Source organism: Prionailurus bengalensis, chromosome D3 (assembly GCF_016509475.1).
Source record: "Prionailurus bengalensis isolate Pbe53 chromosome D3, Fcat_Pben_1.1_paternal_pri, whole genome shotgun sequence".
NCBI lineage: Eukaryota > Metazoa > Chordata > Mammalia > Carnivora > Felidae > Prionailurus > Prionailurus bengalensis.
In genome coordinates, this window is record NC_057356.1 from 50,543,828 (window position 1) to 50,615,916 (window position 72,089).

Consider the following 72,089-nt stretch of genomic DNA (forward strand, 5'->3'; position numbering starts at 1 on the left):
CGGAAACAGGCTCCAGGCTCTGAGCCATCATCAGCCCAGAGCCCGACGCGGGGCTCGAACTCCCGGACCGCGAGATCGTGACCTGGCTGAAGTTGGACGCTTAACCGACTGCGCCACCCAGGCGCCCCTAAAAGGCATTGTTTTATGTAGTTATATAATGGTTATATATCTATGTGCAGATTATAAATATGATTTGTATCAGATGTACTTTTCTCTATTTTTTCCATGTAGTACAATTGAAACCACTGGACATTATCTATAAAACAACATAAAAAGACTCTGAAACATGGAGAAAAGAAGGTAGCCTGGCTAGGGACCTCAGAATCCAAGGAACAAAACAGTGATGAATTCTCTGGGGTTTTTCATGTATTTAAGACCTGGACTTGGGGGTGCCTGAGTGGCTTACTCATTAAGAATCCGACTCTTGATTTCGGCTCAGGTCATGATCTCAAGGTCATCAGATAGAGCCCCACACTAGACTCTGTGCTAATGGTGTGGAGCCTGCCTTGGGATTCTCTCTCTTCCCCCTTGATGCCCCTCCTCCACGCATTCTCTCTCCTTCTCTTTCTTGAAATAAATAAATAAAGCTTAAAAAAAAGACCTGGACTTGAAGAATTTGTCAACCAAGAGAGCCAAGTGCACAGACCAAAAGAAAACCCCAAGAAAAGCCTCATCTCTGTAACCGAAGGGCCAGAATAAAGGCAGCCTAACGCCACAGAACATTTCTTAAACAGCCACCTCTCTGTTCTTGCCAAATACCACAGAAAACCATGCTCTTCTCCCCCTGACCCCCTAGAGAAGGTTGAGTTGGGGGCAGAAGCGTCCACCCTTGCTACACAGCAATGAAACACCTAAACCCTTCTGCAGAGATGATAGCAGAACGACTAAGTGGAGAGGCTGGACTTGCATCCCTACCAGGAGGTAATGACCCTCCAGTCTCCCTTGGTGTCAGTGGAGACCACATGGGAAATCCCACCCAGAAAGAGGAGAGGGTGCCCCCCCTTGGGGGTCAACAAAGGCAAATGGGCAGCCTATATCATATACACACTCGGCAGTAGCAAGGCAGTGCCCCATAGCCCTCTTTGCTTTAACCTGCCAGAGTAATGTCAGAAGAATCCAGCTGAAAGTGCAAGTTTAAATAAGAGCCAGAATGTAATGGCCAGAATATCCAAATGCCCATGTTTCGATTGAAAACCACTCAAAACAAGAACCAGATCACAAATTGAATGAAAAAGGATAATCCATAGATGGCAACACTGAGATGGCAGACATGTTAGAATTGTCTAAGATTTTAAGACAGTCATGATAAAAATGCTTCAATGAGCAAATAGGAGCATGTTTAAAACAAATAAGAAAATAGAAAGCCTCAGCAAATTAAGAGAAGATGTAAAGAATAACCAAATGAAGAATTTAGAGGTGAAACATATTAATCAAAATAAAAATTCACTGGATGGACTCAAAGCAAAATGGAGAGAACAGAGGAAAAAAAATCAGTTAGCTTGAAGATAGGACAAAAGAAAATTCCCAATATAAGCAACACAGAAAAAATGATTGAAGATAAATAAACAGAGCACCAAGGAACTGTGGAAGCATAACAAAAGACTTCAAATTTATTTCATGACATTTTAAGAAGGAGAGAGAAAGAAGGTCAAGGGTAAAAAGTATTCAGAGAAATAATGACTGAAACTTCCTAAATTTGACACAATTTCTAAACATACGGAATTAAGAAGCTAATGAAACACAAATAGAAAGAACCCAAAGAAATCTAGACCAAGATACATCACAATGGTACTTCTGAAAAATAAAGACAAAGCAAAAAGTTTTAAAAGCAGTGAAAGAGAAATGACACCTCACATATGGGTGAAAAATAATTAGAATATCAACTGATTTCTTGTCAGGAACCATAGAACCCAGAAGGAAAGATAAGCAGCATTTATCTAAAGTTGCAAGAAAAATCTATCCACTCAGAATTCTATATCCAGTAAAATATTGTTTGGCATTAAAGGGGAAGTAAAGATTCTTAGATGAGAGAAAGCCAAAAGAATTTGTTGTCAGCAGACCTACTCTGAAAGATTGGCTAAGGATGTTATCTAGGCAGAAAAGAAATGATAAAAGAAGAAACCTTGGAACATCAGAAAGGAAAAAAAAGAGCTTGATAAACAAAAATATGGGTAAATTCAATAGACTTTCCTTCTTTTAATTTTCTAAGTTATATTTGATGATTGAATAAAGAATTATAATACTGTCTGATGTAGTTCTAAATGCATGTAGAGGAATTTTTTAAAGCAATTGTTTTCTAAACAGGAGGGTAAATGGACATAAAGGGAGATACCACATCATTTGAATTGGTAAATGACATGAATAAATGATGAATTATGTAAATATATAATGGATTACCTACAACAATCACTAAAAAAGCTATATAAAGAGATTCAATAAAAAACAATCTGTCAAAATGGAATTCTCAAAAATGATCAAGTAACCCACAGGAAGGTTAAAAAACAGGAAGCTTGTAAAAAACAGAACAAACAGATAACAAAAATAAAATGGCAGACTTTACCCCTACTCAGTAATCAGTAATTATATTATATGTAAATACTTTGAATATACGAATTAAAAGAAACTGGAAGAGTGAATTAAAAATATGACAGGGGTGCCTGGGTGGTTCAGTGGGTTAAGGTCTCCCGACTCTTGATTTCGGTTCAGGTCATGATCTCATGGTTTGTGAGACTGAGCCTTCTGGCATTGGGCTCTGCACTGAGTGTGGAGCCTGCCTAAGATTTTCTCTCTCCCTCTCTCTTTGTCCCTCCCCAACTTGTGTGTGAGCTCTCTCTCTCTCTCTCTCTCAAAATAAAGAAACTTTAAAAAACATGACAGAACTATATGCTGTCTACAAAAATTACTTCAATAAAGGATATAATAGTCAAAAGTAAAAGAAAAGAAAGAACATACCGTGCAAACATTAATAGAAAAAAGTCAGGGGCGCCTGGGTGGCGCAGTCGGTTAAGCGTCCGACTTCAGCCAGGTCACCATCTCACGGTCCGTGAGTTCGAGCCCCGCGTCGGGCTCTGGGCTGATGGCTCAGAGCCTGGAGCCTGTTTCCGATTCTGTGTCTCCCTCTCTCTCTGCCCCTCCCCCGTTCATGCTCTGTCTCTCTCTGTCCCAAAAATAAAATAAACGTTGAAAAAAAAAAATTAAAACAAAAAAAAAAAAAGAAAAAAGTCAGAAGTGCCTATATAAATATCAGGTAAAGTAGCAAAGATAATTGGCAGAGGCAGAGAGAGACATTGTAAATTGATAAAAGTGTCAATTCATTGAGAAGACATAGCAATCCTAAATGTGGATTTATCAAGCAGGAGACATCAAAATATTTGTTGCTAATCCTGATAAAACAAAAAGAAGAAATAAACAAATGCACAATTACAGTTTTGTGAATAAAACTGATAGAAATGATAAAATTGAAAGAATAAACAGAAAAATGCACAATTATATTGATGACTCCAACACTTTTTTCTCAATAGTTAATGGAACAAATAGAAAACCAGCAAGGGTATAAAATAACTGAACAACACCATTACATGAAAGAATCCAATCACATTTATAGGACACTTAAGCTAACAAAAGCCCAACATGCATTTTTTTCAAGGGTCCACATAACATACACCAAAATACAGATATTTCTTGACTTACTGCAAACAAATTGTAAGTTGAGAATATTGTAAGTCAAAAATGCATTTCATACACTAAACCTACCAAACATTGGAGCTTAGATTTGCTTACTTTAAATGTGCTTAGAATATTTACATTAGCCTACTGTGGAGCAAAATCATCCAACAAAAGCCTATTTTATAATAAAGTATTGAATATCTCATGTAATTTGTTGAACACTATACTCAAAGTGAAAAATGGAAGAGTGCTTAAGTGTATTAGTCATTTAGCCTCCTGATCACATGGCTAACTAGGAGCTAATGGCTCTTTGCCAAGCATCACAAGAGAATATGCTATCTCTCTTATCACTAACCTGGGAAAAAAATAAAAATTCAAAATTTGAGAAACAGTTTCTACTTTTGTAGCAATGTAAAATTGAAAAATCATAAGTCAAACCATGATAAGTCAGGGACCATCCATAGATGATACCCTGGTCATAAACAAACCTCAACAAATTTTGAAGAATTTAAAGCATACAGATTATGTTCTCTGATCACAATGGAATGTAACTAGAAATTAACTACAGAGTGATAACAGAAAACATTTGGAATCTAAGCAACATACTGTGATAGTTCATGGTTCAAAGAGAAAATCTCAAGGGATACTAAAAAAAAATAATACAACACTTCAAAATTTGTGGAATACCAATAAAGCAACGATGAAAGAGAAATTTATAGCACCAAATTCATACACTAAAAAGAGAAAGAGTCTGAAATAAATAATAAAGTTTACCACTTTTAAGAACCTAGGAAAAAGAAGCATAAATTAAATCCAAAACAATCAGAAGGAAAGATATAATAAAGATAATAGAAATCAACCAAACTTAAAACAGAAAAATGACAGATATAATCTATAAAACAAACAGTTGTTTCTTTAATTTTTTTAAAATGTTTATTTTTGAGAGAGAGAGAGAAACAGAGCACGAGCAGGGGAGGAGCAGAGACAGAGACAGGGAGACACAGATTCTGAAACAGGCTCCAGACTCTGAGCTGTCAGCACAGAGCCCAGTGCAAGGCTGGAACTCACAAACTGTGAGATCATGACCTGAGCAGAAGCCGGACACTCAACCGACTGAGACACCCAGATGCCCCAAACAGTTGTTTCTTTAAAAAGATGAATACAAAAGCCTAGCACGACTGACAAAGAAAAGACACAATTTATCAATACCAGGAATAAAACAGTGATACCACTATGGAAGTAGCAGTTGTAAGAGGATATTATGGCAAATAAAATTGACAACTCAGATGAAATGGACCAATTCCTTGAAACACAAACTACCACAACTTACCCAATATGAAATAGATCATTTAAACCCTAATATAAATATTAAGGATATTGACTTTATAATTAAAAAAAATTCCAATTCCATTGGGTCTAGATGATCCCAATGAATAATTTTTTTTTATTTAAAAAAAATTTTTTTTTTCAACGTTTATTTATTTTTTGGGACAGAGAGAGATAGAGCATGAACGGGGGAGGGGCAGAGAGAGAGGGAGACACAGAATCGGAAACAGGCTCCAGGCTCCGAGCCATCAGCCCAGAGCCTGACGTGGGGCTCAAACTCCCGGACCGCGAGATCGTGACCTGGCTGAAGTCGGACGCTTAACCGACTGCGCCACCCAGGCGCCCCTCCCAATGAATAATTTTAATGAAATTGTGTAAGCAGGAATTAACATTAATTTTATACAATTTCTCCCAGAAATTAGAAAAGGACGGAACACTTCTCATTTTATTATGTGAAGCTACTATTTTCTTGATATCAAATCTAAAGAGTGAAAGAGAGAATTACAGACCAATAACTCTAAAGAATAATAGAGGCCAACATTCTTTTTTTAAGTCTATTATTTATTTCAAGAGAGCAGAGGAGGGACAGAAGCACAGAGTGAGAGAGAATCCCAAGCAGGCTTCATGCTGTCAGCGCAAAGCCCCACACGGGGTTTGATCTCACAAAAAATGAGATCATGACCTGAACTGAAATCAAGAGTTGTACGCTTGACCCACTGAACCACTCAGGTGCCTCTGGATGCCAAAATTCTTAACAAAATATTGCTAAATAGACTTCAACAATATATAAAAGAATTATACAACATTACCAAATAGTGTTTATTTCAGATATGCAAAACTGGTTCAATATTAGAAAATCAATAAAGTAATCCACTATATTAACACAATGAAGAAGAAGACACACATGCTTGTATTGAGAAAAAGCATTTGACAAAACTTGACAACCATTCATAATAAAAATTCTCAAAAAAATAAGTATATAGGAAAATGTCCTCAACTTGAAAAGGGCATACAGAAAAGCCACAAATGATATTATACATAATGATGAAAGACTGAATGCTTCTCTCAAGAGATCAGGAACAATGTAATATTGTCCTCTGTCATCTCTCTTATTCAACATAATACTGGGAGATATGGCATTCAGTTAAGAAAAGAAAATAAAAGGCATTCAAATTGGAAAAGAAGGAATAAAAGTGTCCTGATTTGCAGGTAACAATATTGTCCACATAAACAATCCTGTAGAGTATTTAGAAAACCCTTATAGAAATAATAAGTGAGTTCAGCAATGCCACCAGATATAAGATCAATGTACAAAACAATTACATTTTTATATACTAGTAATGAAAATGTGGACACTAAACTTAAAAATATAATACCATTTACTTCATTTCCCTTAAAAATTGCACTCCTGAGTATATACCCCCAAAATACAAAAACACTAATTCGGAGGGATACATGCACTTCTGTGTTTATTGCAGCATTATTTACAGTAGCCAAATTATGGAAGCAGCTCAATTGTCCACAAATTGATGAATGGATAAAGGAGATATGATTTTATATATATATATATATATATATATATATATATATATATATATATATATTATTCAGCCATAAAAAGGAATAAAATCTTACCATTTGCAGCAACATGGATGTAGCTAGAGAGTATAATGCTAAGTGAAATAGAGGAAGAAAAATGCCATATGATTTCACTCATATGTGGAATTTAATAAAACAAATGAGCAAAGGAGAGAGAGAGAGAGAGAGAGAGAGAGAGAGAGAGAGAGACCAAGAAACAGATTCTTAACTATAGAAAAAAAACTGATGGTTACCAGAGGGAAGGTAGGTGGGGAGTGAAATAGGTGAATGGGATTGAAGTGTACACTTACCATGATGAGCACTGAGTAGCATAGAGAATTGTTAAATCACTATACTGCACACCTGAAACTGATATAACACTGTATGTTAACTACACTGGAATTAAAACAAAAATTTAAGGAAAAAAAAGTGGGAAAATCAATCTACTTAATTTCAAAACTTTTTATACCTACAGTTATCAAGACTGTGTAGTAATGGTGGAGGGATAGACACATGAATCAGTAAAATAGGAGAGAACCCAAAAATAGACCCACAGAAATATATCCAACTGATTGTTGACAAAGGATCAAAACAAGTCCAATGGAGAAAAGATTGCCTTTCTAATCAATGGCAACTGAAGTTTAACTTAGGTTAAAACAGAACAGAACAAAGCATCTTGATCTAAATCTCACACCTTGTACAATAATTAGGTTAAAATGGGTCACAGACTAAAACAGAGACAAGAAAACTATCAAGCATTACATAAAATCTTCAAGATTATATCTTCAAGAAAATAGAATGCATAAGAGGAAAAAGTGGTAAGTTGAATCATTAAAATTAAGATCTTTTGCTCTGAGAAAAACACTATTAAGAGGATAAAAAGATAAGCTATAGAGTAGGAGAAAATAATGTCAATCCACACATGTATCAAAGAACTAGTAAATAGAATATATTTTTTAAAAATCCTCAAAACTCAATAGTAAACAAAAAGTCTAAATAGAAAACGGGCAAAAAACTAAAGGATTTAATGGAAAAACATCTAATGCTGGCAAATACAGGAAAAGGTAGTCAACAACGTCAGCCATCGGGAAATGCAAATTAAAACCACATTGAGGTACCATGACTTCTGTATCATAATGAATAAATTTTTTGAAAATATAGTGACAACACCAACTGATGAGTGAGATGCAGAGAAACCGAGACCCTTACACGTTGCTAGTAGCAATGCAAACTGATACAACCACTCCTGAAAACAGTTGGAAGTTAAACGAAAAAACAAACAACTCTGTGTGCAACTACCATTCCATCCATCAATTTCATCTTGGTAAATTTTCTCAAGCAATGAAAACTTAAGTTCACTTACAGATATTCTTAGCAGCTTTGTTTGTAGTAGCCCCAAACTGGAAACAACCAATGTCAATTCCAAAAGATTATATACTGTTGTAATTTATTATATAACATCACCTTTTAAAAAATTATTATTTTTTAATGCTTATTTATTTTTGAGAGACCGAGAGAGACAGAGTGTGAGCGGGAGAGGGGCAGAGAGAGAGGGAGACACAGAATCCAAAGCAGGCTCCAGGCTCTGAGCTGTCAGCACAGAGCCCAACACGGGGCTCGAACCTATGAAACATGAGATCATGACCTGAGCGGAAGTCAAACACTTAACCAACTGAACCACCCAGTCGCCGCTAACATCACCTTATATGTTAGTGCAACTCATAACATTCTTGAAATGACAGGATATAGAACTGACCAGTAGTTGCCAAGGGTTAAGGATAGGATGGCGGGAAGGGAACCAGGTGTGGCTATAAAAGGGCAATGTGAGGACTCCTTGTGATGATGGAAAAAGTTCTGTACCATGATTGGATCAATACTAATATTCTGGATCTGATATTGTATAGTAGTTTTGCAAGATTTAACCATCGAGGGAAACTGGGTCGAGTCTGCACAGGATCTCTTGTAATTTTTACAAGTGCATATTAAAAAGGGAAAAACCCACTATCTTTCCACCCATGAATTTGTTTTGTTTTGTTTTGCTTTCACATAAAGCACTTCACTTCTGACAATTTTGATCACGAAATTTGTGGGGGTTTTCCCCTACCAAGCAATTAATTCTCTGCGACACTATAACTTAACTCCATTTTAACATTATCTATCTGGAAATAGTGTCAGATTCTACAGGTTAAAAACTGAGTTCTACAAGACTGCCCACACCCCTCAATGCCAGACACCAATCACACGTACAGGTTGTCATCTCTGCTGTTGATAGTGAAAGCTCCAATGATCCCCTCCTTGAGATCAGTTGATTTGCTAGAGCAGCTCATGGAACTTAGAATAGTTTACTGACATTTCCTGGTTTATTATAAAAGGACATGACAAGGGAAACAAATCAACAACCAGATGGAAGAGATGCAGAGGCCAAGGTATGTGGAAAGGCACACAGAGCTTCCTCGCCCTCTCTGGGTATCCCACTCTCCAGGTGTTCACCAACCCAGAAGCTCTCTGAACCCTGTACTTAGGGTATTGGAAGGAGGTTTCATCACACAGATATGTGATTATTAACTCCATTTTCAGCTCTTCTCCCTTCTCAAGAGAATGGGGGCAAGGTTGAAAATTCTACACTTCTAATCATGACTTGATCTTCCTGGTGACCAGAGCTCATCTAGGAGTCATCTTGGAGTCCACCCAGAGTTGCTTTATTAGAACAAAAGACACTCCTATCACATAGGATATTACCAAGGTTTCAGTAGCACTAATGTCAGGAACCAGGGTCAAAGATCAAATATCAGAACAAAAGATGCTTCTGGTGCTCTTACCACTTAGGCATTACAAGGATTTCAGTCGTAGGGGGTGCCTAGGTGGCTCAGTTGGTTAAGCATCCAACTTCAGCTCAGGTCATGGTATCTGTGGGTTCGAGCCCCACGTTGGGCTCTGTGCTGATAGCTCAAAGCCTGCTTCAGATTCTGTGTCTCCCTCTCTCTCTGCCCCTCCCCCACTCAGGCTGTGTCTTTCCCTGTCTCTCAAAAATGAATAAATGTGAAAACAAAATAAAAAACAACCACAACAACAAAGATTTTGGTAACTGTGCCAAGAACCAGGGGTAGAACCAATATATAGTTTTCATTATCTCACACATATTAATCTACCATTATTTCAAATAGTTTAATAAAAAACTCTTTTTAAGGGGCTTGTGTATGTCTGTACCTCTATATACTTGCTATTAATATGATTTGTATTATATCTTTATTTATATAGGTAGTCCTTAATTCCTGCAAGTTTTGTGGTGAATTAGGAAGGGGAAAGTTATTTTGAAAAACTTTTAAGAATTCAACATTCAAGTCTGTATTCAAATTCTAATGAATACAATAACCGAATCTTTGCTACTTAAGATTTAAAACACAGGTGAAACAAAATTTCAGTCAAATCAGAACTAGTAGGGTCACATGTCCTCAGCCTACTCCTTTTACATTTTGGTGGAACACTCTTAAGTATCTATAATAACACATTGCATTGATATTCCAATTTTACAGGTTACAGGAGTCTCTCAATTCCATTATCTCTTTTTATCTTCTCACAAGAATTGCAAGTAGTTTGTAGGGCATGTATTATTACCTTCAGTTATTTTCCAAGAAATAAAATGGGAAGTCAGAGTGTTTAAATGAACTTGCCCACATAACCACGGTTAACAAAAATCAGAATAGGAACTGAAAGTTTGTCTTTGAAAGAGTTCCTTCTGCATGATACTGCCTTAAAATGTTAACTGCCTTCTGTTCTTATCTCCTTCTCACACATAATAGTAATTTTTTAGACTGGAATGAGCATGAATCTGCTCTTTCCTGAAAGGTGCCACTTTTAATATAGTAGTGTTCTCCTTCCTCTATGCACGATAAGGTCTCCTCTGACTACATATAAATTTTCTCCAATCTTACTTCTTGAGATGTGGTGAGCCAGTTCTTCATGACCAAGGGCATTCAAAACATTTAGTAATTTCTAGTCAAAAAAAAAAGCATAAAACAAAAACAAAAACAAAAAGACAGAACTAGAGGACCCAGGAGGTAATCCTATTTAATATACTTTTTAGACAGCATTTAGTATTTTTGAGGGAAAATAAACCTAATTTCAAAATGAAATGGAGTGCACTGAAAGAAGCAGAACATTGCCCCTTATGAACAAGGGGACCAGTTTTACCAAAACTTTGAACCAAAGTGTTTTCCCTTGTCATTGAAGGACATTTTCTCCATAATTAAAACATTAAGTATTGGTACCAGTTGGACAAACTACCTACTAAATTGACTTGACCACATTCCAGTTAAGCTTCACATAATTATGACAAATATGGTAATAAAAGCATTTAATAGTAGTCAGCAACCATTCTTAATAAAATCTCAAAGGAAGATAGGAGAAAGTAAACTTGTAAATATAGCATATATTGTTTTATATGTTTTATCGAAAGATTCCCTTAGCAAACATCATTCTAAAATGTTAAAGTCATTCCATTAAAGCCTGAAACACGCTATGGATGCTATCACTAATATTATTCAACATTGTTTTGGGTGTTTGAAACAATCAATATAAACAAGGAAGGGTGTTAAATCAGTTTATGTATGTATGTATGTATGTATGTATGTATGTATTTATTTATTTTCTTACTGATGATATAACTGCATACCCCCAAATCCAATAAAATCCAGCCAGAATTATCTAGAATTACCAAAGGAATTTGAGAAAAATGATACAGATAAGATCAATATAAAAAATCAAGAGCTTTGTCTATATTAGCAATAAGTCATAACAGAAAGGCGAAAACAGTTTCCCCCACAATAGCAATGATCATTACAGGATATTTATGACTAAATTTGAAAAAACTTTTGTATGAAGAAAGGCTATGAAACCCTATTGAAGTACACAGAATAAAATAATAATAGTAAGTACATAGTGGTTCTTATGACCGAGGCTTTACACTTATTTTTTGAGACTCCTAAACTCCTATGAAGCAGGTGATATTATTCTTATTTAAAAGAAGAGACAACAGAAGTACAGGGAGGTAGTATAACTTGTTCAGGTTCACACAGAGAAGTGTCAGAGCCAGAAATTGAATCCAAGATTCATGCCCTTAACCATTACAGAACACTGCCTCTGTCTGGCCTGAGTGGACATACCATCTCGAATGGGAATCCTTAACATTATGATAATGTTAATTCTTAAATTCACATATAAATGTAATGTTTTTTGAATAGGATGATTTGACATAACAAATTGGCTATCACAATCTATATGTAAATGTAATGTATGGAATCTTTGGAGGGGGCTATGCTGGATAAAATGAAAGTAAATAAATAAAAGTAAATAAATAAAAATAAAATGAAAGAAAAAATATCTAAACGCCAATAAAAGTTTGTTTGTTTGTTTGTTTGTTGTAAGGACTAATGAGGGTGCCTGACTTAGGAGACACTAAAACCGTGCTTTTAGGCACTCATACAAGCTTCCTGCTAACTTTTCAGAACAGGCAAAGTAATTCTCCATTACACGGAAAGAATGGAGTATTTTATGTGTTATGTAGGTATTAGGCTGGTGAGTTTGTCAGATTTTTAAAATTTTTAAGTTTATTTATTTATTTTGAGGGAGGGACAGAGAGAGAGGGGGAGAGAGAAACTCCCAAACGGGCTCCACACTTCCAGCATGGAGCCCGATATGGGACTCAATCCCACAAACTGTAAGATCATGACCTGAGCCAAAACCAAGAGTTGGATGCTTAACTGACTGAGCCAGCCAGGTCCCCCAGAGTTTTTCAGTTTCTTATTTTAACTTGTATAAGGGCATGGGTACCTGTATATAATTTCTAGAAAACTGTACATTGTGAAAAACACACCTCAATGAAAAATACTTGACCATCTCTTGTGTTCATTAACAAAACCTGTATATATATATATATATATATATATATATATATATATATATATGCAGAACAGAGAATATGCAATCTTATTCTAACTTGCTTCTGGGCTATGTAGTGTGGACTTATGATTAGGGTCTTTCAAATACTTATTTATTATCCCTGTACTGTGGATACCTGATGAGTGTACTTCAAATGTTAACTAAAAGCTCCTAGGGTGTAGATTAAATTAATACATATTTATATTATGCTGTCTACTAAGATATTTGAAAGTAAGTTATAGACATGAGACTAGACAGTTATTATAAGAAATTATAAGGAATAAAAGAAATAATTGACAGGTTCACTTTATGTCTGCTTTATAGTGATTTCTCAATTAAATAGAATTAATTACTTAAATTAAAAAGTATAAAATTCTAACATAAAGTAACATTACAGTGTGATCTGATTTGAACTACCAATATATCTTCTCTAATTCTAGATGTTGAAAACATCTAACCAACCAGGGAGATACCTTAGTCCTGGCTATTTACTTAGTTCTTTGATTCAGTCCTCACGTGCCTCCAAATTATACATTAATTATCATATTCCCAGGTCACACTGTGGCAGGTTGGGTTTTTGGGGGTATACACTGAAACAGAGATTAGCATGCAGGACATTTATTAGGAAGTGCTCTCAGGATCAACATTTGTGGAAGGGAAGAGAAGAATGCAGAGTTTATTAGAGGGAGGGTAGAACCTTTGCTGATCTCATGGGGAACTTGGGGGTTGAGATGGCCCAAGAATTGTCTTGAGTTGATGTTAGGGCCTGGGGATTGCAAGGGGCTGCTGGAAGGAAATCAGACTTTGTTCAAAGCATTTTTATTAGCATTGTGTTATCACGTAACTGGATCATTTTCCTTAGTGGTACAAAAATGATGATTTGTTCTACAACAAGCAGCAAAATTATTTTTCTTCAGCTGAGGCAGTCCCCAAAGAGGGCTAACAGCTGAGGAGTGCCTTCCGGCAGCAGTCCCAGAGGCTGGGGAAAAGGCTGTCCTCCTTGAAGGGGAATCTGGATGGTGCAGAGGTCACGACACACACTCTGATCTACATGAATGTTGTTAATATTAGAGTTGGGTAATAATTCTAGGCTACTACCAATCTGTGTCTATAGTTTCCTTACATTCAGATTTGAAGGCAGAGATTCAACATGAAGCATAATCATAAACTCCGCAAGTGTTTCTATGTGATAGGGAACAGATCCGGTGTACATTCCCATCATTTCAGAAAATTTGCCTTTGGATCCTTCCTGAACCAGCCTAGGAATTCCTTCTTTATGACAAGTTGAAGAGAGTTCTTTGACAAAAGATAATAACGTTCAGTCTGACTAGTCTCTACCGAATTCCCCCAGTGTGCTTGCTTCACTGCCAAGAAACTCGTGATGATTATTTCCAATATCTTTGCAGAAAATGAAGGCCCTTTTCTTGCTATTTTTCTGGGATTTTTTCTGTCAAACAGTTGAAGCCACAATAGATGTGTGATTACTTTACAATTACATCATGAATAAGGGCATGCAATTTTTAATCTTTGCTTTTAGTTATTTACCAGTAAAAACATAAAAAAAAATATTTGCTAGAAGTTAGAGATTTTCAAAGGCATTGGTCAACTAGCAGAAATAAATTTACCAGATGACCTGTCTGCCAAATTATTTTGAAATTTGGTTTCACTAAAATCTCAGAACCAATCATTTAAGTCACAATTTGTGTGTTGGGGGGCTATAAGTGAATAGGATGTCCCTCATAATATTTGGGACATACTTCTACTACAAAATAGTTTATCTGATATTCAAATTCAACTCGGCTTCCTGTATTTTTATTTGCAAAATCTGGTGACACTACTCACAAGTCTTTCCTCAATAAGGCAGCTCCTTGTTCTTGAACCTGGCTTCTATCTTTGCATTGCTCTGTAAGCCATACCTTGTTCTAAATACAGAGAAAGTGTGTCATCAAGATGTTGGTCTCTGTAATTTGGCTTCTGTCTAAATTTCCAGCCCATCTTAGCAACTTATCATCTGAGGCCATAACCCTCTCCATGATCTCCCTTGCCAATGTTTAAATAATATATGTAGCTATCAAAAGTGCTTTGTATAATTGACTTTCTTTAGGAATAAATAAAAACATAGGGTTTTGTATTTGGCTTGACCAGTAAACTGTAAACAACCTTTGTGGGTATTACAGTCAAAGGCGCTAGAAAACCTGAGAATCTAAATCATGAGGTAGTCATGGAAAGCTTGGTGAGGATTTTTTCTAGCCCGTTGGCATCAGTTACTCTGTAAACCAAAAGTTAGGTAGGGCCTCTGTTGACTCTGGTTAAATTTTAGCACAACGCATAACCCATGAATGGGTGCATACAGGTGAGTATAATCTTGCCTGTGATCCCTAAATCCTCCATCAGCACATAAATAACTAATGAGATCATGGCCCTTCTAATGTTTTACCAGCACGTTGGCCTGTGGAACTGAATAGCTGGTTGTAGATGAAATTGGAAAATTAAATTGCGATTTAATCATCAAGCTACAGTTTTAAACATTTCCCCTTAGATAAATAGTGAGAATATTTCTAGACTGTGAAAATATTTCTACATGGCGAGTTATTTGAAGTGTAAAATACAAAAAGAAAGCTATTAGTAAATATTTTCATATGAAATATGCATTTCCAAATGTTAGCATAGTGACCAAAAATTTTGGGGATGTTTCATAGGTATTTCAAAAACCCTTCAAATACAGAAAAAAGGGATTATTTGTATACATTTATGCATGGATAGATATATACAATTTATTTTCTGTCTGTGTATCTCTCTTTCCATCCATCTGTCCATCCATCCACCCATCCATCATCTATTTCTGCCCAATTACATATCTTTGCTTAAAAGAATAAGCTGGAAGGAAATCAACCAAAAACTGTCCTGGAGGTATGGGAAATTTATATTTTCTTCCCTTTAATTGTATCTATTTTCTAACTTCTTAAAAGTTATTTATTTATTTAGTTAGTTAGTTAGTCTTTTTTTTTTTTTTTTTTTTTGAGACAGAGAGACAGAGCATGACCAGGGGAGGGGCAGAGAGAGAGGGAGACCCAGAATCGGAAGCAGGCTCCAGGCTCTGAGCTGTCAGCACAGAGCCCAACACAGAGCTCAAACTCACGAAAGGCAAAATCATGACCTGAGTGAAGTTGGATGCTTAACCAACTGAGCCACCCAGGTGCCCCTCTATTTTCTAACTTTTTAAGAAAAAGCCTATTGTAGTTGTCTAAGTATGAAAAGATAATCAATGTTTGTCAGACTCAGTTGGACTAAGAAATATGTTTCTTTTTTTAAAAAAACAATTTTTTAATGTTTATTTATTTATTTTGAGAAAGAGAGTGCATGAGTAGGGGAGGGGCAGAGAGAGAGAGGAAGAGAGCAAGAATCCCAAGCAGGTTCCACACGCAGTGTGGAGCCTGACATGGGGCTTGAACCCACAAATGGTGAGATCATGACCCGAGCCAAAACCAAGAGTTGGATGCCTAACCAACTGAGCCACCCAGGCATCCCAGAAATATAAAGTTTCTTGTAATAGCATTTTGTATTCTAACATTGTTATACTGTTGTTCGATGTCATAAAAAATATTTGTTCAACCAACACTCATGACTTCATTCAGTCATCCAGTGAAGAGTTTTGAATGTCAACTATATGCTAACCATACTGCCAGGTAAGATTGGTGGAAAGATGAGTAGATGTAATTTTTATTATGAAAGATCTCCTAATCTAGTAAAAGGGAGAATAGGCATACAGAGAAAAAAGTGATATAATGAGAGCCAACATTTGGACAGAGTTTGATAAATATAAAAGATGGATGAGCCAAACCTAACTGGAGGAGGTAGGGAGGTTTCTGGAAGAAGATATTCAAGTGAGAGGCCTTGAGAATTTTCTAGGCCTCAAACTGGGAGAGTAGACATTGTAGGAAGAAAGATCTATGTTTGTTAAGGCTTGGATATTAGTTGTTTACTTAACGTCCTATTGGACAATTAGACATTTCCTGTACTTCTCTATTATAAATGTCATAATGAATATCCTCAAAGCTTAATCTTCATACACATTTATGCTTATTTCTAGGTTGAAGGAGGATTCTAAAAGTAAAATTGCAAAGTTAATTGTTTTTGAATATTCTTAAGACTTCAGATACAATCTGCCAAATTATGATATAAATGGTTGGATTGATGCACACTCCAATCTACAAGGAATTAAAAAAACACCACACACACACACACACACACACACACACACACAACAACAACTAAGCATAAAACTCAAGTAGAGAGAAAAATAAAATAAGCCAAAAGAAATTAGTAGGATAAAATTCATTGCATAAAATTAATTTAAAATAGATGAAAATCATGAAAAAGAAAGTGTGAAAAGCAAATATACATAATCATTGAAATGACAAGACAAAAAGAATGGCCCAAAAGATCTAGCCAAAAAATAAAGAGGAAAAAAATACAGCAATTTCTTAACTTTTAGGTTTGATATAAGCTGTGGCCCTGTTCACTTTTTCTCTTTTATGATGTAGCTCCTATGCATTTTTAAAATTAACCAAGACTCTCTTTGCTTGGTCTAATATGATCAGTAACACAACTGAGAGCAAAATGAGAGTGTAATCATTATGCTGATGAACTTTAAGAAGAGAGCTGAGTTTGAGTCTAAGTTATGCCACACACAAATTGTATGGCTTTGGCTAAGATACCTAAACTCTCTGTTGTCAATGAGATATAATCTTTATTTTTTAAAGTTTTATTTATTTATTTTGAGAGAGAGACTGAGAGAGGCAGACAGAGAGGGAGAGAGAGAATCCCAAGCAGGGTCCACACTCACAGCGACATGGAGTTCGTGGCTTGAACTCACAAACCATAAGATCATGACCTGAGATAAAATCAAGAGTTGGACACTCAACTGACTGTTGGCCACTTAATTGACTGAGCCACCCAGGTGGCCCTAGATGCTCTCTTAGTAAGATAAAATCTTAATACCCACGACATTGATTTGTTATAAGGAATATATTTGGTAATATATGTTAAGCAGGGATTCACGTATACTATATGCTCAATAAATGTTAGCAATTTCTATTATCTCCCAGAACTTCTGAAAACGCAGAATCTCTTTACCTCCCCATGACTTCTCAATCCCACATCAAGAATATTAGCCTCTCTGGTCACTGTGATTGATTCAGTATTGCTGCTACCATAACTTAATTTCTTTAACAGCTGATCCAAATTACCTCAAGAGAGACCTCACAACTCCAACTTCTCTTTGCTCATGGTACCAATTTTCTCCTTGTTTTATGGAAAATCAAAGGTAACTAGTATAGATTTCCTTTTTTTCCCCTGATTTTTACCTTAAAATGTGTCAAATGAGAGATCTTAAGAAATGACCTTTTATCATCTTGTGACTCATATTTAAATACATACTTATTTTTATTAAGCAAAAGCAGCAATAAGTTTTGTTTAGACCCAGTCAGAAAGTAGGAGTCAACCATGAAGAAAGGTGTCTCCTCAAGGTGGATCTTTAATGACAAAAAATACAAAGATAGGTTTTTACCTTTGCACACAAAAGAGTCAGAGAAGCCCAACACTGGTAGTGAAAAATGGTTTCTTATGCTATTGTGTTTTGAGGAGCAATAAAACACACCACTTTACTCCAAATAACTCCTCTTTCCGTTTGCAATCCATGATCTGAAATTCATATCATCCTAAAGAGGATTAGGTCACAAGGTTGGGATATTTTTTTACCCAAGAGTCGTCTCTAAGAAATAAGTACATTGAATAAGGATTGAAAAGCATTAGTTGATTGGGATACAGCTGATCATTCTAAGTACTTACCAAGGTGGGTTTAAGAATAAGGGAGAGGGTAGATCACTTCCAAGATGAATGTGTATGATTTTGAGAGATGCATAGACATATGGAAAAAGGGACAGGTAGTACCAGGTTTTCATGGCATTGCTATTTTGCTTGTGCAACATCTGGAGTAAAGTATTATAACAACCACAACCAGAACCACATGGAAATTACCCAACACACTTAGAATTTAAAAGGCTTCTTTGGGAACCTCATCAATTGTGTTCACTTACTCTCTTCTTGCAAGATTGCAAGCTCTATAAACGCAAGGACAATGTTTGTCTTGTTCCATGCAGTATTTCCACCAATTTCTGACATGCAAAAAAAACTCATTAAATATTTATTGACTAATTGGAGTGAGATGAAGTGAGAAATGCTATTTTCCCTCCCTTCTCATTTCTGATAATTCTTCCATAATGACCTAACTTTGTGAATAAATCCAGTCATTTTCTGCCAACTGATGTTCATCGTCTCCCTGATTATTGTTACAGTGAGCACAAGGAAGCATTCACACTGTTTTTTTTTTCTTTCTAATTTTCATAGTCACTTAGGGTTTCTCTCCTATTGCAGTCTTCATATCATGCTGGTCTCTTGATAATCTGCTCTCTCTCTCTCCTATTCCAGATTATTTTTGAAAATTCAAATCAGATCATTTTATTCTCTTGATTAAAACAATTATTTTCTGTTAAGAATAATTACAATAATGTGAAATCTGCTTAACATGGCACTTAAATTTCATGTCTGGTAACACGTACATTTTACAGAAATACCCTTTTTTTCTTTTTTTGAGAGAGAGTGCAAATTGGGGAGGGGCAGAGAGAGAGAGGCAAAAGAGGATCCGAAGCAGGCTCTGTGCAGACAGCAGACAGCCAGATGTAGGGCTTGAACTCACGAACCACAAGATCATGACCTGAGCTGAAACTGGACACTCAACCAATTGAGCCACCTAGTCCCCCACTCCAAGAAATATTCTTTATTCCAGTTAGATTGACCCCTAAACTTTACACACCCTGTTCATTCTCCATGATTCCCACTTTTCTCCTGGATTGTAGCTTACTTAATTCTACTCATCCTTCTTTTTTTTTAAGTTATTTATTTATTTGAGAAAGAGAAGGGGGATGCAGAGAAGGAGGGAGAGAGAATCCTACGCAGGCTCCGTGTTGTTAGTGCGGAACCTGACATGGGGCTCAAATCCACCAAGCAAACTGTGAGATTACAACCTGAGCTGAAACCAAGAGACAGATACTTAACAATTGAGCCATCCCTGTTCCCCATCTATTCATTCTTTTCAACTCAGTTGAACTTATTTTTGGTAATAATATTGTTACTGCTTTTTTGAACCTACACTACATCAACTGTAAAATAAAATAAGTAATTTATCTGGAAAGTTACCTTGCAGGACCAAGATTTTTAGCATTAGGACAAAACCTTCAGGTCTAAAAAGTTTTAAAAGTGTAGGTTAAAAACTCTGCCATTTTAAATTAGAATTGGAAAGGGTAATATAAGTTCATGATACGTTTCCCTCCTTTTAAAAATAAATATTTTATAAAATAAAACAAATAAGTAAATATTTTCTAATTTATCTAGTGAAAACATCTGGACACAACAACAACAAAGTAGCAATTACTCATAAAAGAAAATTTAGATCCTTGTATAAATGGCTGATTCCAGACCAAGGTGGAATTACCAAGAATCTAAAATGCTTAAGCTACAGGGCTCCTTACTTGAATGAGTCATTTACAAATCCTCAGGGGCACCTTAAGAATGTGTTCTCGTGGTCATACTTTCTTCTTCTTTTTTTTTCCCTTGTGAAATGCTCAAAAGCAACATTTAAAAAAAATTTTTTTTAACGTTTATTTATTTTTGAGACAGAGAGAGACAGAGCATGAACGGGGGAGGGTCAGAGAGAGAGGGAGACACAGAATCTGAAACAGGCTCCAGGCTCTGAGCAGTCAGCACAGAGCCCGACGCAGGGCTCAAACTCACGGGCCGCGAGATCATGACCTGAGCTGAAGTCGGACGCTTAACCGACTGAGCCACCCAGGTGCCCCAAAAGCAAGATATTTTTAACTGCAGTTAGCTACACTCTGATTTTCTCTTTGTCCTTTTTTTTTTTTTTTTTTTTTGTAGCCTTCATGGCCAGAATAGAGCTCAGCTCAGGGCTTAAACTCATCAGACCTTGAGATCAAGACTCTGAGGTCAAGACCTGAGCTGAGATCAAGAGTTAGCTACTCAGCTGACTGAGCTTCCCAGGTACCCTACTTTGTCATAATTCTTGTGTTGGGTGGTCTGGCATTGGCCATGGACATTTTAGAGACTATGCTAACAGAAATTTGAATGGAGGTACATTCAGTGGTATATACTTATGTATATAGTCTCTTTCAAGTATAGTGACATTATTGTTAGTGGTCCTGATGTAGGATGTACATCCTCTCCCTGCCCCCTCAATGTCATACAAAGAAGATGCAAGGCTGAAGCCCTATGAAAATATGAACCCACACAGGAGAAACAAAATTGGAGATGCATAAAGTGAGAAGCTAACTCTGGAAATTCCAAATATTACAATGAATATTTGAAAGAAACCTGATAGCAGTTTCCCCCAATTTGATAATAATCCTCAATCCCCATCATCATCATCATCATCATCATCATCATCACATTTTAAACATTATAGAGGAAAGATAGGGTTACCTTTCTATTCTCATATCAAAAAATTGTTTTCCTATAAAGAGAATCTAGGCAAAAATGTAGGAAAAAGTATTAGAGGTGTTGTGATAATAAAAATTTATGTCTTTGTAGTGGATTTTACACTATCTGTAAGATGTCTACTTTTAGAACATTGTAGCTTGTTGTGATTTTTTTTTGTCATTCTAAATAAATATTTACTTTTGTACTTCATTTTGTATTAATTTTGCATTTTTTTGCCTTAATGAGGACCTGCAAATTGAATAATCTGTCTCTCAAAATCTGGATCCACATGACACCAGGTTTGAAGCAGGAAATATACAAACTGATCCCAGGACAGATTGTTTGCTAGAAAGCAAGTAAGCAATCCAACACTGCCTGGCTTGTGCCAAAAAGACACTGGAGCCTGTTTGGAGTAGCTCCTGCTGGCCTACAGTGGGATCATTTGATAATCAAAATAACATCAGCTGATAAAACATTTTGTATACACGCATAAAAATCATGGCAAGAAAGAAAGAGACACACAAAACAACACTCATTGGACATTTTGGAGGTTGCACCAACTCATTATTCTGAAAATTGAAAAGAGGTGTAGGAGAGGAAGACATTTTCCTCAGCCCTCTTGGGGTTACTCGCCGAGTCTGAAGATTAAACTGACAACACAGATTAACAGGAGAAAAGCAAATCAATTTATTTAATATAAGTTTTACTTGACACAGGAGGCTTCATATGGAAATGAAGACCCAAAGGAGCAACAGGACCTGAGTATTTTTATGTGAGGCTTGATGAAGAATGGGCAGTGGTATATGAATATGATGGGTTAAGGAGTATGCATAAATGCTGTGAAATAGCAAGGAATGATGGGAACTTAGCAAGGCCTGTTAGGATTCCTCTCTCTTAGAGGAAAGGATGCTTTCTTTCCTCCAGGTAGAAGAGTAAGCCTCTCACATGAGGGTTTTATGTTCTGTTTCAGGAGAGAAGGGTGAGGGGAAGAGCAAAGATTTTCTTAAACTCCTTCAGCTGAAAATATTCAATATCCCAAGATTCCATATTTTGGGGCAATATGTCCTGAACCCCATCAGAAGGAAATCCTTAAGTATTGACCCTGCCTTTCCTATATGAAAAATATTTCAGGGACAACAGTAGCCCTAGTGTATGAAGGAAGTCCTGCACAGAAAAATCCCACCTAATAATGGCAACAGGAATGACAGGATGAGAAAAATCACTGTTTTGTGATCTCACTGGAGTAATTAATCCATTCAATGATTGCCATCATTTGATAGTAAAGAAAATTGGTGAACGTTGATGAGGAACTTTTCAAATTGGGAGATGGAACACTGTTGTGACAATATACACACTCCTCACCATGCTACCAAGGTGCTTTTCTTAGAAAGGGGTTTGGGATAAGCTGCCAAATTTCCTCAATTTATTCCCATCTCTACCCTGTCTTATATGACTTCATCAGCTTCTCCTTAGTGTCCTGACTCTACAAAGGATTTCCTAAATGTATATTTTTTTGGTCATGTGATTGGTAGAAGAAACATGGATGAAAATAAGAATTGGATATATGATTAAATCAAAATCTTATGTGGAAGTAAATCTAATTTTTTTCAAAAATTTTCCCTTTAAAAACTGCTAGCAATGCTAATTCACAAGCTACAAGTTGTCTTAAATATACCATCTTTTAATTCTGAATTGCACATATGTATGTGCAATTGAATTGTATCTATACATATCTATTGTATCTGAATTGTATCTATAATATCTATTTTTTTATGTAAATTTCTAAACACACAACTGTCTTTGAATGACATTTTATAGTTCCTAACCTATAAATTGAAACAAATAAGTTGCATTGTGCTTATTATATTATTACTTAAAAAAATAGGGGTCCCTGGGTGGCTCAGTCGGTTAAGTCTCCTACTTTGACTGAGGTCATGATCTCACAGTTCATGATTTTGAGCCCTGTTATCAGGCTCTCTGCTATCAGCATGGAGCCTGCTTCAGATCCTCTGTTCCCCTCTCTCTCTGCTCCTCCCCCACTTGCTCTCTGTCTCTAAAAAATAAACATTTAAAAAAATTTTAAAAAAATAGATAAAATTTATGAGGACACTGTCTCTATTTTGTTAGCAAGGTAGTATTTGGTTAAGATGCTATTTATCTCCCCTGTTAATTTCCTACAGTTAGTTGAGCTAACTTATCTTCAGCATGTAGAATCTCGCATTAGTAGCTGGTTCAACTCTTTTAAGGAATTTTATAGAAGGTTCCTCTGAGAGACTAGAAATCTCAAGAGAATTGCATAAGAATAGAAAGTCCCTGTTTCTATCCTGAGATAGAGCCTCTCTCAGCATATAGCAATGATATTCCTTCCTCTTCTAAAGGACAGTTACTCCACTAAATTTGAATTCAGGCTTTTAGAGATAATTATTGCTTAGGGAAAATATAAGGGGACTTGTGGGATAACTGGGCAATCTGTGACGCAACACATGGGTTCTTGCTTAGGGAATAGGCAAATGGAACACACAGGAGGTGAAGCCAGGTATGGTTTATTGGTTTATGCTTTGAGAGTGAGTTTCAAGCTAACTACTTTTGGGGGGGGGGGAACAGCTAGAATCTTACTCACATTTGACAGAAAAGCAAGCAAACAAACAAAAAGCATATATGCTTTAAAATCTACCATACACCTGTCAAATACATTTACTAAGGAAAAATCAAACCGCCCTGCCATTCCACGTTAATGCCTTCCACTTTTATTCAGCCACTCACAATAGTGGGCCTCCAGGTTACCCTAGATTCCTTCCCAGCACACACAGTGCTGTGTATACCTTTCAGTGGCTTGTGGTGTAAATTGTGGATATGACACAAGCTCTGAATGTTGGGCATTTCCTTAGACCACGTGCCAGCTTGCTCTCTGGCATGAGTGCCCCAGCCTGTGCTTACAGCATAGCGGGATGCCTCTTAGAGTCGCAGATTCCCCATCCACACTTGACATTTTCCATTTTACTAACATTTGCCAGTGACAGCTTGTTGCTGTCTTCATTTGCATTTTCCTGAGTATTATTGACTCCTTTCATGCGATGGTTAGTTTTGAGGAGTTTCATTTCTGAAAAGTGCATGTTGATATCCTTTCGTTGGGTAATTACACTAAAATCCGATACCACCATCTTGCTTCTTGCTTGCAAAGAAGCTGCAGTGGGCATTTTTAAAAGCTGTTTTCTCAAGTTGCAGTATCTGTTTTTTTTTTTTTCTATCGACATTTACATCTGAGATATTCTTATATAACCAAGTTTATAAAATTTCTTTCTCAGAGAGATATAAAGTTGAAAGAAGAGATTGTATGAGCACAGAAAGTGCTTCAGGCATATCTTCTCCTGGAAAAAATAAGGAAGAATGAAAGGGAATATATAAGATCGGGTCCCATTAGAGGTGATAAAGCCAGGGGAGAATAAACCCATTTGAACGATATCGGGTCACCCCTAGGATGCCTGGCAGCAAGAATGACTTGTGCTATCACACAAATAGGATTAGGTGTGAAAGTCCAAGAAAAAAAGTATATTCTGTCAATGGTTCCCCCACTCACATCAACTTTTAAATGTGGTTTTGGAATTTACCATTAAGTGAGAAATGACTTTTAAAATGGTTGAAAAGCACTTCAAAATGTCTTTGGGGTATTAAAAACAACTAAATTGATCTCTGCACCCTAGATGATGCCAAAGGAATTCGCTTTCTAGACAATTCTGTAGTCTGCTGACCAAGAAAGGACATGTATCCACTGTTTTGTCAACTTTGTCTTCAATCCATCAGTTATTTCATATGAATTCTTTCTGCATATCCGTTCACTTATGGAGCACTGACAATTTCACAACCGTAGATGCTTTCAAATTTGACTTGTCCTCTCTTTTCGAGCTGCTGCTGATCTCCAGGTCAGGATCTTATCATTCCTTGTCTGAAATAGCTCCTGCTTGAGCTTCCCAAACCTGCCTCCAGTCCTGCCTCCTTCGAATATACCCTGTAATGTCACTACTGGAAGGCAGCAGGAAGGCAAATGTATTACGTTCTTCTCAAAACTTTTTTTTTATTTAAAAAAAAATTTTTTTACCATTTATTTTTGAGATAGAGAGAGACAGAGCATGAACGGGGGAGGGTCAAAGAGAGAGGGAGACACAGAATCCGAAACAGGCTCCAGGCTCTGAGCTATCAGCACAGAGCCGGACGTGGGGCTTGAAATCGCAGACCCGAACTCACGTACCGCAAGATCATGACCTGAGCCAAAGTTGGACGCTTAACTGACCGAGCCACCCAGGTGCTCCTCTTCTCAAAACTTTTTTAATGATTGATCATTCTCCTCAGTGTAAGGCACAGAGACCCTCCAGAGACAGCCCTTCTGAGACATCATCTTCCTCCTCTCTTTCATACCTGTCCACGCTCACCTGGCATGGCTGAGTTTAGCTCCAAAACGCCATGCGATCTCCTGCTCCTGATACTTTGCTCACCCTGCTCTCTTGGCCTGGCTGGCTCTCTCCTCTTGGCTTCTCCAGATCAATCCTCTTCACTCCATCAGGCTCCGGTCTGGGGTGATCAACTGTCAGTCCTTCCTCCCAAGCGTGCTGAGCTAAGTATTCCATGGCACTCCCAATGCACCCATGAATAGCTCAGTGACTGCATTCATCACATTATGTTTAAACCTTCTCTCTATACCTATCTGATGCTCTGCTGTAAGTGGTCTTCAGCAGAGGAAATATGATCTATCTTGATGTAAGTAGTAAAAATATTATTTTGAAGGTAGTCAAGGTTTCTTTCTTGGGAAGAAAATGACTTCAGATTAATAAGACACCTTAGCAGTTGTGAGGATTTTAAGAACAGAGATATCTAATATTCAATTTTACATCTTCTGTTGTACTGCTCAATGATACGATGACTGTCTGTTGTAGATTCAGTAAGATATCAAGAATTCCCTGCAAACAGGAACTGCTTGTCCTGGAGAAAGATTCGAAGAATCTTCAGAAATACATACAGCATTTGTTAAATTTCCTACTGTCAGTAAATTGATGTCTGAGTCAATTTTACCTTAAAAGACAAGGAAAAGGGTGGCAAACTGGAAGACTTGGACCAACAAATATTTAGTAACAGGAATGTAAAATGTTGAGTGAAAAATAGCAGAAAACAAAACAGCATAAACAGGATGTTCTTTTTTGTGTAGAAATAGTTTTACATCCATGCCTAAAAAGGGGAAGATAAGAAATATAAGTAGCAGTTCTCTGGCTGCTACCTTTTATTTATACTTTTTCATGCTATTCTATAGTTGTTATACTTAATAAAATGACTAAATACTGCTTTTTATTATCAGGATAAATTAAAAAAAAATTTTTAATGTTTATTTATTTTTGAGACAGAGACAGAGCATGAGTGGGGGAGGAGCAGAGAGAGAGCGAGACACAGAATCCAAAGCAGGCTCCAGGCTCTGAGCTGTCAGCACAGAGCCTGACGTGGGGCTTGAACTCAAGAACCATGAGATCATGACCTAAGCCGAAGTCGGACGCTTAACCGACCGAGCCACCCAGGTGCCCCATCAGGATAAATTTTTTGAATAAAAATTTGAAAATTTTAGGGAGGATTTACCACTCTACTTCTCTCCAATTTTCCTTTGGTCTCTGTTGAAATCCAAATTTAGATGAGCTAGAAGAAAACTACCTTTGGTGCCATTTTCAGCTCCTTTTCTTGAAATCTGTCTCCATTTTGAAGCCCCTGCAAGTGTGTTGGGCTGCCATGCATGCTGGGTTCTCTGATTTCACTTCTATTTTGTCCAGTTGGTATTTCTTGCTCTCCATTACACTGATTTTGCTCCTACTTGCTTCTAGTGGAAACTTATTTGATAAGCATCTTAGTCCCTCAGGATTTTATACTTCTTTTGGAGATAGGGTAATTTGGAGAAATAAATACTTGATAATTGTCATTTCTCCGTAAATCATCTTTTAATTGAGTCCTCTTCTATTTCACTGTCTCCACATTGACTTATGGGCTGTGTTGATTTTGCCTAAGAAATATCCCTCAAACCTGTGACTTCTTCCCCTAAGTTCTGTCTTCAGGGCTTTATTATTGTTTCCTTCAGCTCTTCCAAAGACTAGCCAGTCTCTAGTCCTTCAAATGTTTCCTCCCATTTATATTATCCAAACAGCCCCTAGGGTTATCTTTATACAATAGAGGCAGGGTTATCATATCGCCTTTAAAAAGTAAAAAACAAAACAAAAACAAACAAACAAACAAAAAAACAAGCTCTGATGATGCAGTCGCGTGTTCAGAAATAATGCTCTAGAATATAGTCGATATCTCTCAGCATCTCACATTAAGATTTGTTCGCTTTGATCCAGGTGTACTTCTTCAGTATCAACTTTTGCTATTTTCTCTCACTCCCTATTACTGCCCAGAGATTTTGTTTTCTCAAACCTCAGTATGAGTTTTCCATATGCTATTCCTCTGCCCAGTATTACTCACCATGGCATCTACCTGAATGATTCCTGTTCATTCTTCAAAACCTAGGCCATTTAGTCTATGTGCATAATTGTCTCTCATCCATAGCTGTCTCTGCCATGCTAACACAGCACTTCCCCCTTTATCTGTGACAATACTTCTGGCACGGCATTGTAATTATTGGCTAATATATCTGCCTCCTTATTATTTCCTGAAGTCACTGAAGATCTATGCTTTGTCATCTTGGTAGTTATAGAGCCAACATAGTGTAGTCCCTAAATAAATGGTTAGGGAATGAGATAATATAAATGAAAATGGACTTAAAGTGCAGAATTGTCTAGGAAGATCTTTCTCAGAGTAATCTAATATTGCAATACTATTCTTTTTTCCTAACATTTAAGAATATGATAGTGAGGAGGATTCGTGGGTAGGCAAGCTCTCCTTACAGGATGGTTGCCCATTCTATTAACATATTTGCTCCTCCTGACGTTCTGATACTGAGTTTTCCCTGAGGGCTTGGCCTAGAAGGTTAGCAAACTTTTTCGGTAAAGTACAAATTAGTAAATATTTTAGGCTCTGCTGGCTATCCTGACTACTCAGCTCTGCTGCAGTAGCTGGGAAGCAGTCATAGATGACATAAAAATGCATGTGTGTTCCTTTCACAAGAACACCTGATTTACAAAAACAGGCAGCAGACAAGATTTGGACTGTAGGCTGTCGTTTACTGATCCCTGGTCTAGGCTGAGAGTTCGGGTTAATACAACTAAACCCTTGGCCAGATTGTGATGGGTTTAGATTTAATACATCTGCCAAGGAGTGCTGAGCTGTGATATTCCAGGCTTTTTGTGGTAAGTGGTACTTACGTACAGACAAATCCAAGATCCTTGCTACCACCTATTCACTGATAGAACGCCTTAGAGGGATTTACAATGGCCAGTCTCATTAGGTTTCTGGTGATTGATCTTCCAACTAAAGTTCCTATGGTGGTCACACATCAGAGATGACGCTCTGAAATATTCTGTATCATGGTCACTTCTGGGGTAAATCCTGAACTATCCCATGTCTCTAGCAAGAAATAGCCTGCTTCTCAGAAGCCACACTTGCATAAGCTCCTCACAATGGTCATGGGACTAAACATAGACAAAGATTCCTCAAGCAATGCTTTTGAACCCTTGCTTCGAGAAGTACATTGTCCTTATACATCTCTGCAACCAGGACAGCACAGATGGAAAGAGTAGCAGTTTTGCTCATCATTCCAGGCTACTGTGACTGCTCTTCTTCCAACCCCAGTCATCTCACAGTTTAAGAACCAGTTTGCAGAAAGTTTGCAGGATTTCTGGAAGAATATGTAGGGAGGATTCCTTCAAAAGAGATTGGAAAAAAAATTAGGATGTATGTTAAGTACTTCAGGCACATGAAATATTTCAAATTACATTAAAAGAATCTGTTTTGTTTAATTAAATGCAGACCATACCTTTTGTGACAGCTTGCTTGTGGTATGTTCTCCATACCAGAGTGAATGACCCACACACCTGCTTATTTTGAGAATAGTAATGGCCGCACATAGAAACTAGCAAGAAATGACATATTATTAAATAGAAGTATTCAGTACTAAGTTTGAGATGAAGAAACAGCAATATTTGTTTATGCTTCCCATGATCCAATCCAATCTCAGGGTGTATCATGAATGATATCAGTAGCATTTGGTTTAATGGATTTTGGTAGGGACAAATCAGCAGTTGCAAATCTGTATGTCTCTGGACTTATTATTTCCATGCTCACCTGACTATTTTATCCAGTGTCCATTGCCCTCTCTTACCTCTGAGGATGAAATAATTTAAAAAGCGCTCTCCTTGTGCATCACCTTTGCTGTCATCTTGCTTCATGATTCTGCTCCTGCCATGGTGAGTGAGCACCTTCGGAAGCAGCACCTGCCAGGAAACAACTGTTTTTGGAGATCTCAATGTGACACCGTGCAAAACAGATGAGCTGAAGAAAGATTGTCATTTTATCTGTGAGGACAAATTCAAGGTAGACCATAACATTTTGTAAGAAATGTAAGGAAAGATATTAGCATTAGGAACTCTTCTATTTTTAAAACCATATTTCTTTTATTCTTTTCTTTAATTACACTGTTATGGTCTTTTCTACATACATGTATTAAAATTAAATCCCAACAACTACCATACTCCCACGTTATCCTCAACATTGTGAATAATTTATTAAAAAAAAAACTGTGCTGGAGCTATCTTAAAAATGTCCGTTATTTTCCAGTAAATGTCTATCTCCTTAAAGAAATAAAAGAAATTTGAAGAGGGACGTTTCTCAATAATTCAGTCAGGTTATTTGCTATGGGAAAACTCCTCTGGTAGGCAAGATCAACATTGGCTGTTATTTTCTCTAGGAAAGTATAATGATTATATTTTGGAAATTTATTACATTTGTGGCTCAATTCCAATGCTATAATTAGAGCATGTGATTTTTCTTTAATTAGAGACAGTGCCCTTACATAGCCAAAATGAACATTCTTGAATTTTCACAAGAATTTTCAAAATTTTTTAAAATTCAAAACAGAAACTCAGTTTTGGTCAATATTTTTATGTGCTCACCAACATATAATCAAAGGACATCTCACCTAAATTAATACTGGATTAATCTTGACAATAAGTGTGAATAGAATATGTTTAAATGTTGATTCTTCACTCTAAAAGGATGTTTTTTAGTTTTCTGCGATGTATGTGTTCATTCGCATAATTATATAATAAAGATTCATACATACCTATATTTTTAATAATTTAAAAATATTTTCTAAAAAGCTTTGAGAGTAGAGCAGATTAAAGCATTAGGTTTCATTCACAAATGGGGAAGGTGAAGAAAGAAAAATTCAAGTAACTTATGTTAAACCCATACATGTAACTTGTGTCTGTCTGAGGACAATAAACCAGTGCTACTGACTTCTGATGCAGAGGTCAATGATCTACTTTCTTTCCGTCAGGAATAGAACTTTGAATTGCTGAAACAACTTGTCAGTAATAGAGATAAGCCTCATAATATTGTTTTATTTCCATCAACAGAAAGAGGGAATAGAAAAAAACATTTCTTTCATGGTATTTGCAAGCATCTCTTGTTACTGCTTCGTCATCTTTCTTTGGCAGACGTATGTTTATTCTGGTGGATTTTGTCTTGAGTGTTTGAGTCTCCAGAGGGCTTGGCTGAGTCCTTCCTGTCTTTGATTTGTATCATTTCAAGAACAGTAGGCAGGTCAATTCAATGCATTGAAATCAAAGCCATCTAAAGGATTAGCAATTAAGCAAATTTCTCCAGGGAATAATTGAACATGATTGACTTTATGAAAATGAATCAAGGAAACCTCATTCAAAATGGAGTTGGGAAGCCATGAAGGGGGAAAACTGATACATTACCACTTGTGGCAGCTTACACAGGTCACAGGAATTAGAAAGATCTCCTCCAGCTGGGGCAACAGCAAGCTGCCTTCCCTTACAGCCAGTGAGAAGCTGCCACCGCTTTGAACTCACATTTTTCTCCAAAGAACTTTTGTTCAAAACAACCATTCCCAACTTCTTCCTTTTAAAGGACATTCTTGGGGTGCCTGGCTGGCTCAGCAGGAAGAACATGTGACTTGTGATCTTGGGGGTGTGGGTTCAAGCCCCATGATGGGTGTAGAGATTACTTAGATAAATAAAACTTTAAAGAAAAAGGACACCCTCCTTTGTTTCCAGATTTGTCTATGGTTTCTGATAGTTTCCATGTCCCAAATCGCAATCCTCTGCTATTTCTGAATAAACTCATTTGCTGCTCTATAACCATTGTTGTTTAATTTTTTTAAGTTTGTTTATTTATTTTGAGAGAGAGAGAGAGAGCAGGGAAGGGGCAGAGAGAGAGAAAGGGACAGAGAGAATCCCAAGCAGGCTCCTTGCTGTCAGCACAGAGCCCAACGTAGGGCTTGATCCCACCAACCGTGAGATCATAACCTGAGCCGAGATCAAGTCAGACGCTCAACTGACTGAGCCACCCAGCCATCCATCCCCCATTGCTGTTTAATTTTTAAGGCTGACAATTTTCCAATGATTCTATTCAAATTATGAAGTTTTTTCATTATTATTTTACCTACACAATTGTTAAAAGACAGTGAGAGGAAAGTAAATGTTGTATGTGCATATATATTAAAGGATATGAAGAAGGAAAAATGAATAGAGTTTACATTCTAAGATTTGTTATCCCTTGTTTTGAAAAAAAGGATGTTATATTTCCTTTCTATGTTTTTCTAACTGAATAATGAAACCCATTGTCAACATTATATTAATAAAAAATGTTTAAAAAGTCATAATTTTGATCTAATCATAAATGAAAACTGACACACAGAGAATTCCAGAAAATTCTAAGTTCACCAAAGCAGTCAGTCATGAATCTGGAAAAAAAAGCACAGAACAAGCCCTCCTCCCCAACAAACAAACAACCTCAAGATTTTTGACCTCTAATAACACTCTCACCCAGAGGGCAAAATTAGTTTCCTGGAAGTTAACAAGAATGCCTACATTGACCTAAATATCAAATCTAATAAAGCAAATAAAATTTGGCAATTCGTAGGTGGCTATAGAAAATCAGTTTTGCCTGGAAAAGTTCTCCTGAAACCAATCAGAAGGGGAAATGATGCCTTACTTTGGGAGGCTGATAGCAGAAGGGGAAATGATATTGCATTACCTGGAGCACTAAGGAAGTCTCTCTGAGTGAAGGGAAATGATGACCATTTCGGCTTGATTTTAAGAGTGTTGCCTGATGAGGACATTGGATTCTGTGATTGATTCCCCTGGAAAAAAAAAAAAAAAGCCTTGATTCCGACAGCCTGGAGCCTCAGGGTTTTTTGTTGTTGTTGTTGTTGTTGTTGTTGTTGTTGTTGTTGTTTTAACATTTCTCCTCAGTGCTGCTCAGTGAAAGGGTCAGTGTCAGGTTGTCTAGTAATTCTCTTTGCAACCAAGTTCACAGTCATTAACAAATGTAAGAGAATTAAGAGCTTTGCATTTAGACTGCAAAGCCAGTTTCCAGATCCTACTTTTAACACTTTCAATTACTGAGAGCACTGTTTACTTCTTAGTAGCATTTGCTACTTCTAAGTAGCCGGGGGACAAAAGAGGAGATACTAAGGGCTCCACTCAGCCACCTCTTTCAGTGTGGTTGGGCATCTCAGAACAATCCATGAAAGAGAACTGGTTTGCTTGACAGAGACTTAGTCATTTTTAGCTGCTCTACTCTTCATTGGTGTGTGAGGTACCATCCTCTTTCTATTCATGTGCTGGGGCAGCTCAGAGTTCAGGTGAGTCTGTTCTAGCCCGTTCTCTGCCAAGGATGCATTTGGAAAAGTTCTGAGGTTTCCAGCCCTTTGGGCCTATTACTGAAGAAAAAGATACCACTTTTTTTTTTCCGGTTCAAAGTCTTGCAGATGCCCTTGGATATACTTCAGATAAGCACGAGTCAAATCTAAGGAACTTTTGAAGTTTGCTCGTTAGTCTACTCAAAGCAAAAAGAAAAAAAAGCAATTTCCATATGAAATTGGGTATCACTTTGCAACCATGCTATATTGAAAATCTTGTGTCTAGTGAATTGCAAGCTGTCAGTCTTTGGGAGTGATTCCCTGAGAAGAGCTTACTAGATGTTCCCCAGAAATGGGCGGGGTATGCGGACTTTACCCTGGATAATGAAAGCCCATTGTAGGAGGACCTTTTATAACATAATTTAAAAGCCTTTTAAAGCTCAGCACCTCCTCAGCTAATTGCTAGGCAAGGCATTACCATCAGAGGCTCAGGCTGCTCTTTAAAAGGTTTTTAAATGATGTGTGAGGAAATAAAGCCCTGTCATCTGAAAGCTTTTCAAATGTGCTCTTCCTTATGTTAGAAGCAGCAGTCTGGACTTTGTGCATAATGAAACTGTGAATGGCGACTGAGTGTCCCAAGCTAGAGGAAGGAACAATGAATACGGAAAGGGTAAAGTGAACGGGGGCTTTTCTTTGCATTGCATGTAGCTTGCCTTAAAGTGAAAAGAGAGGACTTACGGATATAGCACTAAGAGCAGAAACTAGAGGTCAGCTTTTGCCTCATTTCCTTGCTCCCTTTCTCCAAGCAATTGAGGGCCTGAAGGGAAGACAGATGGTGCCATGATCTCATGATCTCAGGAAAATACAATATACTATAACTCTATTAAAAAAAAAAAAAAGGAACCCTCAATAATAGGGAAAAATTGTGTATCTACTCTAGGGTAGTCATTTGAATGATACATTATACATTTTTATAATTTTTTATTATAGTTGTTTATTTATATTAGTCGTATTCATTTATGTATGTTTTTATTTATTTTTAAAGTTTATTTATTTTGAGAGAGAGAGAGAGCATGAGCAGTGGAGCGACAGAGATGGAGAGAGAGAATCCCAAGCAGGCTCTGCACTGGCAGCATGGAGCCTGACAGGGAGCTGGATTCCAAGAACTGAGCTGTGAGATCATGACCCAAGCTGAAATCAGGAGTCTGCCATTTAACTGACTGAGCCACCCAGGGGCTCCTATGTTAGATTTTTTAAATTAAGTATTCAAATAACAGCTAAAGGATGGGGTACTGGATTAGTTACCACCCTAAATTAACCATTCAAAGATTTAAATAGATCTAAGTATCTTTATTGCTATCATTTACTGATAATAATTGTCATCCATGAAGACAAACTCCTCCTTTCAATAAGCATCATTTCCCAGTATGTTCAAAGTTTTGTTCTGAGGTCTGGCACCACCTATCATCCCGTGTTTTGGTTTGAATCACCCAACACAGAGAATTGAAGGGTGGTCCATCACAGGATAGAAAGTGATAATGTGTTGAAATATGTCTTACCCTAAGGCAGATACAGGCACTCATGGGTGTGCTCTTCAAAAAAGGCATTAATTATTTAACCCACTCAATGATATGATCTACTATTTCTTGAAAAGTTTCTATTTTATGCAGATTATTAAATATTGCTAAGGATTTTTCTCTTTGGGGAACTATAACATATTAGGCCATTTACTGTCATTTTTTTCTTCCTTATAATGTGTCTTAAAATATCTTTTCAAGTGACATAAAATACAAATACAAAAGTAACATTTGAATAAAAATAAGAAAATAAGTGATATATAAAGTGGAGAGGGTAAATAAAATGATGTAGGTGATACAGTCTCTGAAGTTAAGCATGAAATTTAGCTATGTGATTCCTGGGCTACTAGAGGCAAAAGAGGAAGTTAATATTCTCTTCCAATATATGATAAAGAAAATCTTAAGATTTTTTTCCAAAGAAATGTCTCTGCAACTTAATAATAATTAAGTTACTGATGGGTATATCTTATGTCTTCTAATCCATTAACATTCCAGGCTAGGATCAGATACGTAGATGAAATGTATGATTTCTCCTGAACAGAGACCTTTTTGAAAAATGAAAGTTTGATTCCTTCTTAGCCACATCTGCCATCTCACAGGCTTGGAAGCTAGTTGAGCTAGATATTGTATTTGGAGAATATTGAGCTTTGGGAGATACTATTTTTAAGCTATTTCCTCAACAAAATAAAACAAACAAGGAGATGCCTACAGTTCTAGTGAGTACTATGTACTGTTCAGGAGTGTCTGTAGATTAGAATTTTGTTTTCTTCTTAGTAAATTTTTCCTTTATTTAAAAAAAATATTAATTGAGCACTATGGATATGAAGGAACTCTGGCCTTGCTAACCTCAAGGGCAAGGTCAAATCTGAAATCCAAATAAATTCACTCTGATAAATAGAATCACTGAATCCTCCTAGTATGGTCTTTCTAGAAGTGCATGGTGCACTCCAAGCATCTGTCACTATGTAAGATACTGAAGAGGAGCAGAATATGCCACCCCAAAGTATACAACTTGGCCATATTGATTATTTTGAATTAGAGTTACCTAAGAAACAGCCTGTGCAAGAATTCTGTGACCTCCTTTGTCTCCCTGAAAACAGGAAATAAATCTTCCATGTGAAAGGTACCCTCCCTGGAACAGAAGGTAGAAGGCATCCTTATCACCAGAGATAGGGGATTTCAGGCTGAGAAGACTGTACAAACAAATCTTGCTTCTTTATTAATGTGCTACCCCAAACCCATCCCCTTTGTCTTGTTAATTCTTCACAAATTTATTGTTTCCTTGTCTACAAGGTGTAAGAGCTGCCTGTTTTGGGCACTTTTTTGAGTCTCATGTTTTTATGGACTTAAAATGAAATTAGTTCTTTTCCTGTTAATCTGGTTTATGTCAATTTAATTATTAGAACAGCCAAAGAACAGAGAAGGGAAGAAGGAGAAAAAATTTGCTTTCCTACAATCCCAGCCAGTCTAATATCATCTACTAACCAACAGAATATCTTGTTCCCTGAGAAAAGGGCACACACTCCTCTATAGTGAAGTACAAAGAGGTTATGAGTGGAGACCAGGGGAAAACCGTACCCATTTTGGGACACTGTTTGAATAGAGTGAATAATGTTGTTTCAAGTCTTAGTCAAATAATTTGTCTAATAAGGGGATTCAAGATTACTCTGCTGTAGATGAATCAGATTTTTGAAGACTAAAAGATCCTGCTGTGCTAGTCCAGGTGGTGACCTCATTTTATAAATCAAAGGCGAATCTGCTTCCCTTTCATGCTAAAGTCTGGCTCTTCTGACTATCCTGGATCACCGTTTCCGGTGTTCAAAGCAAAGGTCAGAAGTTTGGTCATGTGGGAAGGAATGATGTAGATCTGGGGAATCACAATGTAATCAGTTTGGCTCAAACCTTTTGCATTTTCTCATTGACTAGCTAAGACAACATCTTCTCAGTTAAATGAACATGATTAACTTCTTTAGCCACTTCTGGTCAAGTGGAAAGTCCCTCTACATTTTCTTTTGTCTATTGCAAATTATAAAATAGTTAGAACGGATTTCTCCTATCCATATATACCCTTTCTATCTTATTTCATTTTATCACTGTAGATTGAAGAAGTGAGATTTATAGACAATATCTCCTTATATAGTCACCACTGTTAATGTTGCAGAAAACTATGCCCGACAAAAATTGGTCAGCAGTAAAAAACAGCAAATGCCTCAAAAGGCTTTTCTAGATGTGAAACTATTGTGCGAGTGGAATAAAACATTCTTTGTCCTATCCACCTTTCATTTTCAGTTTTGTTCTTAATATAGCAGAATAGGCTCTTAGCAATGAGCTGCTTATGTCTGGCAGATTATCATAGGGCAGTTCAACAAGCACAGAGTTTGGAATCAGAAAGGTTCGCTTCTGTTATTTACTAGATGTGTGGCCATAGAAAATATACTTGATCTCCCTCTCATTCTTTACATATTTAAAACAGGAATAACAATATATGCCTTGAAGTTTTGCCATATTAAATAAGATAATGTATATAGAATGTCTAATATCTGTAGCAGGCCTTCAAAATAGAATAGGTTCCTCTGTTTTTGTTTTCGTAACACTCCTTGGAATTAATCAAATAAACGTAATATAAGAATAAAACCCCCAAATACACTTTGATGTCTGGAAGAGTAAACAATGAACAGGTAATAGTGATTTCCTCTGAGAAGTGACCTTGAAGAGTGTGGTTGGAGGGGAGAGGATATTTGTTTTGTCTAATGTTCCAATTTTCTACAACATAAATGCAGGTAGGTATCATTTGTGCATAAAAGTGTACAATAAAATAAATGCGATCATAGAAATATATGTATAATTTTGTATATACATAAAAATATATGTATAATCTTAGTAATAGATGCATCAGAGAGGCTCTGTTGTGTATTTCTATTTGTGAAAAGGTGGGAATACATTGGCCAAATATACAAGTGTTTCCTGGATTACTGCTTTTTCTTATTATGCATTGCAAAATTCCATTACTTTGTAAGTTGTGGAGGGTGTCATCATGCACATATGATGACTACTCAGCTGTCATAGAAAAGAAGTAGGAGATGAATACTTTTGGAGCTATGGAGTATTACATTTCATTGACATTATTGGTTAAAATATAGTTGCTAATGATGAGCTTATTATATGAATGTTTTGAAGAAATAAGCAGGTGAAACAACGGAACATTGAGCATTTTTACATTGGTTTTTATATATTTTTTGTGTTCATTATTTACTGTGGAAATAATTTTCAAGTGTACCATTGAGTGGCATTAATTATGTTCATAATGCTGTGCAACCGTCACCAGTATTTTCAAAACCTTTTCATCACCCCACACAGAAGCTCTTGTGACCTTTAAGCTCTAACTCCCTAGCTGCTGCCCCCTCAGCCCCTGATCATCTCAAATCCTTCTGTCTCAATGCTTCTGACCATTTTAGATATTTCGTGTAAGCGCTATCATGCAATATTTATCCTGTTGTATATGCCATAGAGCAGGCACCGTAAACAACAGAAATGTTATTTTCTCACAGCTCTGGTAGCTGAAAGTCTGAGATCAGGGCGCCAGTAGTGTTGATTTCTGGTGAGGCCTGTCTCCTCAGCTTGCAGAGGGCAGCTTTCTGTCATGTCCTCACATGGCCTTTTTTCTGTGCATACACATTGGGTAAAGAGAGAGAGTGAGAGAAAGCCCACGCACACACGTGCAAAGGGGAGCATGACCATGAGCTTTGATGTCTCTTTTTCTTATAAGAGTGTGACTCTTACCAGAGGAACCATCTTTATGATTTCATTTAGCCTTATTACCTCCTTAAAGGCCCTCTTTCCAAATTGTCATATTGGGGGTTAGGCCTTCAATATATGAATTTTGTAGGGAACATAATCTAGTCTAATAACAGCAAATAATAGGGAAATGAAAAAAATGGTATTTGAGCAGACTGATTTTTCTTAGCTATTTTATTAGTAATTCATCAACATGAATACCAAAATTAAAGGCACTATTCTTCTATTAACAGTAATATGCAAAACAGATACTCATAATGATTACTGTATTTTGGACTTCAATTTTCTTGTACAAACCTCGTCTCTCACATTCCTTTTCTGGGGGGAGTCCTACTGCAGGCTCTCTGAGTTGTACACCAATAGTTTCAGACAACATCATTTGAGATGACATTTTCTTTATTTTTGTAATGTAAAACAAGGCTGACAGATTTACGTCAATTTCATCTTCTTTTTTATTTATTTCTTAAAAGTCCTTTCTTTTAAGTCATTAATAAAACAAAAAGACAACCTATTGAATGGGAGAAGATATTTGCAAATTATGTATCTGATAAAGGGTTAATATTCAAATATATAAAGAATGTGTACAATTCTACGTTAAAAAAAAATCCAAGTAAAAAATGACTACCTGAATAGACATTTTTCCAAATGAGACATAAAGATGGTCAACAGACACATGAAAAAATGCTCAATATCACTAATCATCAGGGAAATGCAAATCAAAACCATAATATTACCTCACACTTGTCAGAATGGTTGAAATCAAAAAGATAAGAAATGAGTGTTGTTGAGGATGTGGAGAAAAAGGAAAACTTGTGCACTTTTGATGGGAATTTAAATTGGTACATACACTGTGGAAAACCAAAAAATTAAAAGTAGAAATACCATATGATCCAATAATTCCACTATTGAGTATTTACCCAAAGAAAACAAAAACACTAACTTGAAAAGGTACATGTACCCCTATGTTTATTGCAGCATTATTTACAATAGCCAAGGCATGGAAACAATCTAAGTGACCATCAATAAATGAATGGATAAGGAAAAGATGGTATACACACATGTGCCTGCACACACACACACACAATGGAATATTATGCAGCCATTAAAAAGGATGAGATTGTGCCATTTGAGACAACATAGATGGACCTAGAGGGCATTATGATAAGTGAAATAAATCAGACTGAGAAAGACAAAAACCATATCATTCCATTATGAGTGGAATCTTAAAAAAAATGAAGGAACAAACAAAAAGCAGAATCAGTAAATACAGAGAACAAACTGATGGTTGCCAGAGGGAAGGGGCAGTGGGGGTTGGAAAAACTAGGTGAAGGGGAGAGGGGGTACAGGCCTCCAGTTATAGGATGAGTAAGTCATGGGAATAAAGCACAACATAAGGAATACAGTCAATGATATTATAATAGTGCTGTATGGTGACAGATGGTAGCTACCCTTGTGGTGAACATAGCATAATGTGTAAACTTGTCAAATCACTAAGTTGTACCCTGAAACAAACGTAACATTGTATATCCGCTATAGTCAAGTAATTTAAAAAAGCCCTTTCCTTTGAAATATGTAATTATACACCTGTCTGTCTACCTATCATCTATCCAGTTATCCACTCATCAGGCACTAACCATTGGAGTGTATTTTGCAAAAAAAAAAAAACCCCAAACCAAAACAAAAGTCCTCCCCATAAGGATGCTGTAACCCAGACCAAGTGCTATGCCAAGCTGTCAACCAGAATACATCAGGAAGAAGAGTATCCTTCTTGCACAATGGCACTGCCTGTTAAAATGTCCTCTATGAATTAATAAAATAAAGTTCCAGAATGAAATCTCTTCACAAGAGATAGAAATAATATTTTTTAACTTTTTTAATTTACAGGAAAAAAAATTGAGCCTATAAAGGAGAGTATCAAACTGATTGATTATACACCTTCAAATTTCATGTCCAAATGTCATTATCTGCATGAGGATTCTACTAATTTACTAATGATTATTTTTAAGTTTCTAGTTGTTTATTAGACGTGTTCCTTGAGATAAGTGACCACTCTATTCACATTTTTATAAGAAACGTTCCCCCTTCTGTGTCATGTCTGTTGACCTGACTGCTTACTACATGGCCAGAATACATGCAGGACCAGAACTTGGAGTCTGTCCTTTTGGAACATGAAGTCCCAGGAGTCAATTTTAAGAACAGAAGGCAAGTTGAACAAGAAAGAGCTGGTTATGGTGACAGCAGTGTGAAAGCTGAGGTGCTATTCCAGGAATAGGGCACAGTCTCTATCCTTCTTTTAAATGTTTATTTGTTTTTGAGAGAGAGAGAGGGAGGGAGAGAGAGAGTGCATGCACGCAAGTCAGGGAGGGGCAGAGAGAGGGAGGGGGACAAAGGATCCACACTGTCAGTACAGAGCCCGATGTGGGACTCGAACTCCCACTCTGTGAGATCATGACCTGAGCCGAAGTCAAATGCTTAACCGACTGACCCACCCAGGCACCACTCTGTCCTTAATTATGAGGTATTGGTCCTTATGATATGGGAGATATTATTTCCATTCATAAGTTTCTATATTATGGTAGTATTTTTGAAACAATTACTGATTTCATATTTTCTTTTGTGGCAAATATTACATTCTTTCTGCCAGTGTGAAGGTTTATTGTCACCAAAAGAAAAATGCTTCTTTTGAATATTCTCCATGAATTCAAAACTCATGTTGGATAAACTCCTAAAACAAACATCTCTTCAGAGGTGCTATGCAGGCTCTTAAATGAAAACTATGCTTTTGATTTGCCATTTCTAATTAAACAGAATACATTCAAGGAGTCATACAGATTGTGCTGCCTTCCAAATGACCTTTAACCAATATAGTCTGAGTGGTCCCTGTGTGGAGGTGATCCTTTCCAGCAATTTCTTCATAAAAAGGAAAAGGATATGTATGTTAACTCATTACATATAATCTATTGAATTCAGACAAATGAATTTCCTTCAATTCATTTCAGAGCTGATTCATTTTATCTGCATGGCTTTAGTGCCATATGTGAACATTAGGCCTCTTTAAAAAATGATGGGGGGTAATAAATGCTTTAGGAATTTGTTTTGCTGAAGTGAACTAACGGCAGAGGAACATATGGTGAAATATATTTTTAATTACTTTTCAACAATGTTAAATGTTTTTTCCTTATTTTCATATTTAATGTTCTTGATCAAACTTACAGAAGAGTCTTCGCAGGAAGAACACAGCATTCTGTATAATGACACATGACTAATTTTATGGGCAATATATACCAATATATGTAAGCAACATTTTTGCTCTGGGAGTCTTAGAACTTTATGATTCTTCTTCTTCATGTCTTCAAATGGAAAGTACTTTTCTTTCCTCCTCTCTGAAATCAAGAGGTTGACACCATTAAAATTTCCAATTCTATTGCAATATTTTAAAATGTTTATTCATTTTTGAGAGAGGTGTGAGCAGGGGAGGGGCAGAGAGAGAGGGAGACAGAGGATCTGAAGCAGGCTCTGTGCTAACAGCAAAGAGCCCCAAGGGAGTCTCGAACTCACGAACCATGAGATGGTGACCACAGCCAAAGTCGGATGCTCAACTGACTCAGCCACCCAGGCACCTCATAATCAGCAAGAATTTGGTAATAATTTGGCTGTTAAGGGCTTACTTAAACACAAAGAGAGCTTTGCATATCTGAGCTTAAAGATTTAACATGTAAACTGCAGGCTGCTCACGTTCATGATATCTGAGAAGCTATGGCATGTAGGACACGTGCTGATGAGCTGGCACACTTGGAACTTTCCATTTTAGTGACCCGAGGTGGTGATATTTCTGCTTAGATTCACATCACAAAATGTCCCGGAGTTGTGATCCTTCCTCCCACGGGTAGGTAGAATTCTGTAACACTGGAAGTGAGATAATGGCTCAAATCAACTGTCATTGCATTTAACTTGTAATCTACACATCGGAAATTAAGGCGGGGACTAGGTTTTCCATTCCCATAAACCACCCTTTCTCCTGGAGACGAGCTAGATTATGCCCTGTACATCTACCTGTGCCACCTCCATTATTAAAGGAACAGAAACACAGTAAAAGAAAAGACATATATTGCCTGATGCCTTTCTATTTGTCCTTCTGTTGATTGCTGCTTTGTAATGTTCCTTAGTTTCCAGGAATTGGAAATTGCTTGTTATCAGAAGTGATGAAAAAAGTTGTCCTCTGTGATTGTTAGCTCAGGGTACTTGCCATCCTTTTGTTATGTTTTTGGTTTTTTTCTTGCTGTCTTTTTTGATGAAAAATGGGTCCACACAAAAAGAGAGAGATTAAAGCAACACTTTTCTAGAATTCAAACTCTATAGTAGGTGATATTTCCATACCTGTACGTCCCAAATGTTATGGTTATGAACAAAATTAGCGAGGAGGCTTTCTGGAATGCCATTGAAAGACACTCTCGGCATGTGAATCAACTGCAACTTGGCTTATTATAAAAAAAAAAAGCTGTCTCTGGTGTTTGTACTCAGAGCATGGTGGCATGTCTTCTGAGGATGTCACCTGAGTCACAGACTCCATCCTTAGTTCCCTTCCCTTGACTAATCACACGAAGGTAATCTTTTCTGGTTGAGAAAATTTATGTTCCCTCTCTTCTGCCTGGCTCAGAAGCTGTCTGCAAACAGCTGCCAAACAGGGTCAGTCACTTGATCTAGAAATCAAAACTGTATATGCCTTAGTCATACCTCAACTAACAAGTACTGTGGGCTCCAAATTGACTGTCATCCAGTGAGGTATGATAAGTTGGATAAGGTTTCACAGAACACTTTCTACTGAAGAAGTATTAGATTTGAGAGGCAGAGTACAGAACAGGGAGAAGTTTCCAAACAAAAATGGTACTTAAGATTCCTGTGACAGGATGTGAAACCATTCAACTCGAAAGAGATTTTCCTCATGAACTTCTAGTGTTTGCACATCATGGGTTGGAAAACCAGATTACCTCCAACCCCACTGTGAACGTCAGGTGTCCTGAGGTGTTTACCTTCGGCTACAGTTGGTGTTTCTGAGTCGACTATCAGCATGGTCTGCCAGCCCATTAAAGTGATACTGAAGGCACAGTCAGGTGGTAACAAAAAGCTGAAAATGCATCTCACACTTGGAAAATGTTGAGAACATTTTTAAAAGCAAAACAAACAAACAAAAAAAGTAAATCAATTTAAAAAGTGAGCCAAAGCTATCTTAAAGGATTTTAAGATACTTTTTTTCTTTCCCTCTTGTTTCTGCAGGGATCATGAGTTGTGATACACAGATGCATTAGTATTGTGACTTCACTGCCAGCGTGTGCCCTCTATTAATGAGGCCCCAGAGCACTCCTTATTTCCAGGGTGTGTACATGCTTGCTGTGTGAGCTTTCCTCAGCTTCCTCGTGTGAGATTCTGGGCTATCTCCTGCTTTTATACACTAAATGCAACCAACTTCTCTCTGCTGAAGGGAGACAATTGGGTTCTTCCCAAACAGTGTGAGAACATTAAGTTTAAAGCTGCAAGAAGACTTGAAAGAGGACAAAATAAAAAAAAAACCTTCTCTTCAAATATCTTCTACTTCTCAATGGGTTTCTTTGACATAATTCTTGAATGAGAGGTTGGTTACATAGTCCCCATGGTCTTTTATTCCTCCGTTCTTTTCAGGATTCCAAGCTTGGCCATGAGCTTTTATTAAAGAAGCACTTCTCAGAATGCTCGTGCACCACGTCTAAAGGCCTCTTGCACATTTTCCAGCTGTTGTGTGTGGCTTCTCTTGGCACTTCCTTTCTTTAATCATCTCTGGCACTGCCTGCCTCCTGTTCCGTGCTGCTACCAGAAATAGCCCACTCAACAGCTGGTCTCCAAGGAACAAGACTGTTGATGATCTTGCAATGTGACATCTATCCTGTAGGTTGGAGACATCGTTCTGGCAGCTTCTAGTTGTGCAGAAGCAGGTAAGGTTACCCTGCAAATCTGTACTTGCTTCAAAGCCCAACTGACTGAAACTGGCCCTCAGAACACTTCAAAGAGCAATTTCTGAGCTCTTCTTGGCCCCAGGAGGGGTGATGAACATCACAATTCATCTCTAAAAATCGCAGTGGACTCCCGTGAAGATGAAATGAGGCTGAGAAATTAATTTTTGATGATCTCCAGACAAGCAACAGACACTCCTCGAAGTGCATGTTTGTATTTTGGGGCGTGGAGGTGAGAATTTTTTCCATCTTTTGACGCTTCACTATGCTTTGGTGGAACTATGGATCTGCCAAATTGAACTGCACTTCAAAGGGAATTTAGGCAATGGGGTTTCCATTCCATATCAAAAAGGATAAGAAAAGCCTTTTGGTTTATCATCTTTAGAACGCATTGACCACTTTTCATTCTCGTCTGTGTCAGCCTGAGCTTTCTGTAGGGTATCGAGTCTATAAGCTATTTTGTAAGATGCCACACCGCTACCATGGAAAGTGACTCATGAACATTTTCTATTTGAAATAGACTGCCTGACAAAAGAGAAAGGAGTAGAATGCATCGATTCCCTCTGGAAGTCATATATAGGGGAAACTTGACCATTGTTCAACAGAGCTGCTCTCTTTGCTTAACCACTATCTCCAGAAAATGAAATCAGTCACCACCATCCCTCCTACCATGACCACCATCATCTCAGAAATTATACACGATGTCTCACTGGAATAGTCTTCAACCTCATTTCCGGGTAACACCTGCTGGAAGTTTGACTTTGTTGTTGGGTTTCTGCCTCTAATTGAATGAATTACTAAAAAGTCTTAGAAATGGCCTGCTTTAGGGATGCCTGGGTGGCTCAGTCAGTTAAGTGTCCAACTTTGGCTCAGGTCATGATCTCGCAGGTGAGTTAAAGCCTGGTGGTGGGCTCTGTGCGGACAGCTCAGAGCCTGGAACCGGCTTTGGATTGTGTGTCTCCCTCTCTTTGACCCTCCCCTCCTCTCAAAAATAAACAAACATTAAAAAAATTAAAAAAAAAGAAAGAAAGAAATGGCCTGCTTTAAAAATCTTGTTGGAAAATGAGCAAAAATGTTCCTTTCAGATATTTCCTGTTCAGAAGTAGGAGAAATGTCCCATTATTCTAGTGTGCTTCATTCTCTGGTTTGAAAACAGAGTCTCCAGTAATGGCCTATGCTGAGTAGTACAGAGTGTGAATTCTGAATGTCGCTACTCACATGGATGCCCAGAGGACCCAGTCACGGCCCGTCAGGAGTCTGCTTGGCAATGAATGTTGCACAATAAAATTGCACACGGTGGCAACTGAACCCAGGGCAGTTTTGAGGCCACTGGGATGTGTCCTGGTTATTTTTAAAGTTTATAATTTGCAGTAAGAGTAATTCCAGTGTTTTCTGGCTCTGTTTAATTATAAAATTGATGTGGGAAATACAAATGAGCATACCAGTATTAGAAGGGCAGTGTCGTTCGAAATAAAAACTGGCATTGGATTGAAGTCTGCAACTTTTGATTTTAACAATAGATGTTTGTTAGCTTCAGTGTGGTAGTATTGCCAGAGGGAGAAAAATACATGAAACTCCCATGATGAGAAACCTCCCCCCAGCATAACAAGTACAAAATACAAAGCTGCTGACCCTACCAGCAAAGGCTACCACTGCGGAAACTCTCTAGTAGGCATGGGCTATCGGGGTGGAGCGGAAAAGTTACATCAGGTAGTGCAGGAAGTGGTTTATTTCTTTGTTTATTTATGACTTCTATGTGTTCTCTATCTGGCTTAACCGTAAACATAAACTTTAGACTTATGCACAGACCAAGGTAAAACAGAACTAAAATAGAAATCGATATTAGATATGCACGGTATCTATATGACACCAAAGCAAATGATCATTTCTGCAAAAATCTGTACAAAATCAGCTACATGGCATATGTAGTACTAAATGAAAAAAATATTAAAAGGATGGCTATTTTAATACCATCTTGATACAGTCCTGAGGGAAATGTAACATTCTCTGAGACAGATTTCTAGTGTCCTTCATTTTGATTTTGATGAAAATTCATGTTGGTGAGAAAAATATAATTATCTGTTGCAGGAAAATGGTTGCCAGGCCTTAACTTAATGATATGGAGGGCTCTAAGAGTGGACGAAAATGGTCAGGGAGTGGTTTTAATAAGTGTGAGTGCAGTTAAGGAAAATTTTGCAGACTGAATAAATTTTCTGAATGCTTAATGATTTTAGAAAGCTCTTTACAGGGTTGACATAGACAGCCGTCATTATCTGTCCCTTACCACATTGTGGACCGAACGGGAATGCACTTTCTTAATTGAGTGAGCAGTTTATATTTAGTTTTTAAAAGGACTTGCTTCGTTTTCCTTATTTTAATTAAAAAACCAGGGTGTTCTCTGCTATCAGTTATTGTGTGAGCTGCAAAATCTAGTAATATCTGTCTCAAGGACATGTGATGCTATCTTTGCTTGCTCTCTCCTTCTTTTGCATATCACCATCCCTAGATGTTTTTAAATCCAATGGAGATGCAATGGAATGAATGTTTTAAATATAGAATATGGATAGAACCCCTCCCCCGCACCCAAATCCCCACATTTTTTTTAGTCTTGAAATCTATTGTACCAGCTAACCCCATTTTAATGTGAACAGCTATTTATACTGTCACTTGTGAATTTTTGGATGGGGAAATGCCCACTCAGCGTGGAAAGGGATGACAAAGGTGCCAAGAAGAGATAGCTCCCAATTAGACATACTCGGCAATATATCCAGCTGTGAATAGAATCACCTTTCTAGGGAAAATATGGACCCATTAAGAACAATCTGTGTTAGAATCAAATAATAGGTGTTTAAGAACAAGATTTTAGATCTCTTCAGTGAAATCTGCATTGATTTCAGCTATTGAAACAACTTGATTAACCATAAAAAGAACATTTCTCCTCTAACATTATTCTTTCATATACATTTTCTCAGAAGACTAATTTCAGATCATTTTGCTGGGAACTGTTCTGTCTTAGAGAAATATTTCCTGCAAGGATTCTTGTGCAAAGTATTTTTTCTCTAAATGCCAAAGCACAGGTGGAAGAGATAGATGGTTTACATAAAATTTAAAGTCAGCCAAGAATAGGCATTTTTGGGAAAACATCTAATTTGGAAACTTATGGGTATAAATATTAAAGTTATTCTATTAAGAGTGGGAAATGAAAAAAAAACAGGAAAAAAATGAAAATGTTATAGTAGCCTTTTCTAGTTCTCATATTCCTTTTGATGTGCAGCTAGTTTCCTGGAGGGAGACCCATAATTATCATAAAATACTTGTGAATGTACCTAATCTGCAATTGGCTGAGCCATTCTTTATTATCACTGTGGATAGCTATACTATATTCTACCTTACTTACACGCTATAATTTACTTACCCAATCCCCTATTCGTGGATAGACAACTGCTTCCAGTTATTAATATTATGAGCACTATTATGAAAAACACAGCAAAGAACACTGCCCTAAAATTCAGAACTTTTAAGTTCTATTTTAAGGGAAGGTGACATTGCACAACTTACTTAATCTCCTTAATACTTCACTTGCTAAATAAAAACAATGATCTTTGCTTTTACCAGGATTGTGGTGAAGATCAAATATGCAGCTGTATGTGCCTATCCTTTAAATTTGTAACTTAATGATATAAATATATTTGTCTCTAGGAAGAGTCATATAAGATGAGGTTTATTCTGTAGGAATAAGATACTGTGGGCATGGGCTTTTAAGTTTAATGAATTGTCAGGTTCTCTGCTAATGCCAAATTAGAATCACTCAAGAACAGTAATTGACTAATGTTAGAACTCAATGGAGAGTCAAACCAGGTTGTTTGCCTTCACTGATTATGGTTTTTTTCCTAGAGCTACCAGTAATCTGGAGGTTGAGAATTTTCAAGATAATTAACATCTTATATATACATAAAATGTTGCTCTTTACAATGTATTCCCACATACAATATCTTAATCATTCTTATGGCCACATGCAGAAAATTGTGGGTACTGTGCTAACTTCACATAAAAAGGAACTAAGGCTCAGAAAAATTATTGAATACAAATTTGTAAAGCTAAAGAGTGAAGCACAGGCCCAAGACTTTTAGTTCCAGGCAATCACACAGAAACTGTAGAATCCAAAGTGATGTATGGTATAGTGCGCAATCTTGAAATAGTTATGTTATTTTTATGAGACAGAGTACATTGTTATTACAACACGCTCAGTCCCCAACACAAGTGAACACCCATGTACAGGTACATATATGGCTTTCTTCCCTATGGAAATTCTATAAAAAAGAATTTTCCTTTTTTTTTAAATTTTCTTTTTTAAATTTACATCCAAATTACTTACCATATAGTGCAATAATGATTTCAGGAGTAGATCCCTTAATTCTCCTTACCCATTTAGCCCATCCCCCCTCCCACAACCCCTCCAGTACCCCTGTTTGTTCTCCATATTTAAAGAGTCTCTTATGTTTTGTCCCCCTCCCTGTTTTTATATTGTTTTTGCTTCCCTTCCCTTATATTCATCTGTTCTGTCTTAAAGTCCTCATATGAGTGAAGTCATATGACATTTGCCTTTCTGTGACTAATTTCGCTTAGCATAATCCCTTCTAGTTCCATCCACATAGTTGCAAACCACAAGATTTCATTCTTTTTGATTGCCGAGTAATACTCCATTGTGTATGTGTGTGTGTGTGTGTGTGTGTGTGTGTGTGTGTATTACATCTTCTTTATCCATGCATCCATCGATGGACATTTGGGCTCTTTCCATACTGTGGCTATTGTTGATAGTGCTGCTATAAACATTGGGGTGCCTGTGTCCCTTTGAAACAGCACACTTGTATCCCGTGGATAAATGCCTAGTGGTGCAATTGCTGGGTCATAGGGTAGTTCTGTTTTTAGTTTTTTGAGGAACCTCCACACTGTTTTCCAGAGTGGCTGCACAAGTTTGCATTGCCACCAGCAGTGCAGAATAGATCCTCTTTCTCCGCATCCTCACCAACATCTGTTGTTATGTGAATTGTTAATGTTAGCCATTCTGACAGGTGTGATGTGGTATTTCATTGTGGTTTTGATTTGTATTTCCATGATGATGAGTGATGTTGAGCATTTTTTCATATGTCAGTTGGCCATCTGGAGGTCTTGTTTGGAGAAGTGTCTTTTCATGTCTTTTGTGATTTCTTCACTGGATTATTTATTTTTTTGGGTGTTGAATTTGATAAATTTTTTATAGATTTTGGGTGCTAACCCTTTATCTGATATGTCATTTGCAAATATCTTCTCCCATTCTGTTGGTTGCCTTTTAGTTTTTCTGATTGTTTCCTTTGCTGTGCAGAAGCTTTTTATTTTGATGAGGTCCCAATAGTTCATCTTTGCTTTTGTTTCCCTTGTCTCTGGAGACGTGTTGAGTAAGAAGTTGCTGCGGCCAAGATCAAAGAGGTTTTTGCCTGCTTTCTCCTTGAGGATTTTGATGGCTTCCTGTCTTACATTTAGGTCTTTCATCCATTTTGAGTTTATTTTTCTGTATGGTGTAAGAAAGTGGTACAGGTTCATTCTTCCGCATGTCGCTGTCCAGTTTTCCCACCACCACTTGCTGAAGAGACTGTCTTTATTCCATTGGATATTCTTTCCTGCTTTGTCAAAGATTAGTTGGCCATATGTTTGTGAGTCCATTTCTGAGTTTTCTATTCTGTTCCTTTGATCTGAGTGTGTGTTCTTGTGCCAGTACCATATTGTCTTGATGATTACAACCTTGAAGTATAGCTTGAAGTCTGGGATTGTGATGCCTCCTGCTTCAGTTTCCTTTTTCAAGATTGCTTTGGCTATTGGGGGTCTTTTATGGTTCCATACAAATTTTAGGATTATTAGCTGTAGCTCTGTGAAGAATGCTGGTGTTATTTTGATAGGGATTGCATTGAACACATAGATTGCTTTGGGTTGTATTGACATTTTAACAATATTTGTTCTTCCTATCCAGGATCATGGAATCTTTTTCCATTTTTTGGTGTCTTCTTCAATCTTTTTCATAAGCTTTCTATAGTTTTCAGTGTATAGATTTTTCACCTCTTTGGTTGGATTTATTCCTAGGTATTTTATGGTTTTTGGTGCAGTTGTAAATGGGATCGATTCCTTGATTTCTCTTTCTGTTGCTTCATTGCTGGTGTATAGGAATGCAACCAATTTCTGTGCATTGATTTTATATCCTGCCATTTTGCTGAATTCATGAATCACTTCTAGCAGTTTTTTGGTGGAATCTTTTGGGTTTTCCATATAGACTATCATGTCATCTGCGAAGAGTGAAAGTTTGACCTCCTCCTGGCCGATGTGGATGCCTTTTATTTCTTTGTGTGGTCTGATTGCAGAAGCTAAGACTTCCAATAATATATTGAATAACAGTGGAGAGAGTGGACATCCCTGTCTTGTTCCTGACCTTAGGGGGAAAGCTCTCAGTTTCCCCCCATTTAGGATGATATTAGCATTGGGTCTTTTGTATATGGCTTTTATGATTTTGAGTTATGATCCTTCTATCCGTACTTTCTTGAGGGTTTTTATCAAGAAAGGATGCTGTCTTTTGTCAAATGCTTTCTCTGCATCTATTGAGAGAATCATATGTTTCTTGTCCTTTCTTTTATTGATGTGATGAATCATGTTAATTGTTTTGTGGATATTGAACCAGCCCTGCATCCCAGGTATAAACCCCACTTGGTCGTGGTGAATAATTTTTTTTTAATGTATTGTTGGATCCGGTTGGCTAATATCTTGTTGAGGATTTTTGCATCCATGTTCATCAGGGAAAGTGGTCTATAGTTTTCCTTTTTAGTGGGGTCTCTGTCTGGTTTTGGAATCAAGGTAATGCCGGCTTCATAGAATGAGTTTGGAAGTTTTCCTTCCATTTCTACTTTTTGGAACAGTTTCAAGAGAATAGGTGTTAACTCTTCCTTAAATGTTTGGTAGAATTCCCCTCAAAAGCCATCTGGCCCTGGACTCTTGGTTTTTGGGAGATTTTTGATTACTAATTCAATTTCTTTACTGGTTATGGCTCTGTTTAAATTTTCTATTTCTTCCTGTTTCAGTTTTGGTAGTGTATATATTTCTAGGAATTGGTCCATTTCTTCCAGATTGCCCATTTTATTGGCATATAATTGCTCATAATATTCTCTTATTATTGTTTTTATTTTTGCTGTGTTGGTTGTGATCTCTCCTCTTTCATTCTTGATTTTATTTCTTTGGGTCCTTTCCTTTTTCTTTTTGATCAAACTGGCTAGTGGTTTATCAATTTTGTTAATTCTTTCAAAGAACCAGGTTCTGGTTTCATTGATCTCTTCTACTGTTTTGTTGTTGTTGTTGTTGTGGTTGTTGTTGTTGTTGTTGTTGTTTTGTTGTTATTTTGATAGCATTAATTTCTGCTCTAATCGTTATTATTTCCTGTCTTCTGTTGGTTTTGGTTTTTATTTGCTTTTCTTTTTCCAGCTCTTTAAGGCATGAGGGTAGGTTGTGTATCTGAGATCTTTCTTCCTTCTTTAGAAAGGCCTGGATTGCTATATACTTTCTTCTTAGGACCGCCTTGGCTGCGTCCCAGAGGTTTCTGGTTGTGGTGTTATCATTTTCATTGATTTCCATGAACTTTTTAATTGACTCTGTAAATTCTTCGTTAGCCTATTCTTTCTTTAGTAGGATGTCCTTCAGTCTCCAAGTATTTGTTACCTTTCCAAATTTTTTGCTGTGGTTGATTTCAAGTTTCATAGCATTGTTTTCTGAATATATGTATGGTATGATCTCAGTCTTTTTGTACTTGCTGAGGGCTGATTTGTGTCCCAGTATGTGGTCTATTCTGGAGAATGTTCCATGCGCACTGGAGAAGAATGTATATTCTGCTGCTTTAGGATGAAACATTCTGAATATATCTGTCAAGTCCAAATGGTCCAGTGTGTCATTCAAAGCCATTGTTTTTTTGTCGATTTTTTGATTAGATGAACTGTCCATTGCTGTGAGCGGGGAGTTGAAGTCCCCTACTATTATGATATTACTATCAATGAGTTTCTTTATGTTTGTGATTAATTGATTTATGTATTTGGGTACTTTCACATTTGGTGCATAAATGTTTACAATTGTTAGGTCTTCTTGGTGGATAGACCCCTTGATTATGATATAATTCCCTTCTGCCTCTCTTGATGCAGTCTTTATTTTAAAGTCTAGACTGTCTGATATAAGTATGGCTACTCCAGCTTTCTTTTGTTGACCATTAGCATGATAGATGGTTCTCCATCCCCTTACTTTCAATCTGAAGGTGTCTTTAGGTCTAAAGTGGGTCTCTTGCAAACAACATATAGATGGATCTTGTTTTCTTATCCATTCTGTTACCCTATGTCTTTTGATTGGAGCATTGAGTCCATTGACATTTAGAGTGAGCACTGAAAGATATGAATTTATTGCCATTATGTTGCTTGTAGAGTTGGAGTTTCTGGTGGTGTTCTCTGGTCCTTTCTAGTCTTTGTTGCTTTTGGTCTTTATTTATTTGTTTGTTTGTTTGTTTTTTCATCTTTTCTCCCCTCAGAGAGTCCCCCTTAAAATTTCTTGCAGGGCTGGTTTAGTGGCCACAAAATCCTTTCATTTTTTGTTTCTCTGGGAAACGTTTTATCTCTCCTTCTGTTTTGAATGACAGTCTTGCTGGATAAAGAATTCTTGGCTGCATATTTTCTGATTCAGCACATTGAATATATCCTGCCACTCCTTTCTGACATGCCAAGTTTCTGTGGATAGGTCTGCTGCAAACCTGATCTCTTCACTTGTAGTTTAAGGACCTTTTATTTCCCTTGCTGCTTTTATGATCCTCTCCTTGCCTGAGTATTTTGTCAATTTGACTATGATATGGCTTGGTGATGGTCAGTTTTTGTTGACTCTAATGGGTGTCCTCTGTGCTTCCTTGATTTTGATGTCTGTGTCTTTCCCCAGATTAGGAAGGTTTTCTGCTATGATTTGCTCACATAACCCTTCTACCCCTATTTCTCTCTCTTCTTCTTCTGGACCCCTATGATTCTGATGTTTTCCTTTTTAATGAGTCACTGATTTCTCTAATTCTTAAATTGTGCTCTTTTGCTGTCATCTCCTTCTTTTTTTTCTGTTTCGTTATTCTCCATAAGTCTGTCCTTTATGTCACTGATTCTCTGTTCTGCCTCATCCATTCTTGCCACCGCAGCATCCATTTGAGATGGCAGCTCAGTTATAGCATTTTTTATTTCATCCCAACTAGCTTTTACTTCTTTTATCTCCACAGAACGGCATTCTAATCTATTTTTGACTCCAGCTAGTATTCTTATTATCGTGATTCTAAATTCTGGTTCAGACATCTTGCTTGAATCTGTGTTGGTTAAATCCCTGGCTGTCATTTCTTTGTGCTCTTTCTTTTGGGGTGAATTCCTTAGTTTTGTAATTTTGAAGGAGGAAAAGGAATTAATGAGGTAGGAAAATTAAAATTAAAAAAATAAAATTAAAAAATATTAAAATTAAAAAATTAAACACACGCACACAAATTGAATAAATGATGCTAGATCCTAGGTATGTTTTGGTCTGGGTGTTTAAAATGGTTTGACAGATTAGATAAAAAAGGGGAAAAAAGGAAATCATTTGAAAATTTGAAAAATGAATACACTGAAGGAGACTAAAATGAAATGATGGAAATAAAATAGAATTTGAAAAAATTTACACAAAAGTAAAAAATATAGTAGAAAAAAATTAAAAATACTTTAATAAAAATAAAAATGAATTTTTTCTCTTTCTGTATTCAAGAGAAAGAAAAGAAACAGAGAAAAAAGAAAAAGAAAAGAAAAAAGAAAGAAAACCGAATAGATGGACCAGTGAACAGACTGAAATACGACTGAAATTACTTCGTTTTCCCCTATAAGTCAAACTATGAAGCACTTTATAGTCCCTAAACTAATCAGTAGGAGAGACTTGTATTCCTGCGGAGTGAGATTGGCCCAGTTGGGCAGGATTTAGTGTAACGGCTCCATTCTCCACTAGATGGCACTGTTTAGCTCACTGGGGTAGATTGTTGTGATGCTTGTAGGAGTGTATGCGCATGTGCGGGAGCGGTGAAAATGGCGTCACCCAGCTACCCAGTGTCTAGTATTGGAACTCTGCTCTCCCTGATCAGCAATCATGCACCCGTCCTTTGTCTTCAGCTTCGGTCCACTCCCTGCTTTTGCACAGTCCATGACCAAGCCTCAGACAGCATCTCCCTCCTGAGTGTTGTCTTAGATGCCTTTCCTGACCCCTTACTTCTGGAACTGTGGCTTTGACCTGATCTGCCCCTCTGCGGGAGGGTTGCACTGAGCAATGGCCAGGTGCTGGCTGCACCCAGGAACGTTTGCAGGACTGTGCTACTGCTGATGCCCAAAGACTGTGGCCGGGTGCCAGCCCGCCCCAGAAAAAGTTTGCGAGATAGTGTAGCAGCAGCACCTCAGGGATTATGGAAAATCACAACAGACATCTGGCACCAGGTTTCACCCTTAACAACGTTGTTCCAGCACCAGCAAATGTGGTTGTTCTATTGGGTCCACTGGGGCCTTTGGAGGACTCATACAGCCTCTACCAGGTGTTCTTCCAGAAGGGGAACTGCCTCTCCCATGTGGCCTGAAGAACCCTGGACTCCACTCTGCTCCTGGGGATTCGCCCTTCCCACCAGAGCACCACCAGGTATTGAGCTGTGGAGTTTCAGACTCTGCACTCCCCCTGTTTATAGTCTTAATGGAATTTAAGTCCTCTCCTTTCTCCTTTCTCCCTTTTTAGTTCAATCCCTGTGGCTGTTTCCACTTTTCCACTTTCTCTCCAGCTGCTTTTGGGAGGGTGTTTTCCCTGTATTCTCCCCATCTGCATCCTCTCTCCATATGCAAAAGCGGCTCCCTGCCTTTCACGCTTCCCTCCCCCCCGGTTCACCTCTCTGCACCGTGTACCTGCTGAATTCTGTGGTTCAGGTTGTGCAGATTGTTGTGTTAATCCTCAGATCAGTTTTCTAGTTGTGCAGGATGGTTTAGTGTTGGTCTGGCTGTATTTAATCGACGCAAGACACACAAAAACTTCCATGCTGTTCTGCCATCTTGGCTTCTCCCCTTGAAAAAAAGAATTTTCAATTTTTGTATCCTTAGAACACACACATGGAAACACACACATAAACATAAATGCTCACTAGTTTTTAGGAACCCATTAAATAAAAATTTTCAATTCTTTTATCTATTCAATTTGAGGTAAAAACGTGGTTAGTGATGATTTCATTTGTTTTTATGAGATTCCTAGTGATGTTGAACGTTGCTCATAGATTATTGGTGACTTATATTTTGGGGGGTAAATCTCTGCTTTTATATCCTGTGTTAGTTGTCTACTACTGTGTAATCAGTTAGTCCCAAATTTAGCAGCCAAAAAGCAGACCTTTATTATCTTAGAATGGCTATGGATTGAAATTCTAGGTACAGTTTATATGGGTGCTTCAGTTCAAGATGTCTCAGGCTACAGTCAAGTTTTCATGAAGTATGATCTGAAGACTTAACTGGGATCTGCTCCCCAGCTCACTCATGTGGCTGTTATCCAGCCTCACACAGTTCCTTTCCATGCATGCATCCCCAGAGTTGCCTCATGACATGGTAGCTGGATTCCTAAAAAGCAAGTGAGTTAGAGAGTGAAAATACCCAGGGTGGAAACTACTGTCTTTCTAAACTATTTTGAAAGTGGCATCCATCACTTTTGCTATATTTTATTCACTAGGAGGGTATCATTATGTATAGTTCATACTAAAGGGGAGAAAATTACACAAAGGCATGAAAAACAGAAGGTGGGATCATTGGGAACCATTTCAGAGGCTGCTTACCTCATATCCTTTGACCATTTTTCTATCTTTTTATTGGCATGGAAGAAGTATTTATGTATTATAGTACTTATATTTTATGATTACTCACCATTGTAGAATATATTGCATAATTTTCTCACCTTTTAGTATACCTTTTAGAAGTATACCTTTTAGATTTTCTTTCTCCCTTCTTCCTTCCCTTTCTCCCTCCCTCACACTCCCTTCTTCCTTCCCTTCCTCCTTCCCGTCCTTATTTCCTTTTTTCTTTCTTTTTATATTCTCTCCTTTCCTTTCCTTTCCTTTCCTATCATTCCTTTTCTTTCTTTCTTTTCTTTCTTTCTTTCTTTCTTTCTTTCTTTCTTTCTTTCTTTCTTTCTTTTCCTTATTTCCTCTCTCTTTCTTTCTTTCTCTTGTTTCCAAGTTACTATGTGGTCAAGTATTTTTAATGCTCCTTTGTAGACTCAAATTTTAATTCATGCATAATCTTGTATTATAGATTGAGTTTTGTAAGAAAAAAAGGAAAATCTTGTTGAAATTATTTTCACTAGAAAAATAACTCATTACTGAAACCTGATTTATAATATTGACCCAATGGTAGCTGCAGCAATTAAGATAAGTGTATTTGTGAAATTCATTAAAATCATCAAGTTCCGTTCCATTTTTATATTTAGTAATTGATACAGTGTTGGAATAAGATAGGAAAGCATCTGGAAGCTTCTACCATGTGAAAGGTAAAAAGAGCAAGGTTGTATTTTCTCTGTAAAAATTAAATTGAGATCAATGTTTGGCATTAAAAATGTTTCAGTTAATTCTTGAATTGGCTTTATAAATATGTAAGTGATTTAAAAATGGAACGGATTTCCTTTTAGGGAAGAATATTTCTTCTCAATGTTAGATGTTCAAGTAACAAAGAGAAATATCATGAAGATACAGAAACAAAATCTTGATCAGGGCAGGAAGTTGAAGGAATTGTTTACAATAGTCTCTTACAAGCTAACACACATCAAACATTTGAAGTCTTGGCTGGCTGTAGGCAAATTTAATGAAGCATAGTCATTTAGGTTAATAAATGGAAAATAATTTTTACAGGAAATAGGGTGAATATCAGTTCAAATTCTTATTTTCTTCTTTCAAATGGAGGAAATAGCATTTACCTCAGATGTTGTGAACAGGTGAATGAATTCAAATTTCATATAAATTTCCAGTACCAGAATGAAGTTATATGGGTTTTTTCAGGTTTCTGATTGAACCATATAAGGTACATGCATAGAGGAGCCAGAAACATTCAATGAAAAGGAAACTCTAACACATGTATTTCCTCTATAAGGCACATTATGGTCTTGTCACTGGATAGCACTTCAGCACTATGCCTGGAGGCCTTCATAAATAGCAAAATCACTAAAAAAAACCCATAAAAATGCAAAAAACAACACTAAATAAAGCAAAAAGGATGATTGTTTACAGTATGAGAGCTGAAACAAGAAGGCACAGCATCATCTCATTCCACTTTAGCTGAGAACATGCACACTGGGTGACTCAAGTTTTTTGTCCCTCAGTATGTCCTCAAATGACCACAAATGCACTGAGATTATTGATTTGTGAGTTATGAACAAATTTTCATGAGTAGGAAAATTTACAAATTTGGAATCCATTAAAAATGAAGGTAGACTCTCCCTGCTAAGTGCTATATAGTAAAAGGTGTATGTGAAAGGGCATTTTTTCAATATTGATGAGATGAGGTTATTTTACAGGGATGTTGGCAAATGAATCTGTATGATGCAAATGGCATTTTGGTTGGCAAAAGTGTGAGCAAAGCTCACAGAAATCTAACCCCTTATTGCTCTGTGGCGCAATAATCAGTATTTACTAATGCAGTGCTTACAGTGACCTTATACAGCATAACTACCATGGGTAATGAGAGTCACGTGTATAGTCAACAAGACAACCACAATGGTAGTTCTAGATTCTTGTTTTCTTGTACTAAGTATAGAGGTAAGCATTTCACAAACATTATTTTAAAAACAGATAACTGAGGGGCGCCTGGGTGGCGCAGTCGGTTAAGTGTCCGACTTCAGCCAGGTCACGATCTCGCAGTCCGTGAGTTCGAGCCCCCCGTCGGGCTCTGGGCTGATGGCTCGGAGCCTGGAGCTTGTTTCCGATTCTGTGTCTCCCTCTCTCTCTGCCCCTCCCCCGTTCATGCTCTGTCTCTCTCTGTCCCCCCAAAAATAAATAAACGTTGAAAAAAAAATTAAAAAAAACCAGATAACTGAGAAATCCTTATTATTCATATTTTATGGAGGGTGAGATTGAGAATCAGAAAATTTAATGTTCTAAAGCAATCAGAGAGCTCGGTTTTGAATGCAGGGCTCTCTGACTCTGAAGTCAGTGATCTCTCTGTTACTCTACACTGCCCAACTTTAATCATGACGTTGATTAAATACATATTATTGTCAGCGCTACTTGTAAAGTCAATGAAACCATCAGATTCTGACTATCATAATTCCCCAGCATAAATGTAGCAGTCAGGGAGGAAATTTCTCATGTGTCAACAAGTTCATGCCTCTGGCTTTTGTTACAAAAGGTTGAATATAGTACACTCCCTTTTCTTTCTCATTTTCTTCCTTTATGCACCTTCTCTTACACATTCTATAATTGTTTTATAAGCTATAGTATGGGTACTGTTAGAATATATTCCAGAACATTTGTTTGGACATGTCATCAGATCTGTGATTTAGATTCTTCTAATTTCCATAAATGATTATATCCATGAAAAATGCAATAGCATTTTAACTGTAATACTGATTTGGGAATTGCATAATTCTGGAAATGGAAGTTTTCAGAACTAGAGTTAGAATTGCTTTACCCTTTCTAAGCCCTTTGCTATTTCTATTCCAGTTAATAGCATGAAATCTAAAAGTGTAAAATTTTCAAATAAAACAAGGCACATTTTTGTTTATGTTTTTTCACCTTTGGAGAAATTAAAAGAGCACAGAAATATTATTTTAAAGAAATGTTACAGAGACAAAATGATATATCACACTTCTTGAAAGTAGATGAGCTTTCCTTGGGTCTTATGTAGGTGGAAGGAAGGGGTAGTAGGCAAGAGAAAACTTAGGAAGGCAGCTCATGGGAAATGAAGACGAGGCGTGCCCCCCACCCCCACTTCGTAGAATAGTCCATTCTGTGATATGCAATCCAGGGCCTGTGTAGGTGAGTTCTCTGCCATTAATTTTCTTCGTAGAAAAATTTCCAAGATTATTCTGTAATTTGTTTGTGGTGAAGAAATGCTAGTTATCATCCTACAGCCTAACACTGTGAAAATATTTGTAAGGATACCAAGACTCTTAAATTCATAATTCTACAACATATCACAACACAGTCTTCTATGGTCACATTATGAACGCACACTTGGATGTGATATATGCAAATGAAGATTTTAGTCATTCAATGGAAAAGTCTATGACTATGTGGGAGGCAGTATGACTGCATGAGTTTAAAGGAAAACTGGGTTGAGGAAAGATCAGCTGCCTCCTGCACATTCTTGCCTGAGCTTACCCTGCTTGCCAAGAAATACAGAGCATAAATCTGTTTTTACAGTATTCCAGAATATTTTACAGATGGATTTCAAATCACTCTTACATAGATATTCATTGTAGATGTAAGTCTTATAACTTAACGTAAGGTATTACTTGCAGATTCATAAAATATTATGTCTGTAAATGGCTACAATAGCTGGAATAATACATTCCAGTTTCATCTAGAATAGTGCTCTCTGTTTGTCATTCACCTAAGTATATGCTACAAGTCTTTTAAAAAAGTTTTTATTTAAATTCCAGTTAGTTAACATACAACATAATATTAGTTTCAGGTGTACAATAGAATGACTCAATACTTCCATACATCACCTGGTGCTCATCACCACAAGTGCACTCCTTAATCCCCATCACTTATGCTTAAACGTACTTTCTGTTTGTATTTAACTAAACAGGAAGAAGTTATATGCGCTCTTCCATGAAGAAAATCACTATTTGAAATGTCCCACTACTATTGTTGTAACATTCAGAAGCTATCACCAGGGGGGCCTTGATGTATCAGGGAAATGTTAGAATATAATTTTAAAAGGAATTATTACCTTTTAAGTTACATTTTAATTATAAAAATTGTTTTAAAAGTTCAAAGATGAATGTAAAGAAATCACTAAAATTTTAATACCCAGATAAAAGCAAAATTAACATTTATTAACATTTCTCTCTCTCTTCACTATGTGTCTATAATTCCTGCTGTGCTCCATTAATACAGATATTGTGAAAACATAGCCTATCTACTTTTCTTTGTGTCAGCATTCTCTCTGTTAAAAAATACAGTAGATGTGAAAGATAAATTGGAATAGATATACCACTTGTTTAGTAAATGAAATAATACTTAATTTTGATTAAGAGATAGAGGAATAAATAACAGATATCTTGGAAATTAATCTTTGAGTGTCTACTTTTAATGCCAATAATACAGTGAGCTGGACTTCTTTCACATTCATTATTTGTGAAATGGTGCAACATGTAGCTTTGCGTAAGTTGCCACTACAGTATATTGATTTGTAAGCAACACATATTTAGTCTTCAGATGACCACAATCTATTTCTAAGGTGTATCTCATTTTTATCCACAGTTCCTGAAAATATTTTGGAGCCATAAAGGTGAGATGGGTGTCTTGTTATTAATGAAGGTGACTTTTGGACCCCACCCAAGGGCTAGTTGCTAGGAAGTTCAACCAAATGATGAAAAGGTTGTAACTTTGAGTCCCATTCCAACCTCTGGGAAAAGAAGAGGGGCTAGAGGTTGAATTAGCCAATGGCCAATCACTGTCAGTCATGACCATGTAATGAAGCCTCCATGAAAACATAAGAGGAGAACTTTTTGGTCCTTTTTGTTGTTTGTTTGTTTGTTGTTTTTGTTTTTGGAAAGCTTCCATGCTTAGAAAATCAGAACTCTTCCACAGGCCACCCAGCTAGGCCCCAAGCTCCATAAGAACAGAAGCTCCTTTGGGACCGTGCTCAATACATCTCTTCATCTGGCTATTGATTCGTATTCTTTATCATAGCCTTTAATAAATTGAGTGTTTCCTTGAGTCCTGTGAATTGCCCTAGCAAATTAGTGGAACCTAACAAGGAGGTCATTGGACCCTCCACTCTAGCCAGTCAGTCATAAGCAGAGAAAGCCTCGGGCTTTCCACTGGCATTTGAAGGGGGGAGGGGCAGACATTGTTGTAGAACTGAACCTTTAACCTGTGGAGTCTGTTGCTATCTCTGGTAAGATAGTGTCAGAATTGAGTTGAATTCCCAGACACCTGGCTGGTGTCCAAGAATTGCTTGGTAGCTGTGTGGAGGGCAAACAGGGGTTGTAGCAAATTAGGTCCAGGAACCCTAAAAAGGTCACAAGTACAAGATAGCCAATATGTAACGAATGAGAGGAATCTTAAAGGATTGCTCTCACTACTCCATTTGAGTTTATATTTGTTTGCACTTTTTTTAGATTTCCCATGTTTTTATACACATACTCATTTTGGCTGTATCATTGGAGCAGTAAGAAAAGCTTTAAAAACAAAAAACAATTTTTTGCATAAGATGAATGTATTGTTATTTTAGAGCATTTTTGATATTGTCCAAACACTTTTGAGGAAATCACCAGGATTCCTTGAGGCATTAAAAAAATATTATAGCAGTAAAAGTCCTAGATTGTATTTCATATAGATACTGAATTATATTTATAATTGTTAAGTGTTGTCACAATTTAAAAGTAGGCAACACATCTATCTCAGAATAGATATCCTTATAAAATTCTTCTTAAATGTCAAGAAGCAAAATAGGGAATTACGCCTCATAGCAAATTCATGTTTATTATTTTTCTATAAGATGAAGTTAACACTTATGGAACTATAAGATTTTATTATTCTAAACACAAAGCAGGAGGAGAATTCATGAAGAGGGCTGGAAATGCTAGATAAGCTTTCAGTGACTGGCAGTCCCAATGCTAGCTATACTTAAGTTATCTTGTATGCTTCCTTATTATTTTGCCTTGTTGTTGCTAAAGGGGAAATCTATTAACGGAGAGGAAAATTCAGACCAAAGAATCAATTACTTCCCTTTCTATATTCATCATGATAGGTCTATCCTTTTATGATTAGCATGAGGACACAGGTCGCAGTACAAATCACTTGAACATTCAAAGATGCTTTACCTTAAATAAAATTAGATATTGGTGACTGGCCATTACAAATATGTGAAATAAAGGACATATGGTTAAAATCACTTCCTTCTTACCAAGTACATTCTTCACTCTGCTGCCACGGCTGTGCTAGCCCCAAGTTATTTTAGAGATTGCCTTACCAGCTGGGCTTTATTACACCAATTAGAAAGGTGACCTTTTACAACAACCAGTGGCTTTATATATGGTGTTCAATGTGAAAATTGTAAGCTGCATATGTAGAACATTTCAAATGAACCAAAATGGTGAATAAATACCATTGTAACCATTGTAGGAGGTAAATGTACAAAGTTTTACAACATATTTCCATTTCATCATATATAAGCTGGATTGATTTCATGGAAATAGACACAATGTAATAGTTATACCACATTCCAATGTGAGTATTGCTATATTTCTCATATGAAATCACAATTGCTTTGTCTTTCTCTGAAAAATATAAAATAATGCAATCCCTTGACTAACACATTATTGTGCATACAAAGTCATTTCTTTTTTTTTTTTTTAATTTTTTTTTCAACGTTTATTTATTTTTGGGACAGAGAGAGACAGAGCATGAACGGGGGAAGGGCAGAGAGAGAGGGAGACACAGAATCTGAAACAGGCTCCAGGCTCTGAGCCATCAGCCCAGAGCCTGACGCGGGGCTCGAACTCACAGAGCGCGAGATCGTGACCTGGCTGAAGTCAGACGCTTAACCGACTGCACCACCCAGGCGCCCCACAAAGTCATTTCTTCATAAGTGTATGTGAATGCCTCTAGCATTATGTTTTTAAAGACTACTTAAAATTAGTAATTATTCATTAATGAGATCACTTAGAATTTTATGTTTTGGAAACATAGATATTTGAACATCTTTGTTATTCTTTAGAGAATTACTGCTTTTCAAGTTCAGGAGCCTGAAAAATAATTGTTGAAATATAACAAAACATATTTACAGTATAGCGTCATGGATTGGAAATAAGCTCTGAGGTTAGTTATACCCCTTACCTTAAAAAATATGTAAGCTTGATTAAATTACTTAATATTACTTCTAATTTAATTATCTTAAAATAGAATTAATAATATCAATATCATAGGGCTGTTATTATAATCAGTGTGAGATTAATTTAGGTAGAATACTTAACCCTGCCTGGTACATAGTAAGTGCTCAACAAATATTTGTTGACTGGATGCATGGATAAAAATCCTTGTCAGGATGCAGCATTAAATCACTTTTCCTTACAGGAAAAAGGGAAAATGACATTTTTTCTCTCAAATAACCTTTGTTAATTTGACTATAAGTCTATGCTGGCTGAAATGCTTTTAGTCAATCATCAACGTTATTAAATGCATTTTCAACTCTAAGCTCTAGTTATACGTCCACAGGTTCCAAAGAGTAGAAAATAATACCAAATTTAAGGGAAAGGACAATATGTGTAGAGGTGTACCACTGAATACGTGCATTCTTATATCTCTCAAAAAGCTCACCATAGAAGAATGAAGACTCAAGAATCCCTTGTGTGTGTGTGTGTGTGTGTGTGTTGTTGTTGTTGTTGTTGTGCATGCAGGAGAGGTGGTGTCTACTCATCTATCTATCTGGATAACTTATGGGCAAATATCTGTATCTAGATTTAAGTTCTATAAGAGAGAAAATGACTTCTGTGAAGGTTGAGTTTAGAGTTCAAGGTCCTGTGGTTTTCATTTCAATTGAATGATATCTTAATTCCATAATTTTGCACAATTAAAGTTTTTCTGAGACTCCTCTCCCTCATTAATCGAGCATAGAGAAGGATAAATGAAGTAATAACTTGAAAGTGCTTGGTGAACCAGAAAGCATTGGTTCATCCATAGCGTCATGGGGTTATCATCTCTCATTGCCAGGAGGGCATACAATCATGTTCGTTGTGATTTCCCGATCACGAGCATGGGGAACTTGTAACAAGGTGTCATGATCAGCTTCTTCTTCCCACTCTGTTCTGGTTCTACATCATGGGCCCAGAAACTTTGCCATAAACCTTGATATAATGGATATTTGTGAGGCCTTGAAGGGGGGTGGCATTCTGAGTCAACCTGTCTCTACCAGTTTACTCTAACCCTGTTTTCTTGTAATGACTAGTTAGTGTTCATTCATTTTCAGATGATTCTACCATTATTCCACATTTTCTATTTGCATATTACTGTTTTAACCAGTTCTGTTATCCTAGATCCTAAGTTGGAGCCTACAGTATCCTGAAAGAAAAATTAATATGAGCTTTTCCATTACGTCTCCAGAAGAACTTCTCTGGAATTGCCTCCCTTGATGCTAATAAGTCCTGATCCTCTGCGACTTCTATATTCTCATACATTTTTATTTTGTGACTACCAAACAATGATGCAGTTTGTTATATCTCTATTTAGACTGTAAACTCTTTGATGGCAAGACTAATTAGACTGTAAACTCTTTGATGGCAAGAACTGTATCTTTCATAAAAATATTTTATTTCTATATCTATAATAATTAACACAATGCTAAAATGCATACTTATTGAATTGAGAGGAAAAAGATAAAAAAGATTTATAAGGCTCCCTTGGTGGTTCAGTCAGTTCAGTTAAGCATCTGACTCTTGATTTCACTTCAGGTCAGGTTCTCTTGGTTCATGGGATCGAGCCTTATGTTGGGCTCTGAGCTGACAATGCAAAGCCCACTTGGTATTCTCTCTCTCACTCTCTCTTTCTGTTCCTCTTTCATTTATGCTCTCTCACTTTCTCTCTCAAATAATAAATAAATAAACTTAAAAATAAAAACATATTTATGAAATAAGTTACATAGTATCCGTAATAAGTATATGGTCACTAAAGACAATTTAGAAAATATGTAAAAGAAAAAAATCATTCTACTAATAATACCAGAGTCAAAAACACAATCATTGACAATAAAAAGATATTATTTTAGAACCACTATATTGAATAAAATTAAAAAGATGGACATTATTAATTGTTGGTAAATATGAAGGATACAGCTGGTAGGACTATAAGTTTGGTCATTATCTTTTGGTAATATCTATGAAATGTATATACCACATGACCCTACAATTCTTTACTAGGTATATAAATCTCTGGCACAATGTATTCAAGACAGCACATGAAATTATTTTCACTGAAGTATTTTTTGTAAGAGAAGTAAATAGGAAGCTATCCGTATGTCTTACCAGAAAGAGAGTGACTAATTCAGGAAATACTATACAGCAGAGAAATGAATGGATAGAATCTAAATGTATGGATGTGGACACATTTTTATAAACATTACTTGAGTGCAAGGAACAAGTTGCAGAATGTTTCCTTTGTTTATATCATTTACACACACTCCAGTCCACACTCATGCTATAGTACGTGATACAGAGTTTATATTACATATCTGTATATACAGTAAAATTTCAAAAACATAGAAGGAAAAACAAAATGTATGATGTACTCCTAGGGAGTGTGAAATGAGGAAGTATAGGGAGAAAGACAAATGAGACTAGGGAGGGGGAAGTGATGGTTCAAATTTATCTATAACATTACAATAAGAACAAGATTAGTTTATCAATATATTTCTTTTACTTGCCTACACCTAGATTTTAAACTTAAAGAAATATCTATTGTTATTTATTCAGATCTTAGCACATACGTCTTTATTTTCTCTGTGCCACATACAATTTGAAAAGCTTTCCAGTGGCAATTACTTCCTGTGGCATTTAGAATGCATTGGAAACATTTATTGGATACATACTTGATGCTAGGCAGTTTTTCAAATTCTGCACAAGAATGAGAGCCGGTCTCTTAATTTTGAATCTAAAAAAATAGGAGTCAAGGTGCCACATATTGATCACCAGCCAAGGAAGTATACATATAATCGTTTACTACTACCCTCTCAAGACATTGTTTTCTAAAATGGATCTGAGATAGAGCAGGGACTGCAAAATCCAGTGTTCCCTGAGAGCTGAAACTCTATACCCCTTAAGCCTTGAGTAGTATTATTTTGCAGCAATGCAAAGGCAGGAAATTTACCAAAAGGAAGGACTCAAAGACTGGGGAAGTCTGAACCAAGATGTACACCAACACTGACCTTTCATTGATTTTTCTCCCTTACTATAATGCTAAAATTCATGCCCAGGGGTGAAGATTTAATATGCTAATTAGACATGGGATGCATGAAGAAACATGACCTTTAAGTGTGCAAATGCCAATAAATCCCCACCTCTACATGCTTAAACGTCCTCTCTAAAGCTCTCCCCGACCTTGTCCTGGGCCAGAGAACCAGCCTGAAGGACTCTTTCCTTTTGCTGTCTTTCTTGTATTCCAGCATAAGCCCCGATAAAAGCCTTGGCCTGGAACTCCTAGTTGGCCGCTTGTCAATTTCTACCGTTTTGAGAACCCAAGGACCTGGTTTCACATCAGATCTAGGGTGGTTAGCAGTACAATTCACATGCTTTAGCCAAAATCTCCCTCCTTTTACTTGGTTCTGCCGTTCCAAAGGCTTTTTAGATATCAGTGGAATAAATGCATGCATATGAAATGATCCATTCGATTTCTACTTCCCTGCAAAACAGTGAATCAATTTCTTCAGGGTCTTGGGTAATTTACTGATGTTTTTGAAGTTAAATGAAAACTAGGTGTGCCTCCTACAGTGCATTTTTCTTGTGGAAAATTATAATCCATGTTGTGCTGCTGGTTAATAGTAAGCTCTGGAAGAAAGCTATGGATTGTGATTATAGATATTTAGGTAGGGTTTATAACCAAGAGCTGAAGCAGAAAGACTAAATACCCATTTTACCACTCTTTATGATAGTCAAGGAATGTTGGATGAAGCAAGTTCATATCAACTATTTTTGAAATATGTGTTTTTTAGAAGAATCACACAAATAGACAATTCCTTAAAATGTGAAATTGAACATATGTTTTCATCAGAAGACCTTATCAACTCAAAAGAAAAACAAAACCAAGGGTTGTATGTGGCATGGCCAGTGCGTGGTTTTGGCTTTACATGTAAATAAAAATACATCAGAAGGTGGATCTATGCAAATTCAGGGTTGACACTGGCCTGCCTCTTGTGCTAGCTGTTAAATTTTTTTTTTTTTTATAAAGAGGGAATTTTTTTTTTTCAACGTTTATTTATTTTTGGGACAGAGAGAGACAGAGCATGAACGGGGCAGGGGCAGAGAGAGAGGGAGACACAGAATCAGACACAGGCTCCGAGCCATCAGCCCAGAGCCCGACGTGGGGCTCGAACTCACAGACCGCGAGATCGTGACTTGGCTGAAGTCGGACACTTAACCGACTGCGCCACCCAGGCGCCCCGCTAGCTTTTAAATAGTACCTGAAAGACAGCAGATACAGGCACTGAGTGGAGGTTGTTCTAGTAAAAAAAGAAAAGCCATGAGACATATGCTTTTCAAATTCGACGCTACATTCAAACAATTTTTTGACACTGGCCATTAAAAAAAACACTTAAAAGATGGACACAGAAAAGAATTCTAGGGGAATAAAAACAAAGTCAGTCGAACTCTGGGCTTCTGCCAAATTTGACAGGTGAGCAATTGGCAGAGACTGGAGGGGAACTTAGACAATAATAGAAGTAGTAGTGCTGAGGGCCACCTGCTTCTTTTAAGAGATTAACTATTGTTAAGCCCTTGGCGCTCTGCGATGGAACCTTGTATCCACAGGCAGGAGGCAGGCACGCTGCGGTGTTAGTCTCAGGAATTCATGCCAAATCACAGAGAAACATCCCTGCTTTCCGTTGAGGGCAGAGAGAACACGCAGCCAAAATAGCTGAGGTGTGTGCTGTCATGAGACTTTCTTAGAGGTTGAACCTTCCTCCAGGCAGTCTACATATATGTTATCCATCCATTCTTAGTAAAAACAAAAACGTGGCTTAACGGGTCAAATGTCAGATCTGGTGCCGGTTCCTTCAACATTCCTTTATTTTGTACTTTTGTACATACAACGTGGTTCAAGGTGTAGAGGATGACCCTTTTGAAATGAGCCCAGATGTAATGAAGGAAGCAGAAAAGATTTTAGATACAAAACATCATTATTATCTTTAGGAAAATAGCTATTTGCAAAGGTAGCGTTCACAGTGTTGGGCAAAGAATAAATCGATGTTAATGTCCCCCTGCAGCTTTAGAGAAGATATTTTATGATGTAGCACAGGAAGGTGTCACAGAGCCCTCATTTCTGCAATGGCATATTCCTTTCAGCTCAGATTTGAATCCAGAAATAACTTTCCATGCCAAAAGTTGCTTAAAATATCTCTCTGATCATCACAGCAGCGCCACATACTTGCTTCTCTTCTGAAATAATGCGGATCAAGAGTGTTTAGATTAGAGAAAGCATCTTACAGAACCACACAGTGCTTTTGGATAATAAGAAAATCAGGTAAATAGCACTAGGTGGAGTTCATTAATGGGAAGCAAAGGGTTTGGTAGCAGCAACCACTGATGAAGGGCTGTCCTTAATAATTGCCAATTGAATGTACAGACTTCCTGCAGTTAATAGTAAGAATCCTAAGTAAGAATTTCCACAGAAAGAACATAACATGGGACTGCAAAAGAAAGCCTAGGATAGACTGGAAGTATTTTCTTAGCTATGCTGATTTAACCTTATCATGGACTTCTTGGTGAGAAGAAATTGTGGATTGATATTAGAACCCCTGGTAGAAATTTTATACTTTACTTACTGGAATGCTGTATGCCAAAATGTACATGTAGCCATCCTTATAAAAAAAGAATTTAAAAATATGCAATGAATCTTGAACTTCAAAAACCACCAGAAGAATGGTGATAACTCCACTTGGCTCATATATGCAAGATTTTTGTGTAGATCTGCCTCAGTGGACTGTGAACTGGTGTGTAACATATAGGAATATATTTCATTAGCAACAGGTAAGAACTACTGGTTGGATGATTTTGCATATAATTAAATAAATAAAACAGATGTGGGAAAATGTTAAATAGTGAGTATCTGTGGACAGATTATCTATGGTAAACAGTGATGACAAGTTTATTGTCAACAATTAATACAACCTCGAAGCAGAGTCAAAGTTTGTTTTTATTGTCATCTTTCAGCTTTGAGGACTCCTACTGCATAATTATTTGCTTATCTGAAATGTTAATATCCTCATCTTTCCTCTTTCTCTTGAGTCTTGTGATGCTGAAAGTACCATCAATCATTTTGTTTACACGGAAACAATATGAGAGGTGGAAAAAGTATAACTTTTGAAGTCCAACAGCCTTCAAATACAGCATTTAAAATTTCACACAAGCAGTGGGGGCACCTGGGTAGCTCAGTTCAAGTCTTGGTTCTGACTCAGGTCATGATCTCATGGTTCATGAGATGGATCCCTGAATGGGCTCTGCACTGACAGTGTAGAGCCTGCTTGGGATTCTCTCTCCCTTGCTCTCTGCCCCTCTCCCACTCTCTCTCTCTCTCGAAATAAATAAACATTAAATAAATAAATAAATAAATAAATAAATAAATAAGTTTCATACAGGCAATTAAAATATTAGAAATTTTGAGATTCCTCCTCTATTACCCTTTCCCAAGTGCTGATTATGTTCCAGATACTTGGAGAATGCTTCATGTATTTTTTTGCCTCTAGTTCTAACGTCAGCCCTGCAAGGGATCTATTATTATCCATCTTTGTTAGATGAAAATACACTGCCCAATTAAAATAAGATTTTTCTCTAGGCATTTCAGCCAGTAAGGACCTTAAGTGTTTCCCCAAGCTAAGTTTTCCCAGCCCCCAATGGAAAGGTCTACATCAACTGTCCAAAAGAAATTTAATACAAACTACATAAGCAATTTTAAATTTTCTGGTAACCATATTTTATTTTAGTTTTTTCTAGTAACCATATTTTTAAAAGTAAAGGGAAATCATTGAAATCAAGTTTCATAATATTTTTACCTAATCCACTATATCCTAAAACTATCATTTCAATATGTAAATAATATAAAAAATTATTCATGAGATAGTTTTTTTTTTTTAAGGAAGTCTTTGAACTCCAGTGTGCTTTGGTACTTACAGCACAACTCAGTTTAGTCTAGCCCCATTTCCAGTGCTCAAAAGCCATCAGAGGGTAGTGGCTACTGTATTGACACTTCAAGTTTATGTAGTTTAAAAATAGTTAAGGCACAACATAAGATAAAAAGTGTAAGGTCCGTTAGTCCCTGGCTTTACCACTTGGCATCAGAAGTACAACCAGGCAATAGTCTTTTCCTAAGTCTTTTCCCACAAGAGTAAAAATGGGATGATTCTGGTTGGCCCACAGAATTGGGAGGGATAAATTAGGTATCTTGTTGGAAAGATTTCATAGATTACCTGACACATAGAAGTATAAAAAGAAAATAGGTCCATTCTCTCTCTCTTTTTCCCCTCTATTACTCATAGATTGTTCTCTAAGAGAATGTTATTTAGAGCCCAAAGCTTATCCACCAAGACTTCTCCAGGAAAAGCTTGAGAAGAAGCCATGTAGAGCCTCATGTATTTTCAGTAAGAGTTTATACCAGGGTTTAGATCACCATGAATGGCTGAAGGAGACTGAAAATATGGAATTGAGGACTGTCTCAGCTCCATTTAAGATTTAAGGTGATAGTTAGAAGGAATTCATAGAGAGACTGACATGACTACAAGTCAAGGGTATAGTCTACAACCAAACATTAATTATTTCAGATTGTTTGCATTTATTTCACCTGAGCTAGTACAGATAATTAAAAATTTCTTTACAATGAACAAACAGACCAGATCAAAACAAACACTGCCAAGGATTGGACACCAATCTCAATCCATTATTTTTTCATGAAATTTCCATGGCCCATGGAGATAGTTTTGTTGGTATTCCAAACTGAGTATTACAATATTATGTAAATCTTTCACTTTGTGTCATATAATGCATCAGAATTATACATGTGAAATGTGTAGAGCACAGTACTGAGAACCAGATAAATTTAGGTTTAGAAGAAAATTATGCCATTTGTGAGCTGTGATACCTGGAGCAAATTCTTAATTTTTCTGAGTTGCTATTTCATCATTTATGAAATGTATATAACAATGCTTGCCTTGCATATCCAATGTTAAGACTAACATTGATGTTTATGAAGATTTTTCCATTGTTCATGGTGTACATACATAAATAAGAAATGATAATTAATATAATGTTATGGTAGTTTTATAGAAAAGCAATATTTTGTAGTTTAATAATCTTTGTGAAACTTTAATATGCTATAAAATCAATCTAATGTAAAAGTAACATACATAATCTAACGTCAATCTAACGTAAAAGTAACATAAAAGCATTGGGTTTGGAGTCAGTGGCCTTTCATATCTGTCCACTTATAAATAATTTTTTGTTTGTTTGTCTATTGTCCATTTAAAATACATGCAAATTTTCTAACTGATAGAATATTGCTAATCCTTTGGAATCTCCCAAGTTTTCTCTCTGAACCCGCCATACCATCTCATTCCCAGAGGTAACCATGATCGTGAATGCTTTTGTTTGGTTTCATTTTTATTTTATATTCTTGGCTTCATTTTTGTAAGACTCATATGAACATATCTTTATAAAATGCATCATTTAGTTTTGCATGGTTTTTATGTTTCACATAAGTGGAAGCATACTGTATGCATTCTTCTTAAGTTTGCTCAATATAATTTTTATAAGATGCATACAACTATTTAAAAAATTATTTGTTTTTCTGTTATAAGACTTTAGGTTGTTTACAATTTCTTGCCTCAACAAATAATGCTTCTGGAAACA